Raw genomic sequence first — 64,291 nt, forward strand, 5'->3', positions numbered from 1 at the left:
GAAAGATGTCTCTGTGTTCTTTGACACCGGGACTCTAAGATGAGAAGATGGTCGCATGGTATTTAAATTTCTCCTTGTCCTATCAGCTTGAACCCGCCAGCTGCAAAGGAGCAGAGGTCAGGGTTCAAATTGTGACAACTGCAAATGTCAAATGAGTTTTGTCCCCTACTGGGACTGTCACCTTGGTTCACCGTTAAGGAAGCCAACCAACCGGTAAGGAGATATTGAAAGAACGAGAGAGCGAAAGCAAAGTGGAGAAAAAGGACCCATCTCAAGAGGGTGGGTGGATGAACACATGAAAATTTTGCATTGCATAATGGGACATTGCGTAACGTGTCCCATTTCATACCATGTCACACATTGATATTAGAGTAGGGCCCCGCATAATGCTGCTAGTAGGCAGCCAAATGGGGAGAGCGGTTTTTCGGGGGTGAGGTGAAATGAAGGGGGAGGGAAAAGCATGGAGGGCTCATGGTTCTGTCTCCGAGCAGAAGACATGGAGTGACGGAAGTAGACAGCCAATGGGGTGCGGGCACGGTGCGGTGGAGAAAGTGGGAGATGGAAGGGGGGGAGGAAGTGGATGGTGACGGGATGGAGATCGTGTGTGTGTGTGTGTGTGTGTGTGTGTGTGTGTGTGTGAGACGGTGGGTGGGCGAGAGCACGGTCGGTACTGGTATTTCTACCCTGTCACATCGTGTTAGTGTGCAGCCGAGCACGACTGCTGAGCACACCACTCTGGACAGCTCTGCACGCACGGGGTGAACCATGCATGCACACACTTATGCACACACTCACACAAATACCGAGGTATACGTTCACAAGGACACAGTAGCTACACTTGAGTGCGCACACACACTCTCTGTAATCTCCCACGAGGACCGCAAGGACATCAAAAACAAGTGAACACCAACGGAGAATTGACAGAAACCGGGGGAGAGCTCAAACTCCCAACTTTACTTCCATCCATCCATCCTTCCATCCTTCCATCAATCTTAGAGCAATATTACTTTTTCCATTTAAATGTGCAAAGGAAAAGACAAAAAAAAGATACAAAATTAATCAAAAAGCATTCATGTTCATAAAATATTGCAATCTAATGTTCCTGGCTCTGTGCTTTAGCAACCCAGGCAATACCTTGTTTTGGAAAGAAGCTCTCAAAACAAGGCAGTCAGCTCATCCACTTTCCGGTCACTATTTGCAACATGGCCTTTTTTTGTGGCCATAAGCCCAAAGGCCTTTACGCAATATTTTCCTTGAGAAAACGATAGCAGGGGTAAGGGTGGGGGTGAGATAGGATGACAGTGTATCATTCACATTGTAGCCCAGCATCCCGTAACCCCCACCCAGCCCCTTTGGGCAGAGGAAACAGGAAGAAGCGAAGAAAGCAGATGGAGGGAAAGAAACAGAGGCGACGAGAACATTTCCTTGCAAATGCTGCGCACAGTGTGCCCCGTGGCAAAGGAAAGAGAGGAAGGGTGGAGGGTCCAGATGGATGGATGGATGAGGATGAGGACTAGGAAGAGTGTCGAGGTGTGATGTGCGGTGACCCGAGCTCTTTAGTGACGCCATAAACATAGAGGCACGCTTCAGCTGCTTTGACCGAGGGAAAAGAGATGGGATCCATCAGCTCTGTGTCCGGCTGTGTGATGGGCTAGAGATCAGCAAGTACACACAGAACTGTACGGGAAAGCGTCAGCATTACCGAGGGTCGGCGAGGTCACGGTTACATAGTTGCGTAACTTGGCCCTAAAAGACTCTAAGGTGGTAATCGAACTTTTCTGGTAAATTAGCACCAGAAAGGCACATTCAGTCTGCAGTGACAAATACATTGTTTGCACCAAAAATGACCTCATGCCTTTGCATGGCTCTCTGAAGGGAAGAGCTCAGAGTTTTGGAAAACGCTGCATTTTACTTTTTTGCCAACATCCACTCTTATTTTCTTATTTTCATGAGCATGATCAGCAGGTAGCGACTAGGTTATATTTTTTGGGGGGGGAGTTGCTAAAAAGCTGGTGAAGCCAGCTGCAGTCATAAACTGTGTAGGTGTATAACACAGACACAGATACCTGCTAATAAAAATAGAATTTCATTCCCTAATACTTCACAAGCCTCATGACAGATAATTCCAATAAAAATACTACAAAAGGCATCGACACAACAACTGTCACCTCAAGGCACTTTATGATACGAAGAACTTGCAATAATAGATAAACCCCCAACAATCAGATCCCCACACCCACCCATACCCCATGAGCAAGCACTTGGTGACAAGGGGGGAAGGAAAAACTCCCTTTTAACAGGAAGAAACCTCCAGAACCAGCCACAGGGAGGGGCAGCCATCCAAGCGACCATTTGGGGGCGAGGGAGGGACAGGAGAAAAAAATAGACACACTGTGGAAGAGAGCCAGAGATTAATAATAGCTAATGATTAAATGCAGAGTGGTGTATAAACACAAAGTGAAGGAAGGTCAGTGAAGAAGAAACACCTAATGCATCATGGGAAGCCTCCAGCAGCCTAGGCCTATTGCAATGCAACTAAGGGGGGGCACATGATCCAGTCCTGACTATAAACGTTATCAAAAAGGAAAGTTTTAAGGCTAATTAAAAGTAGAGAGGGTGTCTGTGTCCTGAATCCAAACTGGGAGCTGGTTTCAGAGAAGAGGAACCTGGACGTTGAAGGCTCTGCCTCCCTTTCTACTTTTAAATATCGTAGGGACCACAAATAAACCAGCAGCCTGAGATTTTGAGTATAGGCTAATATAAGCTGAAAATATCTGTGTGACTGACTCAGTTATAGATGAATATGTGTACTTGAGTCAGTTTTTCCAGCATTTGTTGTTTTCCTCTGCCATTTCTTCGTTTTGTTTTGTTTTCCAAATAAGCATTTGTCATTTGGTTGTCACAGGAAATGCTCTCTGTTTGTTCTCCTGCCATTAATCACTAATCAAACCCCCATGCAAGTTCATTAGCAATAAAAATACATACAAATGTAAGACGTCTTCTTCTGTGACTTGTTCGCCAGTGTTTACTCTAACCCTCGGAGACTTACATCAACATCATTGGGTCACACGCTACCAAAGTCAGTCCGGTAAACAAGCTGCTTGATTTGCTTAGAACTGGGCGCTGTGCCATAAATAAACCAAATCAAAGAGTGACGCAGTAGCTGAGAGTGAGCTGTTCATACTTTGTTTGGAGCAGAGAAAGCAAACTGTAGGAGTGATGTTTCTGAGGGGGGGGGGGGGGGGGGGGAGACATCTTGGCAAGTTTTGTCCCCACACGACTGAACAAGATGTGGGACGCTCAGAGGCACTCCGCACGTGGAGCTGTCACTCAGGTCGGTGTGTACTGAGGGAGCCTCTGAGGAGCGCGCAGAGGACACAGGTAGAGCGCGGGGAGCCCCTGAAGTGTCTCATTCAAGGTGGAGAATGAAAGAGGGGTGGGGAGATGGAGAGAGCAGAGAAAGATGTTATCATTTCCATCTCCTCCTCCGTGTTGGTGTGAGGGGAATCGCAGAAAACAGATGACCTACATTTTCTCTGAGACAGCACCGAAGCCTCCTTGGATTCAGAAGAGAGGGAAAAAAGAACGAGAGAGAGAGTGTGAAGTGTAGGAAAGCATAGAAAGTGGAAAATAGAGAGGGTAGAGAAAGAAAGAAACAGACAGGCTTCCAGTTTGACGAGACAGACTTAAAAAGGTAGAAATGCAGGCGGGCAAAAGGAAAGAGGGGAAGTTTTGACGGTAATCCTCTTCGACTCTTCCTTCCTTCCCTCTCGAGCGGTTATATAAAACACATCTAGAATTCTGCTCTGTGCAACATCAAAGAAGCTGCACCACTTTGCAATCTGCATATATGATGCGTCCAGGGAACTGCAGGAGGGGTTTGTGTGTGTGTGTGTTTCCTGGAGGAATGCATAAAGCAAAAAATAAGCTCCTTTGGAGATTATTTAGATCATCTTTGTGTTCAGATGAGCCACTTGGACCTATGGATGCTTTGGTGTTCAAATGACGGTCACCTTGTTTTTTTTTATGTTCCAGCGCTCTTTCTTAACTGAAAACACAGAACCAGTTCATTCAATTTACCTCAAATGACAAAGCTTTAAAGCAAGTAAGATATTGCACAGTTTCAGTCTGAACTGTTCGTGAAGAAAAGAAGCGAGGCCTAAAAGGATTGATATGCATGAATAAACCCTGCAGTGTAAAAGATACTGTCACTGGGTGTCACTGGGATAATGTGGCTGCAAATTAAGTCATCTTACAGAAGATGAGTGGCATAAGTGTGGGATTTAGTGTTCCACTGCTGCCCCCTACTGTTGACAAGATGAACTTGACAGAATAATCAAGGTTATCATTTTTGCTTTAGTGCAAAATTTCTTTTCAGCAAATTCTTTTGTGGTATATTATTTTAAACTATGGTGTATATTGACTTCTTTAGCAGACTGTAGTCCAAAAAAATGTACATATGCTCCTCAGATACTTCCACCACAACCTGAAGTTGATCTAAGATGATTTGAGGCATGTTACGTGGAACATCAGTGTGTACCCAACAGAAGATGTAATCACTGTGGTCATTATTAAGGCACGGTCATGGTTAGCAACAACACCCAGGCATGCTGTAGTGTTTAAATGATCATCTGCACCATTCGGCCACTAGCAGCAGGCTGAAGTGTTGATGCAAGGATCCACGCTTTTGTGTTTATGATTGAAACTTTTCTTCCAGTGGCCTGTTGGCCGATTCGGATGAGCCTGTGTCAGCAGTACCCTCGGTTTGAAAGTCTTAGCCAGCAGGAGTGGCACCAGGTGTGGTTTTCTACTGATGTAGCCCATCCGCTTCAACGTTGTGTTGTTCAGAGATGCTCTTCTGCATTCCTTAGTTATAACGAGTGGTTCTTTGAGTTATCTGTAAACTTTCCATCAGCTCGAAGCAGTCTGGCAATCTGACCTCTGCCATCAGGAACTGCTCACTGGATTTTTTTTTTTTTGTTGGCGTGTGGGAAAATCCCAGTCTGAAATAATCAGACCAGCCCATCCAGCACCAACGTGCCGTGTTCAGAGAACCTTAAATCACCTTTCTTCCTCATTCTGATGGACTTGATCACGTCAACATGGCTAAACTCACCGAGTTGTGACATGTGTACCTATTAAAAGGGCCAATCAGTGAAGGGTAAGTTATATCATTATTACGCAACTTATAATTATGCAACAGTGGTTACACTGCAGGGCACAAAAATTCACTGTCTGGAGTTTCTGGAAGTTTTTGTTATACAACTGGTGTCCCAAACCAGTTTTATCACTAATCCTGGCAGGAAAAACACCTGCTTGCCAGAAATGTGAGGTGAGCAGAGGGAAACCATCTCTGTCATTCAAAAGAACATGAGAGAAATAACTTTTACACATACACTGCCCGTACCGTCAAGGTCAAACATCCAAGTGAGGTAACAGCAAGCAAATCAAGTTCCTGAGCAGAGGGGGGCTTTAATATTCATGTTGTGCAGCTGAGCGGTGATCAAATGAGACTGCTTTGATTAGAATATTTTACACCACCTGTGCATGTGACACAAGTATTTAGGTCAGAGTCAGTGTTGGAGCTACAACAAAGACACTAAAATGAGACAGGCAAACTGAAAAAACACCCAGCAACAGCAGTTTTGAGATCAGATGATCGCAAAGGGTAACGTTTTAAAAAAGTCTGAACCATGAAATAACTGCCAGAAATGTACATTTTTTAAACCTTCTTTCAAATGAAATAAAAAAGAAATGAACTAATAAATCTTTTTTTTTTCTCCAATTTATTGCTTTAAAATGTATTGTGCAATTTATTTAGGTTTTTCAGGAGGAAAGAAAATCCACAGTGATGATGCAGAGGTCTCGAACACTCACAAAAACTCATGTATCAAATATGATACTCTTGGCATTACAGGGTTAAGGCTTTACATAACAATTTTTTTGACTGCACACTGAATGAAATTCAGCGCGATAAACTCATGAACAAAAACAACAGGTTCGTGTCCAAACTTGCGCAGCAACGACTCTGAAAAATGCCACAGAGCTTGTTTCTTATGACATGATTACATTCACCCCCCATGATCCTTGGCCACAAACAGAAACGGCGCGCATGCTGTCTCGTGGTGTGTGGTGTGCCGGCACTAGAGCAACTTATTGACGGTACACTACGATATCCTTTGAAAAAGGGCGCCGGGAGAAAAGCTGCTGTGTCTGATTATTAATAGTGAAATGTGTTGTGACATCAATAAAAGGAAACACCGTTGAACTCACAAAGAGTCTATTCATTCGCTCACGACCGTGTCGGAGACACAAATATAAAAGCTGAGCAACCAGTCCAGCTGCCTGCTGCTGGTGTGCGCCTCTGAAAGTTTCCCAGCCATCGAGGCTAAATACTCCACTTCAAAAGGAGAAATTCAATTCGTTAAACTCCACTTGAGATCTTTGTTGTTTAAGGATGCTGTAGCATTTTTAAATAGGAGTTAGAGTGAAGTGAAGTCATCCTTTAAGAAATGTAACACCACTTTTGTAGACTGTACCCTCTATTGAAGGTTTGGACATTTTAACCATGGTTTTGGTTAGCAGATGATTACAAATGAAGATGAATTAAAAAAAAAAAAAAAGGTTAATCGACTGGGAAAACGCAGTGCAGATATGAATGCGAGTAATGCATTCCTTATACTAAATGGAGTTTGTCCTCTAAGGCTTTTTTTTCTAGAAAGGAAGTGTGTGGATTTTTCACTTCCAGTCAACCCACACTGGGTGGAGTGAGTTGGCCCCGTAGAATGTCAGCAAATCTTACATTAACCATTGATAAAACCATTAGTCACAAGTTATGAACCCCACATAAAGACATACCAGGCAACCATGACAGGCGTACATCACAATAATATCACAATATGGCTTTAATAACCTCATTTAATTCAATTACAGTCATATCGATTGTCCATTCATTTAAAAAAAAACCACACATTTGAAAAACTAAACAAAACAAACAAACTGAAAGTTACAAGCTCCATCACAAGAGTTGGAAACCGTGATGTAATTATATTTTTATTTTATTAAATAAGTTAGCTATGACTTGATGAAAGCAGATTTTATTTGCTTTGAACAAAAACACAATTACTGTATCACAGTCATGTACTGCATATTTATCTGAAAAGCTGATCAGCAAACAAAAATAATCAGTGAGTAGAGACTAATTTGTGACTAACTGTAAGTAATGAGTAATGAGCCGAGTGAATAACCTCAGTCTGTGATCTGCTAAGTAAAGTGCTGATGCTAGGTTTTACTTTTAGCTCGTGTGTCATGTCTACATTCAATTATGTTTCCTGTTTTATTTTGAAAGTCTTGTGTTTCCATGTTCAGTGTGTTTAGTTTTGCTTCCCCTGTGACTCTATGTTCATTTGTGTCAGCTGTGTTTCCGCTTCCCTCATTATCCTTCTGTGTGTTTTAGTCGTCTGTTCAGTGCGGGTCCGTCTGTTGTCTTCATTTCAAGTCACAGAGTCTTGTTTTCAACTGCTCAGGTTAATGTACATGCTCATGTTTGGATTACTTCAGTGTTCAGTTATATGTTCTTGTCTCTTTTCATTGTTTTCATAGTTAATCTTAGTTTCCCCTCGCCTTGTTTTTTCTGTTTTGTGTATCAGCTGTAATAAAGGTTCACTTTGTGTTTAAACCTCAGTTCATGTCTCCCGTGTCTGCATTTGGGTCTGCTTCACAAACACACCTGCATCTGTCAGCTACTCTGACAGAACGGACCCTGAACAGAGGAAGACAAAGGACTAAAATACACAGAAGGATAATGAGGGAAGTGGAAACACCTGGGGAAACACACCTGACACAATTAAACATGATGCCACAGGGGAAGCAAAACTAAACATCCTGAACACGGAAACAAAAGACTTTCAAAATAAAACAGGAAACATAATAGAACATAGACATGACACACAAACTTTACAATGTGGACACATAAAGATGAAACACATGACAGACTAGACAGGAAACATGATATATAAACCAAGGGGTATGGAAATATTAACTAAAATTCATCTCAGATAAACTAATAATAATAATAGAACTTAACACTATTTCAATATAACATAAGAACTCAAAAATATAACAGAAGTGAAAATGGAGGACCAGCACCCTGACAGTTATAGAAACTCTTAAATCTCTGTCAGAAACTCAAAAACACAGTGAAAAAACCCTGAAAAACAGGGTGACCAGACGTCCCTCTTTATGTGCGACTTTATTCCTTGTACCCCTCCCCTACATCTTGAGACAATGCCACACATTTTGACTAGTACTGCTGGCTGTGCACTTTTCTGAAGTCTGGCATTTGAAACAGAAGGGAAGTTTTTTTCTGATAGTCAGAAGGTTAACGCACCTAATGATATACTCACAAGTGGCTTCAAGTCGAGTAAAAGCTTTGCAGATTTTGGTGAATACGATGGAAACGACCTTGAATGAAATGAAGCAGCGATATATTCCGAGTAACAGAGTTTGCATGTACATCCTACAATCTGATAACGTGCAGAATTTGGTGTATTTGTATTTTTAAAGTAGACACGAAAATTTCAGACTACTTCCCAGCATCTCACTTTGTCTTCAAATTTACTTTGCTGGGAATTTGGTCACTCTACCTTGAAATAATTCCAACATTACAGATTGGATAGAGACAGATGCCTCCATTTACAAAGCCTTACTTCACTTTCCAGATCTGCTTAAATAAATTAATCTTCACACGCTGCCTCAGGGCGGATTTGTCCTTTAAAGTGGGAACAACACAAACACAAAATGCAATCAGTCTTAACAAGTGTTATCAAGTGAATTCCAGAAAGTTCTCCTTTAAGCCTTTAATCAGTCACCAGAACGAACAAGTCAACAATGTCTCACATGCATCCTTCTTGTCCTTCTTATCATCTGTGTTGTCTTTACTCATTTCCTGAAATTTGATGGGTTAGCTTCCATGCATTTTTTTTTGAAGTGTGTAAAAACTCCTAAAAAGGGAAATTCTTTCAAGTGAAATGGAATTAGAAATGTTGCTGTGAGTTTAAAATAGAAAATAGAGGATGCTTTGATTGCAGCATGTGCTACTGCAGAGTCATCTCACACCATAAGCATCTTCCTTCTCACATATTTTCCTCTTGGACTCTTGCACTTGCAATAGACCTTTCGACCGGAGCTGCTTCTCACTGATCCCTTCTTCACTTTCACACTGCTGGCTGTGCTCTCTGACAACGTATTTCCTCCCGATTTCTCCTGTGTCTCCTCTTTCTCGAGGTTGTGGAGGTTCTCGCAGTCACAGTAGTAGATTTTGTCCTCGTCGTTTGAGCAAAACCACTTTCGAGAGCTGTAAAGAAGCTCAAAAAAGCTGGAAAATGCTGATATCACCCCTACAATAAAGTAGAAGAAGAGAAAGATTGTCTTCTCTGCAGGCCGGGAGGTGTAGCACTTCACTGTCAGGGGGCAGGGAGAACGACTACATTCAAAATAGGCTTTTACCTCAAAGCCGTAGAGATACCACTGGGTAAATAGAAAGACAATTTCTGCCACCAAGCGGAAGATCACAGTGATAATGTAAAGCCTCCTTAAAGCTTTTTCTTCTCTGTTCTCGCTGCTCCACCTTTTACTCGATGGGGGGGGATTAGCACTCTTTTTATGCTGGTGTGTGGCGTACACGAGGAAAAGCAGAGAAGGTGTAGCAATGAGGACTATATGAAACACCCAGAATCTGTACTGGGAGATGGGGAAAGCTAAGTCATAACACACCTGCTTACATCCTGGCTGGAGGGTGTTACAGATAAATTCCGCCTGCTCGTCCTCAAACATGTCACTGGCCACAGTTCCCAGGATCACTATCCTAAACACCAGCATGAGGAAGAGCCAGAAACGACCCAGCATCGGCGACTCAGTCTGGAGGGCATCGAAGAATCCACCGATGAAGCCCCACTCACCCATGACTGCAGCACTGTCAGGTCTGGCTTCTTTTAAGTCTGGAGGCTTGTTCACCTGTCTGTCTCAGAGCAAAGGCTGCCTTTGTTTAAAAACACTAAACTAAAATTCTTGTTATAATCTCCCATATATGACTCACAGTGAAACTAAACCCAATAAAAGTGATCAAAAGAAGTGGGTTCATAGTTTTTGCACTTTAGGTTGATTGAGTTCATATTCCTGCAAAGACAATAATTCAAGGACATCACTAAAGGAATCAAACAATATCACCAGCCCACAATAAATCTCTATATTTCTTTTGCTTTCAGTTAGCGTAATATTTCAAAGAACTAGGAAGCTGACAAACTTAAATTGTAGAGTATAATAATGCAGTTTTGCAGAATACAGGATTTGTAAATGATTTTGATTACTAAAGGCTGACTCTCATTGACATATACAGGCTGGTTGAACTGCTCAGTCAGAGACACATGTGCTGCCACAATAAAAAAGGTCGAGCACACATTTGATTTAGGATTTAATCTGCAGTATCTAGACAAATGAATGACCTACACCCCTTAAAAAGCCTTAAAATTCTCCTACCATGTATAAGCTCAGATAAACCAGATAAAAAATGGTCAATTCTCATGCCCACACGATCTTATAGTGTACTCACCCTTAGCTCTCTCCAAAGTGCCATGTTCCTCAGGCTGGCTGGCACTTATGATTGAAAGGGCGGCAACAGTTGTCAGGAAATTCCTGCTACGTCCTAATCAGTGTCCATCCAGCCCCAGACAGAAGGTGTTTATCCAAGAAAGGCAAACTCTTGATGAGCATTTCCTAAATGGCAGGAAATATCTCTTTTAAGTTGGTCCACCAGTTTCCCTGGTAACCGCATGAGAGGCTGCATGTAAAAAGAAAAAATTGGGAATGTTTTTCCTCTTCATTTAGTCAGCTATCACCAAAATCAAAAGAGCTCATAGGTTTTCAGTTCAGGCTTTGTTAGCTATAGAAATGTTCCAGTAGTTTTGCATTGACAAGCTTTTAAAAGAAGTTTAAGGTTTAAAACAAACATGTTAATGGTATGAAACTCGAGCTGTGCTGTCTGCTGAAGTTACAACAAAATATTACTTGTTTCCCCCTACGTAAATATTTAAATATTTCTACAGAGCTCTGATTTTGGAGGCAAAATATGTGGCAAGTGACATGAAACAGGACACAATAGTAACACAGTAATAGCAACACAACTTCAAATAAACCATATAATTAATGTAAGCAAGTCAAAATTGTGTTTTTTAAAGGTATAACATGACCAGCCAAAAAATATTTACAGGTAAAGGCGAAACACTAACAAGTGGATTATAGAACAGAGTCCCTTTATTTTAGTTAGTTTTAACTTACTGAGTCTTTCCAATTATCTAAGCCATCTTCTTATAGGTTGTGTGTATTGTAACATAACCTTTATCTTCTCTTAAAATTCATCAAACAAAACACATAATTTATAATTTTTGGTAGCTGTTTTGAAGTGAAGAACGGTCTGCTTGCACATCTTTAATGCTGCTGCACATAAGCAATGTGTTTCTTTGTGAACTTTAACAAAAATCTAAATTGCAATTTGTTATTTTACTGACGTCATAACTTATTTATGACAGTCAATGCTTTTGAGTGCTGTGATATGCTCTAATAACCGTGCAAGACTAAGCACCTGGTTTCCCACAGTCCAACAGCATACCAGTGCAGGACTCTGCAGTTTCTATCATGTTGTTGAAAGTATGCAAACTAAAATTTGCAAAACATATGTAGCAATATTTATATGACTGTGCTACAGGGACACTACAGTTGTACTTTCATATGTGAATAACAAGATGCACTTATGACTGGATATGGAGAAAAAACAAACATAAAAACCATTTAAACCTTGGCACTCTCTGCTCCCAGGACGCCTGCCAACCTGTCCTCTCAGCACAAATTACTTCATCTGTAAGTCAAAGACATTTTTGAGGATATCCTGCACAGACTCATACTTTTTCTGGCTGACCACATGGCTAAATAGAACTTGAAAAACAAATGGAAAAATGTTGACGTTTCATATGGTTTGTAAATATGTAAATAAATTCTTGGGATTTCACAGAAAAGCACCCAAAGACTTTATTCATCCTGCTGTGAATGTGTGCAAATAAGTGGCAATCGTTACCACAGAGTTGCAGGTGAGGGAGCTCTGAAGCTTGAAGACTTTATGGAGGCCGGCGGCCTCAGCCTCCCTCAGCTTCTCTTCTGTCATCTTGACCACAAAGCGCAGTGTGATGTTCTCTTGTATCTTGGTTTCCTTCCCTGTGTCCCTCATGCTCGCCTCTGTATTTAGTCAGTCTTGTCCCCAAATTCACATTTCATTGTCTTTGACTCAGTGTGTGTCACTTCCTGTTTTATTTTGACAGTACCTCATCTCGTGTGTGTCTTGTTCAGTGTTCCTTTCTCTGTCTCTTTAGTTTGCATTAGTTCTAGCTGTGTTCCCTTCTGTTGCCCATCCTCTCGTTATCCTGAACGAAATTCTAACTCTACTCAGTCTACCTCTGCTTGTTGTCACATCATCCCAATTTGCCGTGTTTCCTTTGTTTATCCCTAGTTTCAAGTTCCGAGTTTTACAGTTTCCTGGTTTCCTCCTGGCCTGCATTTTTGTATTTTTTGTTTTACAGTTTCTTGTTACAGCAAATGAAGCTGTCTCCTTTAGTTTATTCCCCTGTCTCCAAGTCCTGTGTGTAGGTTCTACCTTGCCTGCCACACAGAGGTTAATAACTGTCTCCATCAAAATGGTCTAAGAAGTACAACAAATGAATAAGTGTATATTTATTAAAGTCAGTTTAATATACCTACAAAACCGGCAAATCTTGAAAAGAAAAGCGTCTGGACTTCTATAAGTTGCTTGAAGACGTTTCACCTCTCATCCAAGAAGCTTCTTCAGTTCTAAAGTCAAATGGTGGAGAGTCCCAGATTTAAGCCCTGTGGGAGTGTCCCCCCAAAGGGACATGGAGCCTCTAACGATCCTCTACCTAATCACATGAGCCAAGGTGTGAAAAAGGGTTTAGGTCACAGTCAGCCAAGATTTTGGGTGAACTCATTGTGGAACCTAGCTCCTATCATGTGATTTCCTTAGGTCAGAAGGCCCAGGATGTGAGTGGGCGTTAAGGCGTCTGTCCTCTCTGTCCAAAAGATTTTGGACAGAGAAGACAGATTGTTTGAAAGAGGAGTGAAAGAAGCCATCTATGTCCACTGTGAACGCCCCTTTTTGAACAGAGGCGGTGGTTTATGACACCAACTGTCAGCCATCGGTAATCGAGTTTTGAGATCCCTTCCCAGACGCCTTGGGAAGGGGTTAGGTTCCACAATGAGTTCACCCAAAATCTTGGATGATTGTGACCTACACCCATTTTCACACCTTGGCCCATGTGATTAGGTAGAGGATCATTAGGGGCTCCATGTCCCTTTGGGGGGACACTCCCACAGGGCTTAAATCTGGGACTCTCCACCATTTGACCCAAGAACTGAAGAAGCTTCTCGGATATGTCACGATCTGAGGAGGCAGACCGTGCGGTGGTGTGTGTGGTGGACCCAGGTGCGAACACACGAGAGTAGACTGGAGTAAACTTAACTGAAAGCGAGCCTTTATTGTGGCTGATGACAAGGAGTGCAGACAAGGCAGAAACGCAGTGACAAACTAAACTATGACTAAACTGGGAAAGTAAAACTAGGAAAAACTATGAAGACACAGGAAACCATAACTATGAATACTAAGACTGGCTGTGACGACATGGAGGGTGGGAACACAGACGACGCGACACAGACTACATGAAACACAGAGACTAAATACACATGAGGGATGATCAGGGGAAGTGGCCACACATGGGAGCACAGCTGACACACATGAACCTAACGACAGGACAGGAGAAGTGAAACTGAATACGCTGACAATGAATACAGACTTTCAAAGTAAAACGGGAAACATGGAGATTAGACATGACAAGAACTAAACATAACCACGCAGACATGACGCATGAACCAGGGAGACTTAGTACAGGGGGAGATGACATAAACAACTAAGGAACAAAACTAAACTGCAATCTAGAAATTAACTAGGTGAACTAAGCTAGGTGCAAATGAATACAAAAGATACATGAAACTCAAATACTGGGTCGCTTGACCCAGGACCATGACAGGATAAGAGGTGAAATGTCTTCAAGCAACATAAAAGAAGTCCAGGCACTTTTCTTTCAAGGCTCCTTAGACTATGATGACCTGGATGACTGAGAACCTTCACGGACATGTAGTTTATAAAGTTCCTGCTGACCTGAGCATGGTGAAGGGCTGGCAGAATCCCTGTCAGTGTGACACACACAAATATGTAATTACTTTATTAAATTATTTTTGTTATATATGCATTTAAAAAAAAATTACATTTCATACTAATTAAGTGTAGGTGGTTTGAGTGTCTCAAGTCCTGCATGTTTGGTGTTTCAAGTCAGTGTATTCCACTATTATATTATGTGTCCGATTTTACAGGTCAGGAATGTGTCCAGAAGCAAATAAATATGCTTAAATGACCTCTGAAATTTACCCAATATTATTTCACACAGATGTGTAATGGATTTCACTTTTTTACTTGAACTACAGGTGTGGGTACCACTAGCAAACACTCCTGTTCCTGTAAAGTGTAAAGCTATGTGTACAGTTGCAGCGCCCCTGATTAATTTCTTCTCTTTAAGATGTTTTTATTTATTATTTTGGAAAATGTGTTAAGCTAGTCTGAAGTCATTCATTAAAAAATAAGCTATCTCTCTGTTAGCAGCTAACTTGCCAGAGAAGATACAAAGCCAGAAAACTGAGTTAGAGTTCCTGCCTCTGTCCAGCTACAAAAGGGCAATAGGTCCCAAAAAACAGCGTTAAACAAGTTTATCAAGTGTAATCCAGAAAACGTTTCCTCCTTGAACTGTTTACAGCATTTTATCATTTACCAGAACAATGTCAACAAGTCAACAATGCATCGCATTCGTCTTATCATTTTGTTGCATTTGCTCATTTCCTGATCTTAAGCATTTCCTTGTGATATGTTCCATGGAAAAACTCCTTAACTGTGAAATTATTCATCATTTCAATTTTAAGTGAAGCAGCACGAAGGAATTAGAAATGTGTCACAAATTTATAATAGAAAGAGAGGATGCAGTGATAGCAGCATGTGTGATTCAGAGTCCTCTCACACTGTAAGCCTCGAGCCACTCACATATTTTCCTCTTGGACTCTTGGTCCTGTTCCCAGTGTTGGAGGCCTTTCGACTGGAGGTGCTTGTCACTGATTCCTTCTTCACTTGCACACTGCTTGTCTTTTCTCCTGGTTTCTCCTCTGTCTTCTCTGGCTTGTGGTTGAGGAGGTTCTCGCAGTCACAGTGGTCATCTAGTTCTAAGTGCTTTTGATTTGAGCAAAACCACTTCCTAGAGCTGTAGAGAAGCTCCACAATGCTGGAAAATGCTGATACTACCCCTACAGCAAAGTAGAAGAGGAGGAAGATTGTTTTCTCTGCAGGTCGAGAAGTGAAGCACTCCACTGTCAGGGGGCAGGGAGAACGACTACATGGAAAATGGGCCTCCACCTTGAAGCCGTAGAGGCGCCACTGGACAAATAAAAAGCCAATTTCTGCCATTATGCGGAAGATCAGAGTGATAATGTAGAGTGCCCTTAAAGTTTTTTCTTCTCTGTTCTCCCTGCTGGTCTTTTTCCTCGACGAGGAGCGGTTGGCTCTCTTGTGATGCTGATGTGTTGCATATATGAGGTAAAGCAGAGGAGGTGTAGCGATGAGGACTATATGAAACACCCAGAATCTGTACTGGGAGATGGGGAAAGCTAAGTCATAACACACCTGCTTACATCCTGGCTGGAGGGTGTTACAGGTAAATTCCTCCTGCTCGTCCTCAAACATGTCACTGGCCACGGTTTCCAAGATAACTATCCTAAACACCAGCACGAGGACGAGCCAGAAACGACCCAGCATCGGCGAGTGTGTCTGGAGGGCATCGAAGAATCCACCGATGAAGCCCCACTCACCCATGACTGCAGCACTGTCAGGTCCAGAGGTTTGTTCTCCGATCCGTCTCAGATTCGCCACCTTTGATTTAAGAATGAAACCAGAATGCTTGTTATCATAATCTCCAATCCATGACTTTCACTCAAAGTGAAACCAAATCTGGTCAAAAGTGGGCTCAGGATATTTGCGTCTTAGGTGCTGACTGAGTCCTGTGGGCTTAACTAAAAGCCTACAATAATTCTCAATTTCTGTTGCCTTTAGTTAACACATCAGCTCAAAGAAATTGTAAGAAACTAACAAGCTAATAGTCTGGAGTCTACCGATGCAGTGTTGTCTCAAATGTAGGATTTGAAAATGTGTCTTATACTGACTGGTTGAACTACTCACCTATGATTTAGAGATGTCTGTTCTGCCAAGACAAAACAGGTTGAGCATAGATTTTCTTTTTGTATTTGTTTATTTAAGAAAGACAAAATCTTGATTAGTATTTTTAAAAAAAGTTTCCTTTACTGGACAGAAGAATATCTTTAAAGTTGTACCAACATGTTTCCTGATCACAGCATAACATGTTTTGTTAAATATAAAAATTATACATGTAGTTTCTTATTTTAGTCAACAAGAACCAGAATCAAAACTCATTTTTTGTTTTTGGTTTTAAGTTGTTAGATTAAAAATATTTCTTTTGTGACCCTGGATATGGCATTTGTCTAAATTTGATCAGAACTTAATTACTGAGTACTTAAGTAGTAGTTAATTGAAAAAAAAAAAACCTTTTAAGTTATATATCATCTACTTTTGAGGTATAACCAATCAGGGAAAAACAATCAACCTTCTCTGTTCCTCAGTCGTCCTCTCACGTGTCCAAACCTGTTTAAAACTCCATTCCCCTCTCTACACAAGTATGTCATCTAGACTAACGACGTTTCCACTCTTCATCCTCTTCATAGCTTCCCTCCCTTGCTTCTTGCTAATCCTCTCTCATCCTCTACATTACATCCTTAATACAGTCACAACATTCTCCAGATACTCCTTGATAATAAAACATTACTTACATGTAGATATTTCTGAGTGCTGTGTCGTCATGACACCCAGCGCATCGAATGTTGGCTGCTCCTCCCTCTACATTCAACATGAATATTACCCAGAAGCAACATATTTAACAGGTTACATGAAACAGCCCACAATCAACCCGTGACACGACTTCCAACTTACTGTACAATTAACATAAACAAGCGGATTGCACAACACATTTCGAGAAGCTAAGAGGAAATAAGCTTAAAACAAGAGAAGCCGTTCTCTGTCGTCAACATGGGCAGAGGGTCCTCTGTCGAGCACACAGTGGATGTTACTAATAGTCTCACATATTTTGCAGTTGGGAATCTTTGTGGTCCAGCCTGTGTGAATGCCTTCAACACCACGCATCAGCACAGTGAGGGTGATAGGAGTGTTCTTGTTACAGTTATTCTTAAGCAGGTTTTCCACAGTTGAGAAAACATGGTAGGCGAAGTAAGTAGTGCAAGATATCTGCAGCTTTAGCGGCCGAATTGTCCAAGTGCAGAACACTGATTTATAGTTAGTTTCCAACAAAAGTTAAAATTAACCATACTGTCAGCAGAGGACATGACAAATACTAAATTGTTTGCCATTCAGTCACACAAACTTTATGAACACCACCTTTAGAGGGCATGTATTTTATAAAGCGCCTGTTGACCTGAACGAGGTGAAGAGCAGGAGGGCTGGCACAGTCCATTTGTGAATTCATTATACAGTATATACATGTGTTTCTGTGCATTTCACTCTGTTTGCATGCTGGTATGATTTATAAAGCCGTACAAGTCTGGTGTTTCAAGTCAGTGTGTACCACTATGGACAGCAGAGGGCAGCAGAATGCCTACTATAGGTCTGCCTTGTTTCCGTTGGTGTCATGAGATCGCTATCCTAGCAAGACTGATCAGGCTAACATCGGCATGTTTCTTCTGCTCATTATTTCTGATTTTTCTAAGGTCAGTAATGTGTCCAGAAGCACAGAAAATATCCCTGATTAGTTTCTTTTGTTTCAAATGTTGTTGTGTGTTATGCTTGTAAAATATGCTAAGCTAACCTGAGCTAATTCATAAAAATGGTTAACAAAAGTAATAGAAACCATGTGGATGAATTACGTAACAAAGAAAGCAAAGACTCTGGCAAGGCTAACCAGGCAAAAGGTAGCATGTGTCCTCTCCTTTTTAATAACTTTTACAGGATCATGAGGACCATACCGTACGACAAAGTCACGTCCGCTGTTGCTAGCCGCCATTTCTGCCACTGGCCGGGTTAGCATTGTTGTTTTTTAATGATGTTTTAATCAGTCAGTAGAGAAACTTAGATATTCACAGATTATACAGAGGATATGCTACAATATGCTACAATAGTTTGAGAAATTTTGACTTCTCCTGAGTGGCAACACCTAGTACAGGAGAATACTGCAAATTCAAATAAATTCAAATTTTATTTGTCACACACACACACAACCATACACAGTATGACATGGGGGTGAAATGCTTGTAGCTGTACAATGCCCGACCATTAAATGACAGAAAGAAGTGGGCAGTGGGTATTTATAAATCCTAAAATGGAGAGAAACCTGCATCAGTATACACAGTGTATACAGTGTTAGCCTATAACTGTTTCTTACAATTTGTAAGAAGATAAAGAAGCAGGTATGTATTATACGCTGCTGTTAATGTTTTATTACTTTAGTGATATCATAGAATTGATATCTCTACGTGTTCTAATGCAGTGTTTCATTTTTGATTCCGGGCAACCGGAATATGAAGTCAGTTAACGCCCAAGCTGGATAAACCTCCAATCTACCTTTAAATGGATGGGTACCTAAAGCGACCAATGCACCAGTGAGGTCATAATCTGATTCAGGTTGTTGATTGCAACAAAATTCTGGCCCAAAACAATGATGGCCATCATCAGATATACTGCAAAATAAGAAAGAATTGAAACCCAGTACAAGAAAATTCAGTCAGTGTGGCTCACCAGGAACTACAAGAATAATATTCATTTTCTCTAAAAGGCTGCCGTGCTTATTTTTCCTATCAGTACAACCTGAATCCTCTGCTGAGTTAGAGTTTCTGCCTCTGGCAGCTACAAAAGGGACACAGTTACGAACAAAACAATCAGCATTAAACAAGTTTATCAAGCGTAGTCCAAAAAACATTTCCTTCCTGAACTGTTTACAGCCTTTAATCATTTAAACAACAACGTCTTGCATGCATCCTTCTTATCATCAGTGTTTTCTTTGCTCATTTTCCAAACAATCCTTGTAAAGTGTCCCACTGTAAATACTGTTTAACACATCAGCAGTGAAATCATTTCAAATGAAATGGAGTTAGAGATGTAGTCACAGGTTTAAAATAGAAAAGACTCTGAATCACACTTGCTGTGATTGCAGTCAGTCCTCTCACAATGTAAGCCTCGAGGCGCTCACATATTTTCCTGGTGGACTTTTGCACTTGTGACCACTGCTGTAGACCTTTCGACTGTAGCTGCTTCTCACTGATCCCTTCTTTGCTCTCGCACTGCTGGCTGTGCTTTCTGACGTCATCTTTACTGACGCTTTCTCCTCTGTCTCCTCTTGCTTGAGGTTGTGGAGGTTCTCGCAGTCACATTGGTCATACAGATCCAATTTCTTCTGATTTGAGCAAAACCACTTCCCAGAGCTATAGAGAAGCTCCACAACGCTGGAAAATGCTGATATCACCCCTACAGCAAAGTAGAAGAGGAGGAAGACTGTTTTCTCTGCAGGTCGGGAGGTGAAGCAGTCCACCGTGTAGGGGCAGGGAAATCGGTCACATGGGAACTGGGCCTCCACCTTGAAGCCGTAGAGATACCACTGGACAAATAAGAAGCCGATTTCTGCCACTATGCGGGAGATCAGAGTGATAATGTAGAGTGTCCTTAAAGCTTTTTCTTCTCTGTTCTCCCTGCTGCTCCTTTTCTTCGATGGAGAGGGGTTGGCACTCTTGTTATGTTGGTGTGTGGCGTACACGAGGTAAAGCAGAGAAGGTGTAGCGATGAGGACTATATGAAACACCCAGAATCTGTACTGGGAGATGGGGAAAGCTAAGTCATAACACACCTGCTTACATCCTGGCTGGAGGGTGTTACAGGTAAATTCCTCCTGCTCGTCCTCAAACATGTCACTGGCCACAGTTCCCAGGATCACTATCCTAAACACCAGCATGAGGACGAGCCAGAAACGACCCAGCATCGGCGACTCGGTCTGGAGGATATCGAAGAATCCACCGATGAAGCCCCACTCACCCATGACTGCAGCACTGTCAGGTCTGTCTTCTTGGAAGTCTGGAGGCTTGTTCACCTGTTTGTCTCAGAGCAAAGGCTGCCTTTGTTTTAAAAATGAAACTAGAATTCTTGATATAATAATCTCCAATATATGACTCACAGTGAGACTGTACCCAATAAAAGTGATCAAAGGTAGCTTATCCATCCTAAGGGTTGATTGAGTTCATACTCCAGTGGCCTGAAATAAAAAATGAAACATCACATAAGAACCTGCAAAGACAGCAACTCAAGTATCTGATTAAAGAAATAAAACAATAACAGCAGCCTTCACAGGCATCATGATCTTTGGCGTCACTGGTGTTCTCTAGCCTTTGTCTTTGTGTCTAGTATTTAGTTGGACATCCTCTGTCTCATTATCATTGATTGATTTCAGCTGTGTGTCATACCCTGGCGTTTTCCATCTCCCTCTTTATATCATGTGTCTATTTAAATCCCCAGCCTGCTTGTGTTCTTTGTTGTACTGTAGTGTTTTTCCACAGCTGTTTTGGTCCACCTTCACATGCAAAGATGAGATGGAATCAGTAAAGTTTATCTTATCATATAACACATAAAACGAAACCATCTTTCAGAGTTCAGTATAAAAACTGACCTTGGCGCCAGCAATCGTCTCGATATGGCGTTATATGAGGTTATTTGATGAGCTACTATCAGTCGTCACTGAGGGATTTTTTTTTCTTGTAATCAAAGGTTTCTGTACTCTCTTTTTTTCCTTTTTAACAGCTGTGTTCAAATCTACATGTGACTGTTATAAGACCAAACCAACATCTGCGTTATAAAAAAGCACATAGCTCTAATTGAGCCGAACAGCTTTGTGTTGATACCTGCAGCCTTCCTCTTGAATGCAGCTGGTTTCTTTGGTTGAGCCTCTTTGGTTTTACGCTGAGTTTCTCAAACTCATCACACTAGCATTCTGTGGTTCTAACACTTGTAACTTATATATATTTTTAATGGTAATTTGAAGGTTATTTTATGCTAGGCTGCCACTCAATCACACAAACCGTAAAAACAAGCGTATTTAGAGGTCATGTAGTTTGTAAAGTGCCTGGTGATCTGAGCATGGGGCATGGAAGGCTGGCACTGTCCACGCCACTGTGACCCACACAAATATGCTGTCACTTTTGTGAATTAATTATGCAGCATATGCTTGTGTTTCTGTACATTTCACTCTGTTTTTGTGCTGGTATGATTTATAACATGTCCTTCTAGTTTGGTGTTTCAAGTCGATGTGTATCACTTTGGACAGTAGAGGGCAGCAGAATGTCTGCCATGGTTCTGCCTTGTTGACATGGTTCATCATAAGATGGTCATTCTGGGAAGACTGACCAGGATTAGTGTTGATGCATTACTGACCTGTTAAAATGCATAACTGAACATTGAAGTTTACCTTATCTTATTTAAGGCTAGATTTATGATGTGCAATATATCTTGATGCATGCTTTATAATCCAGTTAAGGAGTTCCCAAAAAGCTGATCAGTGGGAGAAACGCTGGGAAGGCACCTAAAGAATGCTTCAGGCAGTCCAGGAGAGATTAACTGCTGCCTAAGCAAAAAATCTTAGTGATCCCTTATGTGTCAGGAGTATAGGAACAGCTGAGACGCATTTTCTCTAAACACTGTGGCTTTTAAACCTCAAAACATACGGCGCCAAAAATTGGTCCACCCCAAGGATCGGTTCTCCCGACACAAACAGAATAATGTAGTGTACGCTGTTAAGTAGCAGGAGGATTGCTGTGATTTATACATCAGGGAAACCGAACAATCTCTGCTCAAGGGGATGGCACAACACAGTAGAGCTACCTCACCAGGTCAGGACTCTGCAGTCTATTTACACCTACAGGCCAGTGGACACTCTTTCAATGATGAGGATGTACACATCCTGGACAGGGAGGAACGCTGGTTTGATTGAGGATTCAAGGAGTCCATGTACATGAAAAGGGAAAGACCATCTCTGAATAGAAGAGGGGGCCTAAGGGTACATCTTTCACCATCTTATAATTGTGTGATTGCAGCCATTCCCCAACTCTGTGAATGGTACTCATGGTCTTGGATCATTGGTCTTTGATTGGTGGTTTTTGATCAATCGACATGACAATTTCCATATTAATGGTCAAGGAACTGATCTCACAGCCCATTGTTTGTCAGCGGTGCTAATTATAGTCATTATGCAAATGTACTGTTTATAAAGTCGGCAAGCCTGCAGTCAGCTGAGACTGAAGAAGTCCCTCGGATATGTGACAAAATGTTTCTCCCACCAAAAACACTACATCCAGATGAACAGAATCACCTTTTTGGGATGTGGTGTATTTAATTTTTTTTTCTTGAGCTACTCCTGTTCTGCCACTTTTATTAAGTGTGCTACCATTGTTGGTAGAAACATTAATGTCCTTTAGCAAACACTTCCGCTCCCATACAGTGTAAATTCTGCAGTTCATAAACAGCTCTGATTGCAGTTCTTGTGCACTTGGTTAATCTCTTTATGTACATTATGTTTCTAAACTGTGCTAAGCTAGTCCGAGGTAATTTGTAAAAACAAGTGCAAGGGTTTTATTAAAACTTTGATGATTTATTCACAGTATTGAGATCAAAATCTTTATTGTTTGTATCTATTCTAGTCAGGTACATTTAAAAAAATATTCAACTACTTTCCAACGTTGAAACTTCATCTCTGTGAATTTTTGCTTTTAACATGTTTATATTTCTGCTCATTCAACTCTTTTTTTTTTTCACCAAACATTCAGCAATTTTAAAATAAATTCAGCTCAAATGTTTTGAAGGTCAGCTTTGACCTTGGAAAGCTGACCTTTCCAAAATAAGTCTATGTGCTTATTATTTATTTTTTTATTTTTTTATTGATACTGCTGATTGATGGTGAGCAAAATAAGAAAGATTTGAGATCTAGTCAAGAAAAAAACAGCTAAATTCGGTCAGTGTGGCTCACCAGGAACTGTCAAATTAATAGAAATTTTGTCTGAAAGGCTGCCGTGCTTATTTTTCCTATCAGTACAACCTGAATCCTCTGCTGAGTTAGAGTTTCTGCCTCTGGCAGCTACAAAAGGGACACAGTTACGAACAAAACAATCAGCATTAAACAAGTTTATCAAGCGTAGTCCAAAAAACATTTCCTTCCTGAACTGTTTACAGCCTTTAATCATTTAAACAACAACGTCTTGCATGCATCCTTCTTATCATCAGTGTTTTCTTTGCTCATTTTCCAAACAATCCTTGTAAAGTGTCCCACTGTAAATACTGTTTAACACATCAACAGTGAAATCATTTCAAATGAAATGGAGTTAGAGATGTAGTCACAGGTTTAAAATAGAAAAGACTCTGAATCACACTTGCTGTGATTGCAGTCAGTCCTCTCACAATGTAAGCCTCGAGGTGCTCACATATTTTCCTGGTGGACTTTTGCACTTGTGACCACTGCTGTAGACCTTTCGACTGTAGCTGCTTCTCACTGATCCCTTCTTTGCTCTCGCACTGCTGGCTGTGCTTTCTGACGTCTCTGTCTCCTCTTGCTTGAGGTTGTGGAGGTTCTCGCAGTCACATTGGTCATACAGATCCAATTTCTTCTGATTTGAGCAAAACCACTTCCCAGAGCTATAGAGAAGCTCCACAACGCTGGAAAATGCTGATATCACCCCTACAGCAAAGTAGAAGAGGAGGAAGACTGTTTTCTCTGCAGGTCGGGAGGTGAAGCAGTCCACCGTGTAGGGGCAGGGAAATCGGTCACATGGGAACTGGGCCTCCACCTTGAAGCCGTAGAGATACCACTGGACAAATAAGAAGCCGATTTCTGCCACTATGCGGGAGATCAGAGTGATAATGTAGAGTGTCCTTAAAGCTTTTTCTTCTCTGTTCTCCCTGCTGCTCCTTTTCTTCGATGGAGAGGGGTTGGCACTCTTGTTATGCTGGTGTGTGGCGTACACAAGGTAAAGCAGAGAAGGTGTAGCGATGAGGACTATATGAAACACCCAGAATCTGTACTGGGAGATGGGGAAAGCTAAGTCATAACACACCTGCTTACATCCTGGCTGGAGGGTGTTACAGGTAAATTCCTCCTGCTCGTCCTCAAACATGTCACTGGCCACAGTTCCCAGGATCACTATCCTAAACACCAGCATGAGGACGAGCCAGAAACGACCCAGCATCGGCGACTCGGTCTGGAGGTCTTTAAAGAATCCACCGATGAAGTCCCACTCACCCATGGCTGCAGCTCTGTCAGGCCTTTTGGAAGTCTGGAGGCTTGTTCAGCTGTCTGTCTCAGAGCAAAGGCTGCCTTTGTTTTAAAAATGAAACTAGAATTCTTGTTATAATAATCTCCAATATATGACTCACAGTGAGACCGTACCCAATAAAAGTGATCAAAGGTAGCTTATCCATCCTAAGTGTTGACTGAGTTCATACTCCAGCGGCCTTAAACCAAAAATAAAACATTACAGAAGAACCTGCAAAGACTATCAACAATATCATTAAAGAAATAAAACAATAACAGCAGTTTACGAGCCTTTAAGAAACTCTTACCCACTAACATTATAGAGTCAACTGCTCCAAATTTCTTTCTATTTTAGGATATATACGTGGTTTTGACTCTTTGAAATTGACTCTGGAGGAAATATACTGACTCGGCTATGTTCCAGAGATGACAGTGATGGCAAGATAAAATGGGTTGAACATTGATTTGTAACTTCAAAATTGTGAAGGGACGTACTACAAGAAAAAGCTTTTGTGTTTCTGTGCATAGACTGAAGCTGTGGAACAGTTTGAATATGGAGTGGAAGCAACATCTAAACATAAAGCAGCTCAAAAAGAGTTATAAAGATATGATTTTCTTGAATTATAAAGAAAGGAAAAATGTTGAAATTCAGTGAATGTCTCTATTTCGAAAATGTCATGTGATGTATATATTATCAGAAGTCTGTTTGCTATTTTTACTACAGATTATATCAGTAAGGAAGCTGACTATATATTGACTGATAGCTTATGGCAAAGGGGTGGGATTAAATGAGTGTGTACTTCTTCCCACTCCTTTTCGATGTGTAACTGAATCGGAACAGATGAAGCAATATTGAAATAAATTAACTTTATTTGTATAGTATTTTTTTTCTCTTCTTTTCTTTGCTAAATGTACCCTTATATTGTTTACATGATCGAAATAAATTAACAAACAAATAAACAACACACGATTGTTGACGTTTGTTGTGGCTAAAAATCTTGTCTGCCGAAGCCTCGACTGGGTTGAATCGTAGCCCATTTATGCAGAACAGGTATCGCTTCCTTCTTTTAGTTGTTCTCGACACACACATGCACAATGTTAATATATCTGATCAGAAGCATGGAGGAGATTCCAGGAGCCAGTTACTTAGTCTAGCAGAGGTGGAGAGGGTCGTAGAAGGTCTTTAATCCACCAGCAGGACTAGTATCTCCTTGTTCATGCAAGGAAGAGGACGATAAACACTGACATTTGACATGTGGGTCATTTTGTTTCAGTCCATCTGATTCTGTCAGGTTGCACCTCAGTTTGTCCAGGAGCTCAGTGATGCCCTGATCCAGAGCATGCCCTGAAGTAGTCCTTATAGTCTGTGATGAGAGGAGAAACCTTCTTTGTGCCATTTAGCATCGGCTCCAGCACACTCTCCTTTTAGATCTGGACCAGAAAGTCAATAAAGAGTTTGGCAAAGTGGACTTAAAAGTGGTGTTAAAAGCACCGGAAATATATAAGTATATTTATTTGAGGCAGTTTAATAAAGCCTAGAACACTCAGGAAGCCATTCTCTCTCTTCACCATAGGCAGAGGGTCCTCGCCCACTGGTAGTGTAGCATGCAAACGAAGCTACACTGAGTGGTGCAACAGCCTGGGGTCAACTGAAGGAACTCCTCAGCCTTAAGAAGCCAACAAGCAATCAGCAAAGTCAACACAGTAATTAGCCACAGTCTGGAAATGTGTGGGCAGGTAAGGTTGAGGCTTGACTTCTGAAACACAAAAACCAAATGCCAACATTCACACAAACAAAGGGGAGAGAGAAAGCAGAAGAGAAAGGAAAAGATAGAAGAGCAAGTCGAACCAGTAGGACCAAGGCGTGGCTCTCCAAGAAATATAAAAATAGTACTCATTTTCAAGGTTTCTTGGGTCTTATTTTTGTCTCGGTATGGCCTGAATCCCCTGCTGGGTTAGAGGTTCTATGTTTGATGAATCTGACAGCTACGAAAGGGCAACATTGACTAAAAACCAATCACCTGTAAGGAAGTTTGTCAAGTGTTTTCCAGGAAATGTTTCTGTCAAAATGCTTGCAGACTTTCGTCATTCAGCAGAACTAACAAGTCAATGATGTCTCTCATGCGTCCTTCTTATCGTCTGTGCTCGTTTTGTCATTTTCCCATAAGTTTCTTCATGATGTCGCCAATACACATGAAGAGGAAAACATGTAGAGGGAATTAGAAATGTAGTCACAAATTTATGATAGAAAAAGGAGGATGCTGTGATTGCAGCATATGTGTCCTCTCACAATGTAAGCCTCGAGGCGCTCACATATTTTCCTCTTGGATTCTTGTACTTGTGACTGATGCTGGAGCTCTGTCGACTGGAGCTGCTTCTCACTGATCCCTTCTTCATTCTCACACTGCTGGCCGTGCTCACTGACATCGTCTCTCCTCCTGATTTCTCCTCTGTATCCTCTTGCTTGTGGTTGCGGAGATTCTCGCAGTCACAGTGGTAGATTCTGTCCTCCTGGTCTGAGCAAAACCACTTACAAGAGACGTAGAGAAACTCGACAATGCTGGAAAATGCTGATACTACCCCTACAGCAAAGTAGAAGAGGAGGAAGATTGTTTTCTCTGCAGGCCGGGAAGTGAAGCACTCCACTGTTAGGGGGCAGGGAGAACGGCTACATTGGAAATGGGCCTTCACCTCAAAGCCATAGAGACGCCACTGGACAAATAAGAAGCCGATTTCTGCCAGTATGCGGAAGATCACAGTGATAATGTAGAGCGCCTTGGAAGTTTTTTCTTCTCTGTTCTTCCTGCTGCTCCTTTTCCTCGACGAGGAGCTGTTGGCCCTCTTGTGATCTTGATGTGTTACATACACGAAGTAAAGCAGAGAAGGTGTAGCGATGAGGATCAAATGAAACACCCAGAATCTGTACTGGGAGATGGGGAAAGCCTCATCGTAACACACCTGCTTACATCCTGGCTGGAGGGTGTTACAGGTAAATTCCTCCTGCTCGTCCTCAAACATGTCACTGGCCACAGTTCCCAGGATTAGTATCCTAAACACCAAAACGAGGACGAGCCAGAAACGACCCAGCATCGGTAAATGGGTCTGGAAGTCTTTAAATAATCCACCGATGAAGCCCCACTCACCCATGGCTGCAGCTCTGTCAGGTCTGTCTTCTTGGAAGTCTGGAGGCTTGTTCAGCTGTTCGTCTCAGAGCAAATGCTGCCTTTGTCTTAAAAATGAAACCAGAATTCTTGTTATTGTAATCTCCAATCAGTGACTCACGGTTTAACTGAACCCATCAAACCTGATTAAATGTTGCTTCAAGGCTTATCCACCTTAGTTGCTCAGTGGGCTGTCTTAGTGGGCTGAAACCAAAAATGACGCAAAGAACCCGCAAAGAGAGTACATAAAGCACAACACTTCAGGAAAAAAAACTGTAGCAACAGCCTGTAATATATCCTTTCAGTTCTTTTCTCCTTCAGTTAGCATAAAATACAACCAGCTAACATTGTAGAGTACAATAACCAACCTCAAGACTGATCCAAGGTTCCATTTCATACATTTGAACTTTGCTAATGGACAGGTTGAAACCCAACTCCTACATTTCAGAGATGCCAGAGATGCCAAGATAAAATAGTCTGACGACAGTGTTAATCTACTATGCAGAGACTCATGACCTACCGTCATGTTTGTTTTCCCAAGTAAGCAGGTACCAATCCAAATCATTGGATCATGTGCTCCAATCACTTCCATGACCACATGTGTATAACAAATGCACTTAGGCATGCGGACTGCTTCTACAAATATTTTAGATTAGCTCAAGAAGTGTGTAGGGTGGCTTTTCATAGCTGAGCAGCTGTATACAAGCCTTTCATCACTGAGCTCAATACAAAGTCTGGGATGGAACCACTGGACTCTAGAGCTGTGGAGACGTGTTCTCTGGAGCAATGAATCACTTTCCTGTCTGGCAATCTGATGGACGAGTCCACCAGTGCACAAAGCAAGGGCCATAAAGACATGAGTCTGGTGTGGAAGAACTCGACTGGCCTGCAGAGCCAATATTAAACCCTAAGGATTAAGAACAGGAGTTTACTCAAATTCATGTGTTTGAAGGCAGATAAGTGAATACTTTTAGCAATATAGTGTATATTTGGATGCTCCTACTGCTGCATTGCATTAAAATCTTTCTACAAAATTAAAGCAAGTAGCTTTTTTCATTAAACAGGAGCCCCAACACAACCCGGTGACACAAATCAAACACACCATGCAATCAATAAAAACAAACTTTATTTTTTAAAGGTATAAACTGAACAGCCAAAGAAATATTTACAGGACAGCACAAAACACAAACAAGTGGATTACAAAATACGCCTAGAAGCTAAGAACAAATACTATTAAAACTAGACTTGTATACCAGCTTTTTTTCCCCTTCTCTTTGAAATAATACGATTTTTTTTTTTTTTTTTTAAATAAACAATGGTGAGTTTTTGTTTATGTCTTTTTTTAATTTAAAGGTTACAGATTGCTGGTCCAAGGTCCATATATGAGGCGAGTGTAAATGCAGCTGAACTTCAACAGATAAAATAAGTGCAATATTACCTGCATGGCACACTACAACATTTATGACTCATCTTTTCGAAATAACAATTTGAGAACTATTATTTAAAAATCTTCATCTGAATCTGAGTCCAGGTTGTAGGTGATGGGTTTCCGGGCCCGTGAGGGTTTATCCCGTGGTGCTGCAGCTACAGGAGCGGCTTCTTCAGGGTCTGAAACCTGGAAACTCTCATCCTCTTCCCACTTCTTGCTCTTCTGTTGCAGAAAAGGAGATTAAAAGGATTAACAGTGATTATATTAGCACAGGATGCATACAGGAAACCTTTAAAATCTAAACATGTGTAGCAGAGAATCATTTGTTCTACTTAAGTCAGTAGTTTTATTTCAAATGTCACCATTTAAAAAGCTACTTTTATTCTTTTAATAGCTTCATTGTTGAGCCACTTTTTCGTGGTCAGAGTTTATAGTATTTCATTTTATATTTAGAGTTTTACTTCCTGAGGTTGGGCTACTGTACTGCAGGAATATGCCAACTTCTGAAATACTTGAATCACATCTTATGACGTAACACATAAATAGAAAACGAGTGTTCAGTATAAAAACTGACCTTGGTGCCAGCAGTCGTCTTGGATTTGAGTCGTGACATGAGGTCATCTGAGGAGCTGCTGTCAGAGTCATCACTGAGGTTCTTTTTACGTTTAAGAACAGGTTTCTGTTTTGTGACGGGAGCTTTCTTTTCAATCTCTGAGTCGCTAGAGTCGAATGACGGGACATTCTTGGCAGCAGGAGCCCTGGACGCAGGTTTGGGTTTAGAGAGAGCATCCAAGATAGATGGCTGCTTCACATCTAGAGAAAAACAAAAAAAACAAAACGACATTCCAAAGATAAATTTGTTGATTTCTTTGTTTTATAATGATCATGTGCTCAAATCTACCTGTGACCTTTATAAGACCAAACAAACATCTGTGTTACCTGCAGCCTTCTTCTTGGATGCAGCTGGTTTCTTGGCAGCGGCGGGCTTCTTCGGTGCGGCCTCTTTGGTTTTACGTTGAGTTGGAGGCTTGGATGCTGGCTCCTGATCGTCTGACAGAGCTGTAAAGTGCCACAGAGACAAAATATCCAGTCCTCAGAGCCTTGGCCCCACATTTCGCAAATTCATCAAACTATGATCCTAAATGAAAATACTTACAGCTCGACTTTGTGTCTGTTTTTTTAACTGTCGATTTGCTTTTTGCTACCTTCTTCCTGCAGACAAAAGACAAGGTTTGTTTTTAAGGTACATTAAAACAAAAGAAAGATACGTTTTAAGGTTTTTCTTATACTCACGTGGGTTCTGGAGCTTTGGGAGGCGGAGCTGGAGAGTCCACATCATTGTCCGACACAGTGCTGGGATCTGGGGCGAAGCTTGCATCATCATCGTCACTTATTAAAGCCTTCCTTTTTGGAGCGTCCTTCTTCCCCCAGTCATCAAAATCATCTTCACTGTCAGACATGCTGTACTTCACCGCAGCTTAAACAGTAAAAAAAGAACAAAATGAAAAGGCAGCTTTAGTAATGCTGCGCTTTGTCAAAGAAAACAAGCATGAGAAGCTGAGGTGTTAAAATGCTGCTCAAAAACCCTTCAATTTGGCTCATTTCCAGATAAGTTAATAATCTTAATAATAAACACCTTCATTTAGAAAAAGCATTTTATGTTTACTCTATTATCTTGGTCTAATATTTACATTTTTTAATTATCTAAAACACTTAGGTGTGACAAACATAACATAAATAAATAGGAAATCACACCACTTAAAGAGTTATCCATCAGCAGAGGAAGCAGTGTGGGCCATCAAGCAGATTCACCTTTGGTTTTCCGTTCTACGCGCTCTCTGGGGGCAGCCGCTTCCTCTGCCTCTACTTCACTGTCCGACAGGCTGACATCCTCATGTGACCACGCGTTTTTCTTGGGCTTCTTGGTAACAGGCTTGAACTGAAGAGTGGTCTGCTTGCCCGTCTTTGATGCTGCTGCACACGAGAAATGCACTTCTTTATGAACTTAAACAACAATGTAAAATTTAAGTGCAAACTGATATTTATTATAGCAACTTGCTTATGATTATCAGCATTTTTGAGTGAATGTTATAGCAAGCACCAAATTTTACACAATCCAGTTTTGTGTGCATGAAGGAACGTCTGCATAGTTTGGATTAGGTTGTTGAAAACATAATCTAAACTTTAATTCCCCAAAAATGGAGTTTGTATCCATGTTGGCGGAGTACAATATCATTTAGTTGAGAGCCGGAAATTTTCAAAACTTGAGGCTAATTTTGATTTTGCTCCAGCGAGGATTGTGGAGGTCAAGTCTGCAAAATGTGTATTGTTACAGGTTTGCCACTAGATCTCACTAAAGAGCTTCGTGGTTACACCAGTAAGCAGAGGTGTGTGATCATAGTTGAAATGATTTCCAGGCGATATCCTGAACAGTCATTTCTACCTTTTTCTGCTGCTTGGGTCTTGGTTTTCTTGCTCAGCCGTGCAGCTAAGCCCGTTTCCTCAACCGGCTCTGTATTTTCTGCATCCTCTCCAAACTCCATCTTCATCACAACATCTTCACTCTTCAGAGACAGAAATGAGGTCAAGAAAAATGTTACTTTTGGGCAGTTTGTTGTTCTGAATGTGTTAATGTAAAAAACAGTTTATATGCACAATCACATATGAAAACATACCTTGATTTTCTTTCCTCTCTTGCCCTCTCCTTTCTTCAGATCAGCCTTCCTGTTAGCTTCAGCCTTCATGGTGCTGGTGACACGTGGAATGACGCGGCGGCCCTGTGGAGTGGGCAAAGTCTCCTTTTTCACCTTTACTGCTTTGCCTTTTCCAGTTTTTACAGGAAGGGTGGCATTTTCCTTTTCCTTTGCCTCAACCCGCTAAACACAAGAAGAAGAAAAATACATCACAAGTTTGACCAGGAGCAAAAGCACCGATCACAGTTGTTCTTTAGATATAACATTATCACAATCTGATCACATGACTAACAAAGTGCACCGATTGGATATAAAGCAGAAAAAGGAAAAGAAAAGAGGAAGACAGAAAAGATCCAGTACCGCCAGTTCCTCAGAGAAGGCAGCAAGGTCCTCCCTCCACAGGTCTGCTGGACTCTTTTTCTTTAGGGTGTTTAGCTCTGTCACCTGTACAAGAGTTAGGACAGAAACACACGACCTTAACACAGGAGCTAATAATCTACCATTTCAAGCTTAAAGCATCACTAAGTTTGCCGCATAGCTCACCTTAGCATCCCTCTGTTTGCACAGCTCCTCCTTTTTCTCTTTTGTCAAGAACCACATGGGCATGCTCAGCAGATAATTGTAGTCCGGTCCAGTCGAGTCATCTTTTTCTCCTCCTTCCCCCTCCTCCTCCTCCTCCTCCATCTCCTCCTCATTCTAAGAGAGTTCACACAGATGGTTATTTAACATCCCTCTCTGTTGTAGCTGAACTTTGTTGGAACTGTCGGAATCAGAGTGTCCCACCTTCTCCTGAGCCTGTTTCCAAGTCTTGACTGGGTCGGAGTCGTAGCCCATCTGTTGGAGCATGCGGATCAGCTCCTTCTTTGGCTTGTTCTCTGCACACACACGGACAGCATTAATACTAATCAAGGAACAACCAAACTAACTATGAATAACTATATCAGAAGATATACAGGATTTTCCACTGTTATTGAAAAATGTGCTTGAAAACAAACAAACAAACAAACAAACAACAACACAGAATCTATTTGAAACTTTGCACTTACCAATGACCAAGGTGCCCTGAATTTTCTCCAGGATGAAGCGAGCCTGGTTGCTGAGCTTGGCGCTCTCTGCTCCCAGCATGCCTGCCAACCAGTCCTTTCTCAGCACGTAGTACTTCATCCTCAACTCAAAGAAATCTCTGATGATATCCTGCACAGACTCATACTTTTTCAGGCTACCCACGTGGTCAAACAGAACCTGGAAAACAAAGGGAAAAATGCTGATGCTTCACAGGGTTTGGAAATATGTGGATAAATGTTTGAAATTTCACAGGAAAGCAATAGACGACTTTATTCATCCTGCTGTGAATGTGTGCAAATAAGTGGCAATCATTACCATCGAGTTGCAGGTGAGGGGGCTCTGCAGCTTGAAGACTTTATGGAGGCCAGCAGCCTCAGCCTCCCTCAGCTTCTCTTCTGTCATCTTGACCACAAAGCGCACCGTGGTGTCAGTGTGGTAGTCCTTGTAGTCTGTGATGAGAGGAGGAACCTTCTCTGTGCCATTCAGCATCGGCTCCAGCACATTCTCCTTGTAAGCCTAGACGAGAAAGTACATGAAGAGTTCAGCAAAAGGGTAAGAGGGTATTTATTTGAGTCAATCTAATAAACACTATGCGTACATATGGCAAAATGTTCTGGAAATGACTTAATTGACCAACCTGTGTCCATGTTTTTACAGGCAATTCAGAGATTTCAATAGTGGTCGAATCAAGGATGGAGATCTCTCCACTATTCAAGTACTGGTTATCCATCACCTGCTCAATTGTGCCTCTGAAGTCTTTATAATTTGGAAGCTGTAGGAGGAAAAACAAGCACTTAGTTTTTGCACAGCAAATCACCCAACATGGCAGATCTCAGGAAACCATCCTGACCATGGGCAGAGGTTCCTCGCCGTCGAGCATACGGTTGATGTTGCTGATGATCTCACGAATGTCGTAGTTTGGAATCTTGCTGGCCCAACCTGTGCCGATGCCTTCGGCTCCGTTCACAAGCACAGTGGGGATGATGGGAATGTACCATTCAGGCTCTACGCGCTGGTTGTCATCATAGTTATACTTGAGCAGGTTGTCATCCACTGCTGGGAAAACAAGGCGGGCGAGGGGGCTAGAAGTAAAGATTGGTGGGAGAATTTTCGTTAGTGACTCAGTAACTAATCCATGTAAAAAACTGTCCCCATTTTGTTAGATTCATGAAAAAAAGTGCAGAACATGGGCTGATAGTTCTATACACTTACATACAACTCATTCATCCACAATGCATGATGTAGCAGTGCAAGAAGTGACAGCGGTTTAACTACAATAAGCCTTCTTAACACTGACCAATAGTAGCCTCTTTTCGGTTGCTGGCTCCCTACATAAGCACTTCGTTATTAAATCTATGAGAAATCCTGCGTACCTGAGCATAGTGAAGATGTATCGAGGGCTGGCAGAGTCCTTGCCACCGTGCAATCTGGTTCCAAACTGTCCCAGAGGCTGCAAGAGATTCATGTTGTTGCTTCCCACAAAGTTCTGGGCTAAACCAATGATGGTCATCATCAGAGAGACCTGAAAACAAGAAAGAGTTTAGAGTAAATACAACAGAAACAGCTATGTACAGCCAGAATGACTTGCATTGTTTTTTTAAATCTTTCTATGAAAGATCACTGCTTCTACTTTCCTTTAAATAAACTTTATTTTACCGGAACCTTCTCCGTGTGTAACAATTCAAGTTCTGGCAAAATTGACAGCTACCCTTAGATATAAGAATTTGATGGCTAATAACATACAGTATTCAAAAGCAAAGCCTATTTAAAAAGAAGTGAACATTTTTCTGAACATAAAAATGATACAGTTAAACTGAAAAGTCAAACCAAGAATCTAAATTAGAAACACACTGACAAAACCCACACATTAAAGCCACCTCACCTCTCCATGGTGATAGGCCGACATCTCAGCCACTGAGCCTGCCAGCTGTGCCACCTTCACCTCTCGCTTGTCGTTCCTCTTGAAACAACAGTACAACACCTTCCTCTGACCTGGTTTCAGTCCTGATGTAAACACAAATGCATCCAGACATTAGACCAGCGGTTCACAACCTTTTACACCTGTCAAGAAGACTCAGCAAACCCTTCCCTGAACACATGCTCAAATGACTTAAATTTTAAACTGGATCTGGACAACTCTCAGCTTTCTATTTCTCCATAATTAGTTAATGGCTTTAAATCTTTCCTTTTTTCTTAATTATCATTATTTCACGTACCATCCACCAGGCAGGGAATGGACCTCTCGTTATCAGAGTTGGAGAAAAGTACCAGCTCCTTGTTGACGAAGTCGTTGTACGACAGGGACTTGGTTGACTGACCGTACAGGTACTCCTGCAAAGAGACAGTAAAACAGTCAAACTTAACAGAACAGAAACAAGATATTGAGTTCACCAGTTGCACAGACATTACCTCAGGCAGGTTGTGCTCTCTGCGCTGGCGTCTGTTAATCATAAAGTTGGTAAGCCACTCTTTTCGCTCTTCCACTTTCTTCTTGCTAAAGGCCTTCCCAGAGAGAAAAAAAGAATTGTAAAAACAGACCCAAGAACTAATGCTCCAACTGTTAGTCATGGCCTACAGGATGTTTAAAAAGTCCAGATCAAATATAAATTGGCCAAGGAATGATCGACACAGATGGCTAACATCTTACAAGGGTGATAGCTTCATCGTCTTCAGGTCCTGAGTACTTGAATGGGATACGATGTCTCTGCATATCAGAGAAGTACTCCTTGGCTTCCTGCGATGTGCTGGTTCCCAAACCTAGATGGGCAATAGCCACAAAAGAAAAAAAAGAGATGGTACAAGTTACAACAAAACAATATAGAAACTATAACAATGACAATGGCCATATGCATTATGTGTTGCTTACTTGTCCGTTTTACTACCACACAGGGGTTTGTAACAAACCTTTGTAGTATTTTATTTTCCAAGATTTGTGGTTTTGCTGGCTCTCCTTCCATGCATTGAATTCAGGAATACTGTAGAAAGACAGCTGATTTTTCTTGAAAGACGCCTGAAGAGACACAGAAATAAGATGTCCATCACCATGGTTCTTGACGCATAGTCATTTAAAGCTTTTCACATTTTAACATTATTAGAAAAAATGTGGATTTTTCATTTAAAAGTAACTTGGAATTAAAAAGAAAAAAAAAAGGGGGGGGGGGACCAAGCTTTCCATTAAGCTCTGAGTATTCTGAGGTTTTGACAGCAGATGGCAGTATCGTTTCAAATTTCCAACATGGTTAAAAACTCAGTCACATTAACAAATAAGCACATGCCATAGCTCAACTGTGCATCTCTCAGGTGTCTTTGAGGGAAGAAAAACAAAACAAATGTGTGCATGTTGTGAAGAATGCTCATAAGAACAATAAGATCTTAGAACAGGGGTGGGCAATTCCAGGCCTCCAGGGCCGGTGTCCCTCCAGGTTTTAGATGTATCCTTGAACCAACACAGCTGATTTAAATGGCTAAATTAGCTCCTCAACATGTCCTGAAGTTCTCCAGAGGCCTGGTAACAAACTAATCATGTGATTCAGGTGTGTTGACCCAAGGTGAGATCTAAAACCTGCAGGACACTGGCCCTCGGGGCCTGGAATTGCCCACCCCTGTCTTAGAAGAACAAACTCATATTACTCGGTTGTAGGGATGGGTACCCTAACGGTAGTAACCAGACCGAAAAGCAGCGCACATTTCATTGCTTTATTTCGGAGCTTTTTTTTTTTCCCCCTGAGATGTCATACACTTTGGATTCCAGCCAATCATTTTACCTTTGCAAGCTTAGTAGTCGGGCCCAGGTACGTACGTTCTTTTAGAGCAGAGCTACAGATTAAAAATGCCCAAAGCGAAGCGGTCAAAGTCTGGCTGTACTTCACAGCAAAAGATGCAAACTCAGCAGCCTGCAACAAGTGCTTTAAGGTGATACTGTGCAAAGGAGGTAACACCTCGAATCTGATGAAACACCTGGCGACGTACAGCATTTTGTTAAAAGCCGAGAACTGCGCCGTATTTGATAGCGCAGACACACCGAGCACATCTACTGCGGGTGGGTTGCCTGTTATGCAACATCCCCCAAAAACCCGAAGAGGAGAGTCCTGGCCCCTAGCCCTGCCAGTGTAGCAGAAATGATGACGGATGATGATGGCAGCAGCAGCTGTTCTTCTCTGCGTGAGTAGCTTAATGTTGTTCGTGTGTAATTTACGTTGAGTAGGCTAACCGCGTTATTACATTAATGCATGTAAGGTGAACTAGCAAACACCGTCGTAGTTACATGCGGCTGTCTTCTTGTTTGATGGCAGATACTCCCTTCACCCTGGCCAAAAAGGCTAAAATGACCAAAGAAAAAGTGGAAAACAGCTAAACATGAGAGGTTTTTGGACAAAGTTTGTTTTTTTCCATTGTTTAAGCACTGCTTCCAGCCAAGAGTGATGCCATAAATCCCCTATAGCTGCAGAAAAGGCTAACATTGTTATCTTTTTACAAAAAAAAAAAAAACAGCTGAAAATGAGGTTTTTGGACCAATTTTGTGTTCTCCATTCTTTAAGCGCCGGTTCGAGCACCATTTCAAATGTACCGGTTTGGTACTGGTATCGGATAAAACCTAAACAATACCCATCCCTACTCGGTTGTGTTGTAACAACAAAACATGGCACATCACAACTCTCTCTATTGCTATTGTAGGTATGAAGTTGTAAGTGATCCATGTCTGAATGAAAGAACACATCATGTAAACTGCCAGATGAAGCCAACAATATTGCACATGGCAAGTCTGCAAAGGGCTTTTTAGAGCATCTACATACCTTGATGATGGGAGTGATGAACTCTTCCAGGAAGTTGTGACGCAGCAGCGAAGGCCAGTTGTGGTGGATGAAGTTGATCAACAAGCCCTTAATGTGGGAGCCGTCTTGATCCTGTGACAATAACACAGGTCAGATATATTGCAACAAAGTAATTGTGTGTGAGTGATGACAAAAAAGGTTAGTAAAGTGCTCTGTGACAACATTAGTAGCACTAAAATAGTTTTTAATAGTGGGCTGGGATTTTGAAGTCCGTCTTTAACATGCATCCATCCACCAATTCAGATTCTATTTCCCCATATATGTGAGAGGACATGTGGATTGTTACTAGAAATCGTAGTGATGATCCTGTTTTTCCCATCTGAAAGTCAGTGTTGGCAAATGATGAACAAAATTCATAAGCCTTGCTCGATGAAGAAAAACTAAAAATTCACTCAAACATCCATCTGAGGCTCATATGAAGCTTCAGCTGCCCCACTAATCTAAATTGAGTCATAGCTTTCAAAGTCATGCTCAGTGAAAATTACTTAGTAGCTCTCTTCACAGCTGTAGGGGAAGGATACCTTCCTCAGGTTAAGTGCATGTTTCCTCTTAAAACTGGGCTCACAGTTAACATTACACTGGATTTGTACCTGCTCTAACCACCATTTGTTCCTGCAGCACCTTATGAAAGGCTTCAGGGCCAGTATGGACAGAAAACCATTATGGTCACAAAGACCTATTCTTACATATATGTAGGCACAGAAACATGAACATCCTGAATATTATCAACACAAATAAGACACGGGAAGATAGGAAAGGAGTGAAAATAAAGATCAGCCAAAACACCTGATCTGTCATGATCATGATCTTGCCGTAGCGCAGACTCTTGAGGGATTCTGGGTCACTGTAGTTCTTTTTGTACTGAAGACCGATGATTTTGATGATGTTGTTGATTTCTGCGTTTTCCATAATCTGATTAGAAAAAAAAAAATCAAACAAGTTTTACTTACAGCTGTTAAATAAATAGATGATTCAAGCAATCATTATTTTTGCTAGCCTAACCTGTTTATGTGAAGCCTCCCGGACATTGAGCATTTTTCCTCTGAGAGGGAAGACGCCATAGCGGTCCCTTCCGACCACTCCCAGCCCAGACACAGCAAGTGTCTTGGCTGAGTCTCCCTCTGTAAGAATCAGCGTGCAGCCAATGGAGTTCTTCCCACCTGTGAGAAAATATAGTGAGTACAGTAGGACTGCAGGTCATCTCCATTCTCGGGATGCTGGACTGTACCGACTGCGGCGCACATTACCTGCATCGTTGGCATCATCCAGTTTTGGCACACCTTTGATTTTTGTGTGTTTAACAGCCGAGCACTTCTTGTTGAGCTGGGACTGAGCCTTGAACTTCACCCAGTTCATGATACTTTCCACAATCCCACAAGATGTGGCCTAAGTGCAACAAAGGATGGACACCAGTTAGTGAAATCGATGAATGATTAAACTTGTGAGAAATACACTGCTGGTGGCTTTTCATCAGCACCTGTTTAATGAACTTGTCACTCAGGGGACACTTAGAGCCAAAGCTCTTCTGCTGCAGAGTCATATTCTCTTTGGTCTGAGAGTCGAAGGTGGGGTTTTCAATCAGGCAGTTGACAAACAGCCACATATGGTTCTTCACCTAAATGGAAAAAAAAACGTGAAGCGCACTCAGTTGTGCATTTTGTTAACAAACATTTTTACGGAATACACTTACATATTCATTTTCATTAAAAAAATAAATAAAATGAATACCTGGAAAGGCTTGACTGTCACCCCAGCTTTGTTCTTCTTCTTCACCACTTCAATGAGCTTGCTAACTACCTGGTCAGCCACATAATCAATGTGCCTGCCTCCCTAAAGTCCAGAGGACAAAAACAAGATCCATTTAGAGAATAAACACCGTAGGTCTTAATCATAGTGACACAAAGTGGCTGGAGAGCAGCCGGATTTCTGCTTGGCTGCCAAGAGAGCTCAGTCTAGTTCAATCATTCTTAAACTATTTCAGAGCTGCTCAAAGATGTAAATTTAGACAGCTTTCCAACAAACTTAATCATTTAAATTACTGATTTAACAACAGCCTACACATAGACACAATATATGCATTAGATCAAATCCAATGCACTGAGTTATTACCTTTGTTGTGGCAATGCTGTTGACAAAGCTGACTTGCTGGAAACCTTTCTCGCTCATGGTGAGGCAGACCTCCCAGCGCTCGTTGACAGTCTCATGGATGACAGTAAGAGGACCACCCAGTTCATCCACCTTGTCTTTCACATACATGTCCACATAGCTACGGAAACCTGTAACCTTAAGTGTGAAGTTCATACAGTTTATATCAGTTTTCAATGCATTTTAGCCTGAACAAATTAGGACGTAACATGTAAGATTTGTCTTGCTGACATCAAATATTTCATTAAATGAAGTTAGTAGAAATAATTTTAAGTCAGGTAAGTGACTACTTTTTACAAGTCCACAAAAAGTTTTGGATTTTAGGTTTAACTTTGTGAATGAAGTCTTCAGTCAACATTTAAAATACACATAATATATTAAAAAGCTTAATAAAATTACTTCCCAAAACATTAAGAGTTAACGGAAAAAAGTTAAAGATCACAGTAACTTACTGGTAGCTTCTTGCTATTGAAGAACACCCGGACACCCTTAGCGGATCCAGCAATATCATAGGCTCTCCTGGTCATCAGAGCCACTGTGTCTTTGTCAAGGATGCTCATCTTAAACTTGGCCAGATCTGGTCTGAAGGTGATGCAAGTGTATTCCTCTCCATCAAACGGTTTGATGCTAGCCTCCCCTGCTTTGCCCATGTTGTCATACCAAGTCTATGGAAGACATGGGCATAACAGAAAATGACATTCTCCCCAATCAAGACATAAAAATGAAAGTGGGAAATGAGGTCGATCTTCCTTCATACCTGCTTGAAGCACTTCTTCGACTGTTTACAAGCAGTCTCGACAGTGAACTTTGTACTGAAGATGTTGCAAAGCTTGGCACCGTATCCATTTCGTCCACCTGAAGAACATTTATAGAGTTAGGAACAGATTGAACATTAAATTAGGCTTTTTTCCTAATAAAACGCTAAAATTTCAGCATTAATTGTGTTGGACATAATGATGTTGAAGGGAGCCTTTGTAATTATACAGAATATTTTCTCATTAAGAATGACAGAAAACAATCAGTATTATATAAAGCACTCAAATGTATCAATCTTACCAGTGACTTTCTTCTCGTCATCATCATAGTTACTTGAAGTGAGGAGCTGTCCAAAGATAAGAGCAGGTACATAGACTTTCTCCACTTTGTGCTCCACCACAGGAATACCCTTCCCATTATTCCATACACTGATGGTGTTGTTTTCACTAAAAGGAACAAAAATATACACAAGCGCTTGATTTGTCAGCTGGTAGCTGTAGTAGAGTTACTTTGTATTTTAATATCTTAAACTTGGTAGTGCACCATTATACACAACTCACGGATCAATGTTGATCTTGATGCAGGACATGCCCTTATCTCTCTGCTTGTTATCAGCTGCATTTACTATGGGAAGAGAAAGTAAAATCTATTTTTACTACCGGTACATTTTACTGGAGCTAAAACACTGTTTAATAAAGGTTTGTCATGGACATCTATAATTGCAAGAGCTTTTTACTTACCAAGGATCTCATCGAAAATCTTGTAGAGCCCAGGCACAAAGGTCACATCACGGCAGTTCAGTCCAGCATCCTCATCAAACACCCACATTTGCTAATGAAAAAAGTTAAATAATCACAAGGAGCTTGCATGTGTTCATTCAATAAGAACCATAATTGTGCAGTCAAAAAACAAAACAAACAAAAAACTGCTTTAAATATACACATGACTGTTAAAGAAATTTTAAAACTTCTTACCTGAGTGACAGGCTCAACAGAGCCTATGTAGGAGTCCGGTCTGAGCAAAATGTGCTCCAGCTGCGTCTTCTTCTGATAGATTCTCTCCACTGACAGCCGCTTAGGATCCTTCTTCAGCTTTTCCACCGGCTTGTTCTCCAAAAAGGCCTGATGAAAACGACACAAGGTTATCTTTTAAGATTCATCATTCAACACTCTTTATTGTCATCATGCATAACGAAAGCAACTGAACCTCACACAGTGCAAAAAATAAATGAAAATAATATCAATATACTGATATCTTCTATAGGCCTTGCACCGTAACGAAGATGGGACTTATCTTTGTACTGCAGGAAACCTTAATATAATGATCAACATCATCTATAGTGCTACTTGCTGACAGTTTTGCATGTTTTACTGCACAAAAACACAACAATGTAAATGTACGGGGGGAGAGAAAACACCCCCCTGAAGTTGCTTGGCTCTGATTACATTTGAGGCTCAAGGACAGGGTTTAGCTCAGTATTTAAGGACAGTTTTTTATTTCAAACACAATAAATAATGCGAGGAGAATGAATGCAGGGGTAACACCATTTCAACTGGCTTAACAGCATTAGCTATAGTTAATGTTTACAAGCTGCTGTGCCAAGAGTTAGGACTAGTTGTTAAATTACTAAAAGGGACACTCTGCAAGTAGTGCATTATTACGTCTAAACATCGCGCACTATTACATTAAGCAGCTCACGACGTTAGCCAAGTGCCTTTAATTGTTTCTTAGAAGTTTAGCTTACAGTTGTAGCAGGTTAGCACGTAAGCCTAATAACACGTTAGCAGCAAATATGAAAGCGACAGTAACGTTACCTTCAACGGTTCAGCCATTCTTCTTGTATTTAATGTTAAAGCCCTTCGTTTGAAATATAGTACACTCTAGGTTTGCAACAAGCTAAATAAATCCCAGCTACCCCCAATAATAATAACGGCTGCCTGAGCTGAGGTCCCAGTATGAATATTCGAAATTTTGTGGCAACATCTCCCGCCAGCTATATTGACCAATCATACTACTGAGCGCGTGACGAATTCCTCCAATGAGAGCAGCAAATCCGTTCTTTTTCAGTTAAATAACCAATCGTAGACGGTAAAAGTGGCATGAGCACACCCATCTCTTGTATCACAGCCAATCAGCATTCAAAAAGAAGTAACCTACGTGCATGGGAATTCAAGAACAGACAGGAAAAGGGTTAGGAGGGAAACAAAATAGCCTGTTTCCTTGATTTGGATTTAAAAAAATTCCTGTCAGCTCTATTTTGATAGTGTCTAATGAAGAAATGCGACCTATATTTTATTATTACTGTTTTGTTTTCAATGTTCTTTGAATTTTTGTTCTACAAGTACAAACGAAGCTTTTTTTCTCTGATGATTTCACGTTTCTCGTTTTTTAATAGAGGCGGACTGAGCAGTCTCAAACGTGAATCTTCACTTTTTATCAACTGTAATACAATGATAATAATAATAGTAACTATCATAACAATTTCCAGAAACACACAATAAAGGAACAAACTAAGACGAAGTTATAAAGAAATTACAAATCAACTAAAATACCGCATTCTGTATGGCAAAAAATTATTTTAAAAAATATACTAAAATTAATTACAAAAAAATATCTTTCAGTAGACATGAGTGTTTGAACGTGATGTAAAAGAAGACACTGATGAGGCAAGAGTCTTTGAAGGCTGACATGTTAGTTTATAATCCTTCAGGATTTACAGAGATCAGAGAAACTCAGAAAAAAAAAGTCAGCTGCATAATCCAATCAGAAGTCATATCTGAGGAGGGGAGCTTGAACATCTATGCATATTTTATCACATTTCCAACAACTCATGCATTCATAACAGACAAGTAGTTTTACAGGTAAGAGATTCACCTCACATAGGAAATAAAATGCTGTTTCAGATAAACATTCACACCAGTTCAACTAAAAGAAAGATTTTCAAATGCATTACAGATGTGGACTGATTGTAGACTGGCTTGCTCATGCAACAAAAGCTCACTAATACTGAGATCCAGGGTCAGCAGGCTCAGACCCCCACTGACGCTGGCAAAGGGACCATAGCCTGATTGATGTCGCTTTCCTTCCTCCAACTCCCCAACTGTAGAGAAAAAGAGGACATGATGTGAGGAAAAAGGAAATGGATTTTGTTGTCTGGTGTTATGATTTTTGACACTTTTTGGTCACTTGGGATATAAAGCATGAGTGGCCTTTTAAATGTACAAAACTTGCCTTGCAAGAAAAGTGTTCTGTTTTTCTGGGACCATGGTGCTCACTTCTTTTTTCTTTTTACACTAGAGTGTACTGGATCTTTCACTTGATTTATCACCACCTCTGCCACTTTCTTTCCTTTGTCTCTCTTTTACCTGCATAAAATACAGGAACTGCTTAAAATCTGTCTAGTGTTCAATATCAGATTTCTTCTTTTATATTGTTCCTTCCTGTCCTGGACTCTTCCCATGTAGCTGCACGATACCCCTAAACTGTGTTTTTTAGTCATTTATCAGCTAGACCTTCACTTTTTCCCCAATCCTCTATTTTACTGGGATAAAAAGATTCATATGTGATGCTAAGAAAGCATTACTTCAGTAGCACAATTTTATTCAGCTCTAAGCAACCATCTCTCTTCATATTTCTTGTCTTGTGGCTATCAGTCAATGGAAATGCAGTAACCTGATTTATCCTACCGTTCTACCATTCTTATCTGTCTTCCTCTGCTATGTTGCCCACTCATCTGACCTTAGCATGGTAATAATAAGGCGGAGGAGCTTGAGTAGAGCTGCCTCGGTCCGGTCGATGTAGTGGATTGCAAGTACACTAATACACCCACAGCTGCACACATGAATGAAGGAGCGAGCACTTTTTGCACTGTTTATCTGATATTTTTTTGCTTGGTATTTTCAGCCAAAAAGACTGAGTTATCTCCTTTAAGAAATCTAAAAGAATGTGCCTGCTGCCCTCACACTTTCAATGAACACAGGGTTGGACATGCTAGCTTTAAAAAAAGACTGTTTTTAAAAAAAGAAAACAGACAGTTTATGCGTTACCTTTACAATAAGGGTGCAGAATTTTGATCAGATCAACATATCACATTTGTTCAATGCATACAAAACAACATGCAAAAATTATTATTTCTTACATTCCAGATATTATCTATCTATCTATCTATCTATCTATCTATCTATCTATCTATCTATCTATCTATCTATCTATCTATCTATCTATCTATCTATCTATCTATCTATCTATCTATCTATCATAAAGAAAATTTTCTTTAATGATTAATAGAATACATAAACCTTTGATTTTATATATTTCTGTTGCATTTTTTACTTTTAATGAGGGCAAATGATTTTTTTAAACACTGTGTAAGTCTCACACAGACTTTCTCTTATCTAGCAGAAGTGGGCAGTTTGAAACAGGAATGCTAAGTACTTAGCATCCAAAAATAGTCACCCTGCAAAGTAGATGGACACTCTCAGTAGCTACCACCTGCCTTCCTGTTTATTTATTGATGGCTCTGTGTTTTCTGAAGCTTGACTGCTGGGGACGGTGGGAGAAAACGAAACTTGGAGTGTCACAGATGTGTTGATAGCTGTCTGAAGGAGATGCTTGATGTGGCTTGATGAACAGTGTCTTACAAGGAAAGGGCTCCTTTACGGATATTAGTGTGACAGGTAAAGAGCTGCTCCAACTGAGCACTTGACAAGCTTGTCAGAGCTTGTCCAGGAGAGCGTTTTGGGATTTGTGAAAGATGTGACAGCCAAGAGTGGAAAAAAAAAGATAATTTTCTTTATTTTGGCTTTGCATCTATCATAGACCACAAAAGATAAGCCAAAGATATTGGAGTTAATAATGACCCTGCACTGGAATCATTTTGATTGGTAGTGACCAGAATGGACAGGTTAGAAATGAGTAAATCAGAGGGACGGCTCAGGTCGAACAGACTAGAGAGAAAATAAGAGCAGCAGAGCTGAGACAGTTTGAACATGTGCAGAGGAGGGATAGTCGATAAACTGGACAAAGGATGCCGAATATGGAGCTGCAAACCAGGAGGAAAAGAGGAAGACCCCAGAGAAGATTCATGGCCTCTCTGAGCCTGGTTCTGCTGGAGATTTCTTCCTGTTAAAGGGGATTTTTCCTTCCTACTTTTGCCAAGTGCTTGCTCATAGGGAGTCGTGATTGTTGGGGTTTTCTCTGTATTATTGAATGGTTACATTACAATGTGAAGTTGCTTGAGTTGACTTGTTGAGTTGTGTTGTTGTGATTCGGCACTATATAAAGAAAACTGAATCATGATGTGATTTGATACAATTAAAAAGTCTTGTTTATTTTATTAGAAAGGGGGTTCATCAAATATAGGGTATATGTATCAATTTTGTTGACCACCATTGAACATAAAACTATCTGCTGCATTATAAAACTGTAATAACAACTATCTTAAAATTACTTATAGTATAATCATTTCTTATTTTCTGTAAAAAATTGAATTGCTACCCTAAGTATTTGTGGGTGAATATAATTACATCATAATTTCAGATTTTGGAAATTATGCCCTTAGCAGGCCCTTATATAAAGTGCTACCAAACACTCTCTATGACGAGTAAGTGTCACAGCAGTGTTTTCTGTTGGATTTTACTTATATTTGATTAAATTCCCCTCAAACTGTGTGTAATTATTTCCTGGCAAAGGCTTTTCCCTGCGAGTAGCAGGATAAGAGAGAACTCCAAAAAAATAATAATGATGACAATGAACTAAAATGAAAACAAAATTACAGCTTCAGGTCCACTGTGGATATTTTGGCTCAGTCAATTTCAAGGTGTGTGACAGATAAAACGACCGCCAGTGAATGGCTTAAGGTAGAAAACAAAATCTCAGTAGCTCAGGCTGTGCTGCATGTGAGGAAGAAGGAAGTGTTACTCAATATTTAAACCTTCAACACTTTTTATTAGAGACAACAGTGTTTAGGAAGGAAAATAACATCTTAGAGCAAACGTCTAACATTCACAGCATTAATATACAGATTTTTTTCTCCTCTGGTTGCTTTCTGGGTCATGTTTTGACCGTCACATTTCCAGCTGTGTCCTTGGAGGTCCACAACATGACCTTTAAGGTGAACACCCCTCCCTGGCTGTCATTGTGAATACAGTGAGGGACTAAGAATTATTATTAGTTTGAAAGGGCAGCTCAGACCACCTCTATCCTGTGTTTGCAGGCAACTGCGAGCAACAATAGTAACTTAACATTTAAAATTTAACAATCGGTGATGCAGTGTTATTTAATCACACTTGTTAAAAATAATCTTACCATGAAGTGTTTTCCCAAACAGTACAGTTTATTATATTCAACAACCTTATTTCCTAAATGTTTCTGTCTGCAGATCTGTCATGTAAAGCTTTTTGTGTATGGTGAGCAGCTCAAGCCGGTAGTCTTTTTTTCTACATGTGCTTTTATTAAGCACTAAATCAAAATGATAAACATACAAAAACATTACTGATGCTAAAGAATTGTCACGCTGTACCCACTGGGAGTAAAAATAAAAATAAGATGTAAGCGCTAAATGCTGCAGTTCCTCGTATGTTCACAGCCTCGTACAAAAATTGGTTTACGGTAAGTCCATATTACTAAATTCCCTCTTCATGTCAACTTTGAAGGTTAGTTTTTATGTATAATGCTGTACAACCTGTTTGCACTGCTACGAGGCTTAGTAAATAAGATCTGAATAAATAAGGTTGTGGCCACTTTAACTGAAGGTGTTGTATGTAATTCAAATATCTGCTGCTGCAGGGGAAGACACTTCAAGGCAGGATTCACAAGCTTCAGCTCTTAAATGTGGGCGTTCCTGACATTTGCTCATGTGATCGTCATGGCAATAACAACCGACCCTCAAAAAAGACAAGCTAAAAGGAGCTTCAATCAGCAGGTAGCCAAGTTAGCTGCCTGTTAGCAACAGGTTGATTATTTGCAACAATCAACAATGAAATGCTACATTTTTACACTTAATGCTCTACAGTGAGTCTTTTATTATGTCTCCCTCCCCTCATCCCAACTGGTCGCAGCAGATGGCTCCTCCTCCCTTAGCCTGGTTCTGTTGGTAGTTTCTTCCTGTTAAAAGGGAGTTTTTCCTTCCCGCTGTCGCGAAGTGCTTGCTCACAGGGGTTTGTTGTTCGCTGGGGCTTTCTCTCTATTATTGTTGGGTCGTTACCTTACAATACAAGTGCCTTTAGTGAAACTGAAATAAAACTGAAATGAGCTGTACAATGAAATCCTGTTGCTCTCTCAGCATATCTGCATAGCATGATTTTATTTCCACAGAAATTCCGGGTCTTTCTATGTGGAGTTTGCATGTTCTTTCAGTGTTTGCGAGGATTCTCCCCGTGTACTCCGGCTTCTTTACGCAGTTAGTGGGGTTACGTTAAGTAGTGATTCTAAATATCTGTACGTGTGAATGTAAGCGTGCATGGTTGTCTGTCTCTCTGTGTTAGCCCTGCATCATATTGGCTACTGCCACCTCTTGCCCTACGGTAGGCAGGGATAGGCTCCAGACTAGAGACTGGATGCATGAATTTCATTGGCAAATGGCTCCGCTGACATGACACGAATGCTGACACCTGTGCTGCAACTCCAGAGGTTGAATTTTCCCTTAACTTTCAGCATGAGCGAAGTGAAGAGGCATATCAAAAATTCAGTTCAGCAACACTTGATGTCACCCCATTCAAAGAAAATGAAAAGCGAGGGTGCTTCACCCGGAAACACATCTGTGCAAATTCTGCTTTAGTTGCTCAGAATGTTGTTTTAAATCTTTTTTTTTTAAACGTAAACCAACATTGACAGTAATTTCCAGTAATTCTCTGTCACTTGGTTAATGTCACAGTGGTAATCCATCTTTTGTATACAGTCTATGGGATCAACATGTCAGCAACTGTGATCAACTGACTAACTCTAAAAACTTGATCATGTACAGTTTTCTATCCTTGATACATCTTTTGACCACGTAGCTCCACTTTTGGGTTTCCTACCCACAAATCTGAAAGTGAGAGCCACGGCCCTGGAGCATATCAAAAACAAGATTTATGTACAGAAACAACATCACCGTTTTCCAGCATACCGCTATAAAGCCATTCATAACCTGCTTTTAGTGAGATTTAAGACTCCAAGGTTTGCACTTAGAAGCTTTTGAAATGGCTCTGGCAGCCGCAGCTCTGTGAGTGGCGAAGGCTCAAATGAATATCTGCAATACTTTCATATCGGCACCCTATTGTTCAATGTCAATAATATCAGACTTCAAAGACAAGACTCCTCGCAGAGAAGATGAGGTGAGGTGACCTAAGCAGGCGAGAAATCCTTTTAATACACTGTTCTCACAGCTTTTGATTAAAAGGCTCAAGACAGGCGATGAAATAAATAAATAAAGAAGGTTAGTGTTGTATTCACAAAGACAAGGCAGGGCTTTGATCTTGAGGAGGAGTAACCTGGGAGCAGGAGACAGCGTGTGCGTGTTCCTGTGCACTTAACTATATATGTATGCATGTGTAAGACTTTGTGTGAGCAGACCAAATGAGAATGAAAGAGCGGGATCTCATTAATTTCCCAGAGGAACCCACCCGAGGGATTAATAAAGTTCTATCTTATCTTATCTTATCTTATCTTAATATGAGTCCCTTTGTTCCACTAGAAGTCAGAGTACATAGAAAAAAATTACATTCCCACCCTTTTGAGGTGACATTGTAAAAAGTTTGGTGCTAGCATTTTCTCAGCCAAATCCCCACTCAGCAATTTGACTTCATGGATTAATGTTAGCTTGTAGGTGTGCCACCTGCACAGGTACTGGGGTAATACAGAGGACGCTTGAAGCTGATCAGGAATGCAGACATAAGCCCCCCCAGTTACATAGAAAAAAAAGGGAAACTTTGATCCACTTGGAAGTGTACTCTGTCAGGACTAATGCATGGTTTTTAATGCACCATCTAGCTGCCAACCACCGTGGAGCATTTAAAATAATCTGATTAAGCTGAGAAAGACTGACTGCCAGTGCACTTTCCTCTGTCGATGAGGAAAGTAATCCTATTTTCTGCTGTTTCTCTGTCATATGCTTTTCCACCTATCTGATCCTTGTCTAATTGACAAGAGCAGTCTCATAACCTGAGGGCTGCAGAAGGAGCAGCAGCACGGAACGCCATGTTTCATGTATCTCTCATGAGGACTGAGACCCACAGATGTGTTATGATGCTTTTATCCAGCCTGGATCTCATAACACAAACAATTACTAGTCCCTAAAATAATCTTACAGAAATATGTCTGGACAGACAAAGAAATTATACGTTCTAAATTGAAACAGGCACTGGGATGTGAATTGGAAAAGGATGTGTTGGAAAACAGTGATTTTTATTTTATTTTATTCTTTATCTCTCACTGCTCCAGGATTATACAAAAAGCAGTTCATAGATGCATAAAATACTGTATTTCAACTCAAATAATCAAAAATTCTTTATGTTTATGCTTGACTCTCTTCCTTAGCACACATTCATCACTATCAATGAAAGAAAAAAAAAGAAGTGAATCATATGCCTTCTGTTATTCCAGAGCACCAGGGAGGGAGTTTGGGTGAAGTATCCCATTTTATTGATTTTAATTCCATTAATACCTTATGACTGGCTGCTTGGCAGGCTCTCCCAGGCTAGTGGCCATGCACGTCTGTTTTTATAGTGGATTTGATTGGACATCCTTATCGGGTGGCAGCAGGCAGGAAAGGGGACTGGAGACCGGCAAAGATCCACAGCGCTGGCAGCCAGGCTGCATGTTTGAAACAACAAGCTTCAGATCAAACATGATCAGTGTAGGCTGCCAGCACAACCGAGCCATGTTTGTGCACTGCATTGTGCATGAGCTCATTTCTGCGTTTGTGTGTGATGGTGTGGGAGGGACACTCTTTTACTTTCCTGGCACCTGATGCATGCACACTGAACTCACGTCAATCCCAGCAATTAGTAGATTCAAACGAATGAATGGATTAAGTCATGCCATCACATGGACTTTTCCTCTGTATATATGTCCAGCACTCAGCTCCAAGCAGTGGCAGAAAATATCCGACCAGTGCGTAAATGCGCCGTGAGACTGTGCATTAATATCAATTTTGCCATGTATTTGGATCAAAGTCAGTGAGACACCGCCGTCACTGAAAGTCATGCCCTCGCTCTGTTTGCTTGCCAGTTCGCTGAGGCTTGGGCAATGTTGCCTAGTTTTCTCGTTGCGTGGAAACTAAAAGGCTGCTCTGAGTGAGAGCCCTGGAGTGAAGGGGCATTTCCACTGGCGCGTCGTAGTTTCCAGAGCGGCTTTCGCCGCAAGTTTGACGAGCTGCAGGAGGACTTACTGGAGGCGAACCAAAATATCGAACAAGTCGCTTGTTGGAAAGCGCACTGATCTGGTGGAAGATATTATTTTTGGACACTTGCCTAGAAACGCGCCATGGAAGGAAGAGGGAAAGCAGCAAAGACGTGAGTGTTTGTGTTTGTGATACTGGCCACGATGCATGTGTTTTTTGTTCTTTGTGATAATTTATGCAGCTAATCCCCCCCCCAAAAAACCAAAACTCCCCCCCCCAAAAAATCGCCGTTTAAACAAAGATTTTAAAAACGTAGCTGCTGTTGGGAAAAGGCGCTTAATGATGCTGACTATAAGCAGGATGAAAGACAAACTTAACAAAGGTATCGGTTCCACGAGGTATCACCTTTATCTGCTTTCAGTTCATTTTAACCAGATGCTTGTACGTGAGGAAAACTGGTATTTCTGCAGGACCCGGTAGCCGGTTTAAGCCACTCATTTTAGCTCCTGTGATGTCAGCTGGTGTTGTCATTATCATAAATTAAAGTTTAAAACTAATGGCATCACCAGGCTGTAAAACTTTACGTTGAGGATTTGAAGATTCAAGTCAATCTTGAGGATACACTGATGAGTCAGTGACACAGTTTTCTAATCTCCAGCACGGAGTGAAAGCCATTGCATCAGAAGAGCTGGCTGCTCGGCAGTATTACTGTTTACTGTACTGCTCTCTAAGTCAAGTCAAAAAGATTTTTATTTGGAAATGGAAATGGAAATCTACCGAGTGCAGTGTTTTGCTGCACGGAGCCAGAAAAGTGTATCCAGAATAGGGCTTCATGAGCTGAAATCAGTGAAATAATATTTGGCCTGCATTAAAAGGACCAATCCAAGTTAAACAGGCTATATCGAGGATGTTCATTTGTCCTTTCCTTGTTGCTGTTTACCCAGGCCGCCACAAATAACTGTCAGCTCAGGGGAGAGTGGGGTGAATTGTGCCAGTTTTTAGTTAACGTGACTTTAAAGCGAGGCCGTGACAGTAATGCTTTCAAATAAAATATGTACATATATTTTAGGATGTGGTGCATCCTTGGGCACAATCACTTTGAATCGGAAATATAGTATTTAAGAAATACAGCTTTCTGGAAAAAAAAAGTGGCACAGCATGCCCCTGGTGTGGGGTAAGTTGTGCCTTTGGAAAGAATACCTTGTGGTAAATTGTGCAACTGATTATAAAAGATTCTTTGTGCATACTCAAAAGCCAGTTCAAGGCATTTCATGGGACTTAGACCATAAAACATTGCTTCTAGTGCCTTTATATATTCTGCCAGTTCTTTCTCCTATGCTCATCAAAGACTTGATTGGCAAGTCCAGTTCTTCTCTTCTCACTGTATTGTTTTAATGTCATCCTGCATATGTTCATCCTCCTTGCCACCTGACGAATGGACTCCCCCTTCTCCATGTCCTCTAAAGGAGTGGAAACCCTGCCTGTCCTCCTCATTATAACTCCTTGGCATGATAGTCTAGTATTAATTGTTGGTCTGAAATTAAGATTGTAGTATAGTTTTAGTGGTAAACTGTAGAAATAAAAGCTACAATTACAATAAAATAATATATTTAAAATATTCATAATTGGGGGTGAGTTGTGCCACTGACACAGCTTAACCCAGGCCCCTTGGCACAAATCACTCCAACCCTACTATTTTGGAAAAAATGCATCATCCAGCAGTTTTGAACTAACATCATGCTAGCTGTGTGGACGCAGTGTAGCTTGTCAAAGCATTAAAACATTTGTGCAATGTTTTCAAACTTGTCTATAACTGCTCAGACAAATCAACCGAAAAACCTTGAGCCTAGAAATTTTACTTTGAAAACCGAAAAACTGTTGTTTTCTTAACTTAAATGTGCTTAATTCTCATGCAGTGTCGTTCCCTTCTTTGCAGGATAAGTGAAATGGCTGACTGTTCAAAAATGTGTGGTCACATGACCAATTTCTTCTATGGTTCCCTAGAAACAGGGGGTGGCACAACTTCCCCACTGGCACAAATCACCCCACTTTCCCCTATTTAAAATTCACGTGGTGTTCGCAGCTGCCGCAATAGGCTACTGTTGTGAGACTACACACAACAGACACTAACATATATGAGATCTTAATGACTCGGATGTCTGGGTGTGTGTGTCCACGTCATTGCTCCATATTAAAATGGTCCCAGAGTGTGCGCAGGCCTGACAGCAGTGAATTTAGGAAGTGAGAGATTGACCTGTGGCTGCAAAAGCAATGCATTTGCAGTGCCAGCTGCATCGTTATTTATCACATTACGTTAAGAAGACTAACTGTTCCTAGAATATTTGCATGCATGCAATCTTTTGCAAATGCATTACAGATTTTTCTTAATTTTTTTTTATTTTTGCAGACCTGTGCCCCACCCTGCTACTCATCCAGCTTACACCATGTCTACTGTCTTGATCTTATTTACAAGTGTCCCTTGCATTTTCCCTCTCCTGCCTATCCTTTCTCTTCCAGCTGTCTTTGTCAGCTGCCTCTTTGGCTTACTAACATCTGCCCTTTTCCTCGATCTCTCATTAGTGTCACGCAATGTTCTCTGTGCTGTCACTGCAATGTTACCCCTCTCCTTAAATCGTTGTGATATCATTCTTTCTCTCACAACCCTGTGCTTGTGTGTCCAATTTCCCCGTCTCACCCACATGCTTTCCCCATCTCTGTCACCAGCCCTTTTACTTCTGCTCCCCCATTATCTCTCAGCCAAATACCAGGCTGGCATGCTATGTGATGGGAAAAGTACTGCCTTTACAGAAGCATAACACTAGCCGTACAAGACCCTTAATTTCCTTGGGTTTTAAGCTTTTCTGTCGTGCTGTTTTACGTTCTCGTACACCCTGCTGCCACAGAGTGCAGAGGGAAATCCTTTGAAAGTTGCTTTGCCTGGCCTTGATGAAGATGGATAAATGGCATATCTGAAGGAGGCAAACCGCAGCAGTCAGTGCTTAATAGCACAAGCTTCGTCTGTGCTTTGCATCAGTCTCCCCAAATGGCTCATTACTGAGGTTGTCTGACACTCATTTGTTAACTAGTGTGCACTGAGGGTTTTAGCTGCATCTCATGTACACACCACCAGTGCCACTACTCCCAACCCCCCCAGTCATGTGATACTTTGAGGTACTTAGAGATCGATTTCATTTTTAATCTTGGTAAGTGGATCTTGCTCAGTCCCTGACCATTTTGGAGAAATTAAGCAGCCTGGTGAATTCTTCTTTCTCTTCAAACAAGGCAGATCATCACATTGTCTGTTTAGTTGTTTTGGGGGCATTAGCATTTACCTCAGCATAAGGATTGGGTGGCCAGCGCTAACGTTACACTGACTTAAGGAGTTTTTCCTGAAGAGGATTAGTAACAGGATAGGAGTAAGCCCTTATCAGCTATTAATGAAGTGTATTAAGGTGGGTTGACCTGCAATTTTCAAAGACTTGCCTACAAAATATAAAAGTTTTATCATTTACAGGACACAAAGACAAGCTCTTATCTCTGTGTTACTTGCACTTCCCAGTAAAACTAGAACATGTTAAATAAAAAATCTGGAAATGTGACAAAAGACGTTAAAGAAAAAAAGTTAAAATGTAGGTGGAGTTATGTTTTGTTTAGAACATTTTTTTCCCTCTTAGTGTCACACTACTATGTTAATGCCCGTCTATGTGTACTGAAATAGCCCTGCACTGCAGGGATGTCAATTATAAAAGAGGCACAGTGACAGCAAAGTATTTTCTTAGCTTGTTTATTGTGCTGGGATGAAGGGAATCTTTGATCCTTTGAGTTTCTTGGAAACACCAGTTGATGCCAGTTGGCAACACGCTGAAATGAGCGTACAGTATTCCCGCTGCCTCCACAGTGCAATTAGATAAGCTCCTGTTGCTCCCTTAAATAACATCACCGCTTCTGAAGAACATTTACAATCATCAGTGTTTTACAAAAGAAACGTTTTTCACTGTACAAGGTGCTCTTCATTTCTTGCTTTCAGAAGGTAAACTTCCCACAGCCTGTGTCACTTTCTGTTGTTTTTTTATGCAACAGGTTCAACAGTTACTGGGGAGGTTGACGTGGACTTCAGCCCTCAGCTGAGGTGGTCCTCCCTGGAGCATGCCCACCGTATCCCACAATGTCCCTTCTTGCAGACTGGCTGCTACGCCACTCGGTGGTCATGTGTTTGCTGCTGCATAGTTTGGTGCTAATGACCTTCTGCTTTCATCATGCTGCCACGAGTTGCTCCAAGAACTGCTACTGCACCGAGAGCGAGAGTGGCGGCAAGACGGTGCGCTGCAGCAACCTGCAGCTCACAGAGATCCCGCAGGATATCCCCAATGACACACGACGTGTCTACCTGGATTTTAACCTCCTCACCACAGTTCCAACAAATGCTTTTGCCGGTTTAACCCAACTGGTTGAATTAGACCTTTCACACAATGAACTAAGTGAGTTAGAACCAGGTTCGTTCAGAGGCCTCGGCTCCACGCTACAGTTCCTGGACCTTTCTTCTAACAAGTTAGGAAACTTGACCCCTGATGCCTTTGAGGGGCTGCGAGCTCGCGCCAACCTAACAAACAATCCGTGGCACTGTAATTGCAATTTGCAGATGGCCATGCCTCGTGTGGACCTGGAGCCTGCATCACTGACAGGCGTTGTGTGCCACACTTCAGAACCTGAGAAAATAGGAGTTGAAGGACTTGCCTTCCTGTTGGCACCGGACATAGACCTCTGTGTGGAGATGAAGAGGACTACAGATGTGGCCATGCTGGTTGTTATGTTTGGCTGGTTCACCATGGTCATCTCCTACCTTGTCTACTATGTCAGGGCTAATCAGGAGGACGCACGTCGACATCTGGAGTATCTCAAGTCACTGCCCAGCAGACAGGGCAAGTCAGAGGAATCTTCCACCATTAGTACTGTGGTGTAGGACTGATGATGGAGCTTTGCGTGGGAACTGAAATGGTATCCCACAACAAATAGGACTGAGGTACCGCCCAGCTGTTGTCACGGAGCCAAGTTGGGCAATAAAACATGTGCCTGCACAAGAAAACCAGGCAACCTAGCCCAGATGAATAATTCATGTTTCAGCAGCCCATTAGGAGTTTTCGTTGGGTGAGTTGATGGTTTAGTCTGCGCGCTAAAGAAGTAAAAGCTGTGGCATCTTTTTTCTTGAACTCCAAACATGGGGATACAAATAGAATTTATCCAGTGGTGCATGCACATTGATGTACCTCTCTCACAAACAGACAAGTGAGGAGGAAGCATCAAACAGCAATGTAAACTGTAGGACAAGGCAACACTACAGTATGGAACTCTGTACATCTGTTTCCCATTAAAGTCCTTACAGTATTCACCACTATAATATAAGTGAAGTGTTGTTTTGGGGGGTTTCTTATATTGAACTGAGCTGAAAATATATACAGCATTTGGAAAAGTCACTCTTTTGCAGATGCATCACTTCTCATGTCTCCCTGCAGATGTATGCACAATGAAGCAATACTCAGTTATTCTGTGATGAGTTTGATAGCAGCTACAGTACCAGAGCACCATATCGATGAGAACAGTCGACGTCCACCTGGCTCTACATGTAGGGAGTACTTCACAGAAAACTCCTGCTACCTTATGCCTTAAACAACATGTGCATTCAACACGTGTGTGTGTGTGTGTGTGTGTGTGTAGGAATGTCCTCTGGCTATAACTGCATATAAAAAGACGTGCCTTTTTCTGGTTGTTAAAGATTTAAGAGGATAGATTTGAGAGATTTGGTGGTTTATCTACTTCTTAACAAGCAACCTTTGCAAAGTCATGACAATTATAGCCTACATGATATCACAAACACATTGAAGCTCTGGAAAATGTGCTAATCATATATCATTCTCAGGAAAAAAAAGATTTCAGGAGGTAAGAATTTGCAATTATTTGTTATTTCATATCCAAGCTTCTTTTTTTCTTAGCTGGTCGGAAAAGCCCAAACATACATTGCTTTTATCCTTTTACACAGAGGAATCCTTTATGATACCTGGTTATCTAGTGTCTGCTTTTGTACTGTTTTTCATATTCTCTCAAGCCTTTAAAAGGCTCCCATGGTGCCTGTGGGAACCATATTGTCTGATGCGGTCACTGGCATGGGTTTTCAAAATAACATTTATGAGGCCATGACCTGCTGGGTCCATTTAAAGAGCTGGCGGGGAAGTGAATCTCCGATTTCACCAGAGGATGGAAAATAGGAGGATGCATTTGTATCTCCTTTGATGAAATCATGTTTTTGTTTTTTGTTTTTCCTGGTATAGAAAGGTAAGAATAGCCCAGTGCAGTGCTGAATAATGAAATTTGATGTTGAAGATGAGGGGAATGGTTTGTCAACAAGGGCTTCCCTGTGTCGGACACACAAATTGCCTCTAGAGCAGAGCAAGACCAATGAATGATTTATGGTGGCCATAAAAACACTTGAGCAGAAAGACTGGGACTGCACCCTTCATCTTCTATGACCCAGTTCTTGAGGAGAAATTGAGGGAGAATGCCACAGGGGATCATCTGCCCCCATCTCTACAGCCCAGCTTACTCTTGCTTGGGTAAAGCACTTTCCAAATGTCCTTCGGCTGCTCATTGATGGTCCACAGAAGTTGCAGTAAACTCTGAGCCAGTTCCATCTCATTCTCAAACTCACTTTCCCAAAGGCAACCCTGTGCCTGTAAGGAATAGTCTGACAATTTAGGAAATACTCTTTCTTGATGGGGGATTGAGATCAAAAACTGGGGTATACTCCAAAAAAACAGCTTAAATAAATAAGTTTCACTTTTATATATCGATTGATTTATTAATTACCTGTACAAAAGCTAAAGTACCAGATTATTTCTTGGCTAAGATCTAGGGTTAAATGAACATGTGCTACTAAATGTATTTTTAGACAGTCATGCTGGGGCTATGCTATGCTATGCTAAGCTATGCTAAGCTAACGTCAGGGGCGAGGAAAAAATCGCTTCATACCCAAGTTATGAAGCGGTTCTTTAAGAAAAGCTTAGAAAAGATTGAAAGTTTCTGGGGGAAAAATACAAATTTAAAGGTGGTTGTTGGTGTTACATGCTTGAGTAACTTTTTCTGTTAGCAATATCTGATGAAGAGGCTTCGTGCTCCTGAGTTTCAGGAATTTGTTACAGAAAACAATCATCTCTTTGGATTTAATCTTAAAGAAACCCAGGTACAGCCTCCCACGATGAGCAGGAGCTTCAGCTGCACTGAAAAATAGATGGTGTACCTCCCTGTGACATTTCCTGTCACAGTCACTCACACACACACAAATAGTGATCTCTCCTACCCTCTTTCCTCCAATAACACACTCTCACGGTGGCTTTGAAACCAGCCACCGTAAAGGGAGCCTAACTGCAGGGGGAGATAAGCATTAAACTAGTAGCAGACATGTGTCTCAGTAGCTCTTCCAGCTAATATAAGTGAGTGTGTACATTCGTTCGTATCAGAGGCGCGGGTGCATGGCGGGTTTTGAGGGTGCCGGTAATGCAACACCTGTTCCCCATGCACACATAAATGTTGCTGAGGTTAATTTAAATTTCAGGCCAGCTCAGCTTGCCCCGCCTGCTACCTTGGACACGTTACACTGGTGTGAGCATTACAACTGCTAGGTAATGGGACACAAACTAGGGGATAAGGTGACTCATCCAATCCCACAGAGCACAGCGCTGTTTGGGATTGGGTTGCAGGTGAAAATGTTTCCAGGTTCTGAGATCACATAGTCCCCGAGTGAGGACCTGAGTGGGCACCTGTCAATTTGCTTTTTTAGCCAAAAAGGTAAGTGACACCTTCAAGGCTTTATCTGAGGAGACCGTCAAGGACATCCTCTGGGTAAGTGTCAATATTCTTTGAGGCTGATCTGAAGAGACTTTCAGGAGACATTGTTTCAAGGTCCCAGCTTTATTTTGTGTTACACAGCTCCCCCTGAGGTGGAAAGTGTGTAAGTACGAGGAAAATAAATGTCCATGTCTATACATTACAAATAGAATTTATTAGTCAAAGAAGATTGCATTTAAAAGACAATAACAAGGGCAAAAGTAGATAGCATACTCTAACTAAAAATTCATTTTATTTAGAGTATACTGGGAGCAAAATGACCTGCGGGACCCAAATTGGCTTGCATGAGTTCCCCCTGACCCATTTTCCTATACTGTCATTTTTTAACCTTATCAGTGACTGCTAGAGATCAGGTTATGTTTTTTTTTTAAAGAAAATAATGTAGCTGAGCAGTGCTAAAAAGGGCAAAAAAGAAAATATCTTTAAAAAATTACAAAGTTATATCTACAAAATTTCAGGACCTGGAGAAACCACCATTAACTACAACTACTGGGTAGTACTGCATTAAAAACAGATGGTTCTGTGGTGGAAATCACTGCATGGGCTTGGCAGTGCTTCTGAGAAATACAACATCTGCCTTCTGATCAATTAGAATCAGACCAACTTTTATTTTCAAATGCAACAAAGTATAACGGCCAACATGCTGGGCACTGTTCTGCTGAACAACAAACAATTATATTGCCATCACTATTATAATCTTACAATGAAACAAAGTCTCAGATGTAATTATTCTGAAACTAAGTTTAGGCCTACCACAAGTTTGTTTTGTACTTATATTACTTATATAATCAAAATAAAATATTTGTTGTTCTGTCACAAATGCAGTCTTTAATTTAAACAACACATTTGTTTTTCATTCTAACACATGAGCTGGAATGTTGTAATATTTTAAGGATGGCTTCTTTCCAGTCCAGGCATTAGTGCCTGAATGACTATCATGGATCGAGGTGATCCAAATGTAAGTGCAGAAGAAAGTCTTTAACTTCCCTTAAGTACAGTGGCAGTGGATGTGGGTTGGAGATGCAATGAGCTTGAACCTGCAGGCGACCATCTTCACTGACCACACCATCTGTGACGGAGGACTCATCTCTCCTGGTGTCCTGCAAGCAAACGATCATATGTTTTAGAACACAAACTTAATTGCTTTCTTAAAACATTTCTTTTCTGCATTTGGTATAAAACAGACTCCAATTTAGACAATCTCAGGCTCCCTCCCCACCGGAGAGGTGACATTCAATGTCCCACTTGTCAGTCTGGATAGCCTTGACCACCACCCGACACACAATAATGTCATGAAAGCATCATTTTAAAAAGGGCTATGCAAACATGGCCAATAACTTTCATTCTAATGATCTGCAAAATGATTTGGGCACAAAACAAATTTTGCTGTTTGAAAACTTGCAGACTTCACTATATACAGTGTAGACCAGGGTTCAGCAACCCTAGGCACGAAGGGTTAACTGATGGCACGACCATAGCTGGACCGGCCATCGGGCATTTGCTCGGTGGCCCGATGATTTTTTTCATTTTTTTTTGTAACGGTATAAACAATGAAAGGTGGTGGATTGGCCAGATGCTGGCCGGTGTGTAAAAATAACTCAGTTGTTTGGTGGTGGCTTTGGCAGAGCTTCCACAGATTCAGTAAAATTAACAAGTGGTGGAGGCCAGCAGGTGGATGAGGGAAAGGGGAGGCAGGAGGAGCAGAGACCCAAGGCGGCTGCTGGTCCCAGTGTCAGGTGAACTGAACTTCAGGTAAGAAGTTATGACCTGCAGTCTCTCTGGGTCAGATATAAACCAAGTTTAGTTGGAGTTTATTTTCGTTGTGCTGACTTTTTACAGTCAGTTACAATAACTCGTACTGCGTACTAGCTAGCATGACAGAGTTTCTATACAGCTGGATCGGTGCTATGATGTTACTGATAGTGAACTTTATTTTATTCATAAGATTAGTTAGTAGAGTTGCCAACACTCCCGTAAAAAGACGAATCCTCCCGCATTCAGAGAAATTATTACGCGTTTCGTGTTGAGCTGAGAAGGGACGCAGTTTGTCTAGGATGGAAAAAGACACAAAGCTGGATTTATTCTGTGTCTTTGCTGCACAGCTGCTTCTTCTTCTCTCATTCTCTCCCCCTCCCTCTCCTGTTGCTACTTTAATCATGAAACTGATCAATGATCAGCTGATCGGCTTTTCTCTCTTGTTTGTTTATCAACCACTTTGCGCCAGAAAGAAGAAACCAGCGGATGTCGCGCTAAACAACAGCAGCACGTTTAAGCTTGATCAGCTGTTGTTAGAATTTATTTAATATTAATTTCTACTATCAGCTGATGTTTGCTGGAGCCACAGCTGTAAAACCTGCTGGTCATGATATCGGTTTGTATATCAGGTGAGAGGGAAACATGAAGATGAAACCAGGAGATGTCCTTACTGAATCATCAGAGCTGAACAGGTGATGGAGAAACAGGTTTAACTTTTAGGTGACATGAATGAGTTGAAGGGAAGTTATGAACTGTTTCTGAGAGACAAATAACCCCAGGATCCTTTTTCTACGTAGCTGACAGCTGGTAACTGTGCAGGGGCGGGTCTAGCAAAGTTTTGCCAGGGGGGCCATGTAGGGCATTAACAGGGAAAGGGGGGCACAAAGAAATACTTTCTTATTCTCATTTAAAATGTCTGGCTGTTATTAAATAATTATCTGAAGCTTACAACCAAAGTTTTTATCTGACATAAAATGTATAGAAATCATACATATACCAACAAGACTGTACATCACTGTCACAACAGCGTTTGTTTTCATTCAAAGGCTTTATGGCTTTAATACCTGGTGGGCTGGTTTCTAGTCAAAATGCCCGGGACGATTTTTTTTGTCCCAGTCCAGCCCTGGGCACGACACGCAGTGAATTAATCTGAGAAGGTGCATCGAAAAATAAATGGCTGCGCCAGCCGTGCACGTCGCAAATCAGCTCGCATAGACACATTAGTTGTGCCTCTTCTTAATGAGAGTATCTTAGCCAACAACCCCAACTACCAGATTGAACTTGTAATTGGCTAAAAATAACTTGTAACTGGTGAGAGGGACATTGTTAGCTTTCCACATTCCAACACTTCAAAAGCTTCAGGAGCTTTCTGCTCAGCACAGCATCAGCACCATGGAAATACACGGATACATCCATAGACTCGAGACACAATGCATTTTTGGGACTTTCAGGTGTGTGGACCAATGTTTTATTTTCTGAACAAACCAGAAATCTTTAATGAGCAGCTAGATTTGTCTGGCTGAGTTAATGCCAGTTAATGCGACATCGAAGCAGTTGGAATCCATAGAGGTGTGTGTTCACGGAGCTTGCATTTTCACCTGCTGGACATCACTACCTGACAAGTTTAACTGTCTTCAGAACATTGCAGAGGCCTTATTGACAGTATCTGGCTCTACATGTCTGTGTGAGCAGATTTTCTCTCACATGAAGAGTGTCCTCAGGTAGCCGTCTGAATGCTGGACACTCGGAGACCTGTGTCTCTAAGTGGGAGACCAGAGATCACATTAACATGTGTATCTCTGTATTAACAAGCATGCCATATTAGCTTAGTTTATTTTTCTTATCATTGTTGCGAGGAGACCATAAATAGCATTTGTATTTTCTGTTGTACAGTTCATTTGCTGTTATGGAGTTCTTGTTATGAATAAAAGATGTCTTTTTTTGTTTCAAAATAGCTGATAGCTATTCGCTGATAGCTGCCAACATCTGCAAACAAATATAATTCTATAAAGTGGTTCTATATATTGTGTAACTGTTCATATAGAGCGTTATTAAATTTATTGCTAATGCAATCGTATGGCACACTGACTTCTGAGGAAATTTTAAATGGCACTCGCCATCTGAAAGGTTGCCTACCCCTGCTGTATAGCGTTTTTCCACTCTGAGCACTCAAAGTGGTTTTTACAGCTTGCCTTATTCACCAATTCACACACGCCTTTTCTATGTAAGTGCTTTCTATCTAACATTCACACACATTCATACTCTGATGGATGCATCGGAGAGCAAGCAGTGGTTAGTTTCTTGACCAGGGATATTTAGCCTGCAGACTAGAACAGCCAGGGATCAAACCAGCAACCTTCTGATTTGCAGATGACCCCCTCTCCCACTACCAGAGCCTTGGATTATGTTCTTTATTTCAACTTTAGCCTATATAAACTAGCTCATTAAAACCTTTTGTAGATTGGGCCAACCACAACCAAATGGAAAAAACTAGGTTTATCTGTGTTGATGACACAAACTTGGTCCTAGTGATGAAGTTCATACAGGTTTTGGTTACAATTGTCGAATATAAATTGTTGTTTATCATCCCGTTGGTTATCAGCTCGAACTGATTTAAAGAGGTGAAATCGGGTCCTTCAGGGAGAGTTGGGCTCTCTGAATGCTCTTGTTTGACATGTAAATGCAAATTAGATGTAACACATTTATTTCTCTTTTTTGCCCAACAAAACATAATGAAAAGCTAATGGTTCATTTGCAGGATGGAGATTAACAAATGACTTGTGGTCTATGCAATAACAGGAAGTCATAGACCAAATCCTCATAGTTCGTGTGTACAGACAGCTACACATTTTGTCATGACAAAGTCAGAATTACTCATGTTGATATAATCATCATCACCATGTCTGTGACGTGACTGACACTAAAACACTTCCCCAACATGATTTTTTTCCTCTTCAGACATCTTTTTTCTGAGGAACCTACCTCGTTAGTTTCAACGCATATCTACCCAGACGGGCTGAGATTCCACAAACCATCTTTCTCAATCCACATGAAATGAAAATCTTTAAAACTGGCTTTTGTAAGCAGTTACCGGTAACAACTGATTAAACACAACCGTCTTTATAGAAAATCAGTGCACAGGCCTTAGCTTTAGTGGAAAAACAAATACAGAAACAGATGAGGATTTTCAGCACAGTGGCGAATGATTCTGTTTTAAGGATCATTACATTCAGAAGAGCTTTCTGAACCCAGGAATAAGACTAAAATATTAAGAAAACCCCTTTCCTTTAATTCCTTTAACTATTTGTACATTTTATGGTAATCGTGCCCTTTAATCATTTTCTGGAGGGGTTTCAAGGCATTTAAGGTAGAACTATCTGTTTCATGTCTTCACATGCCAATTAAAATTCCATCTTAACCGCCACAGTATGTCCAGATTCATCCGTGGATCCAGCGTTTACATTAAGAGCTGAGCATTTGTCAACATAATTCAAAGTTCACCATACCACAAGGCTTTCAGGCACAACTGACATATTATACAAAGTGTAATCAACTCATGCATCAGGTATCTATCCTCTTCCACTACGCAGGGCACGACTGTTCAACCCTTCTCTGCTTAGCCCAGTGCAGGGCCAGCACATTGTTCCTCTGTTACAACCAAATCAT

General features: G+C 41.1%; 7 protein-coding genes across 8 annotated transcripts; 1 reads left to right on the forward strand and 6 right to left on the reverse strand.

The window, feature by feature from the left end:
* Positions 1-9,083: 9,083 nt before the first annotated feature.
* LOC111500850 (gap junction delta-3 protein-like) lies at positions 9,084-10,647 on the reverse strand. The gene is made up of 2 exons (XM_023153382.3): positions 10,610-10,647; positions 9,084-10,176 (listed from the first exon to the last, which is right to left on the reverse strand). Exon 2 carries the CDS (start codon positions 9,961-9,963, stop codon positions 9,112-9,114), a length of 852 nt encoding a protein of 283 aa, XP_023009150.1. The 5' UTR covers positions 9,964-10,176; positions 10,610-10,647; the 3' UTR covers positions 9,084-9,111.
* A 4,420-nt stretch (positions 10,648-15,067) lies between these two features.
* On the reverse strand, positions 15,068-17,097 carry LOC111500851 (gap junction delta-3 protein-like). The gene is made up of 2 exons (XM_024803556.2): positions 17,056-17,097; positions 15,068-16,084 (listed from the first exon to the last, which is right to left on the reverse strand). The coding sequence occupies exon 2, from the start codon at positions 16,025-16,027 to the stop codon at positions 15,179-15,181; it is 849 nt and encodes a 282-aa protein (XP_024659324.2). The 5' UTR covers positions 16,028-16,084; positions 17,056-17,097; the 3' UTR covers positions 15,068-15,178.
* A 1,607-nt stretch (positions 17,098-18,704) lies between these two features.
* On the reverse strand, positions 18,705-20,487 carry LOC112435258 (gap junction delta-3 protein-like). Its single transcript, XM_024803557.2, has one exon. It carries the CDS (start codon positions 20,319-20,321, stop codon positions 19,455-19,457), a length of 867 nt encoding a protein of 288 aa, XP_024659325.2. The 5' UTR covers positions 20,322-20,487; the 3' UTR covers positions 18,705-19,454.
* Positions 20,488-23,540: 3,053 nt separating this feature from the next.
* Positions 23,541-24,608, reverse strand: LOC106675380 (gap junction delta-3 protein). Its single transcript, XM_014409738.3, has one exon. It carries the CDS (start codon positions 24,562-24,564, stop codon positions 23,719-23,721), a length of 846 nt encoding a protein of 281 aa, XP_014265224.2. The 5' UTR covers positions 24,565-24,608; the 3' UTR covers positions 23,541-23,718.
* An 843-nt stretch (positions 24,609-25,451) lies between these two features.
* LOC105941173 (gap junction delta-3 protein) lies at positions 25,452-28,397 on the reverse strand. The gene is made up of 2 exons (XM_012922219.4): positions 28,254-28,397; positions 25,452-27,801 (listed from the first exon to the last, which is right to left on the reverse strand). The coding sequence occupies exon 2, from the start codon at positions 27,717-27,719 to the stop codon at positions 26,859-26,861; it is 861 nt and encodes a 286-aa protein (XP_012777673.1). The 5' UTR covers positions 27,720-27,801; positions 28,254-28,397; the 3' UTR covers positions 25,452-26,858.
* A 440-nt stretch (positions 28,398-28,837) lies between these two features.
* top2a (DNA topoisomerase II alpha) lies at positions 28,838-42,633 on the reverse strand. Of its 2 annotated transcripts, none has more exons than XM_024803514.2 (35): positions 42,468-42,633; positions 41,628-41,774; positions 41,394-41,484; positions 41,214-41,277; positions 40,954-41,099; positions 40,655-40,752; positions 40,350-40,562; positions 39,862-40,035; positions 39,481-39,582; positions 39,230-39,367; positions 39,000-39,138; positions 38,755-38,912; positions 38,539-38,664; positions 37,714-37,824; positions 35,825-35,930; positions 35,568-35,677; positions 35,330-35,422; positions 35,137-35,251; positions 34,803-34,924; positions 34,294-34,442; positions 33,771-34,002; positions 33,558-33,692; positions 33,236-33,436; positions 32,902-33,097; positions 32,639-32,730; positions 32,399-32,551; positions 32,216-32,299; positions 31,838-32,038; positions 31,606-31,726; positions 30,975-31,133; positions 30,456-30,639; positions 30,319-30,374; positions 30,102-30,221; positions 29,737-29,975; positions 28,838-29,384 (listed from the first exon to the last, which is right to left on the reverse strand). In XM_024803514.2, the coding sequence occupies exons 1-35, from the start codon at positions 42,483-42,485 to the stop codon at positions 29,235-29,237; spliced, it is 4,743 nt and encodes a 1,580-aa protein (XP_024659282.2). In that variant the 5' UTR covers positions 42,486-42,633; the 3' UTR covers positions 28,838-29,234. The 2 variants fall into 2 exon arrangements, with proteins under 2 accessions (XP_024659282.2, XP_024659281.2); XM_024803513.2 differs by having other exon boundaries at positions 30,975-31,136; positions 42,468-42,632.
* Positions 42,634-50,446: 7,813 nt separating this feature from the next.
* On the forward strand, positions 50,447-56,368 carry lrrc3ca (leucine rich repeat containing 3Ca). Its single transcript, XM_004562406.5, has 2 exons — positions 50,447-51,146; positions 55,055-56,368. Exon 2 carries the CDS (start codon positions 55,140-55,142, stop codon positions 55,932-55,934), a length of 795 nt encoding a protein of 264 aa, XP_004562463.2. The 5' UTR covers positions 50,447-51,146; positions 55,055-55,139; the 3' UTR covers positions 55,935-56,368.
* Positions 56,369-64,291: the final 7,923 nt, after the last annotated feature.

Source organism: Maylandia zebra, linkage group LG8 (assembly GCF_041146795.1).
Source record: "Maylandia zebra isolate NMK-2024a linkage group LG8, Mzebra_GT3a, whole genome shotgun sequence".
NCBI classification, from domain to species: Eukaryota; Metazoa; Chordata; class Actinopteri; order Cichliformes; family Cichlidae; genus Maylandia; species Maylandia zebra.

What these genes read in the sequence shown, in the direction of transcription:
- LOC106675380 (XM_014409738.3), bottom strand. Translation starts at nt 24,564, where the DNA reads ATGGGTGAGTGGGACTTCATCGGTGGATTCTTTAAAGACCTCCAGACC.
- LOC111500851 (XM_024803556.2), bottom strand. Translation starts at nt 16,027, where the DNA reads ATGGGTGAGTGGGGCTTCATCGGTGGATTCTTCGATGCCCTCCAGACA.
- lrrc3ca (XM_004562406.5), top strand. Translation starts at nt 55,140, where the DNA reads ATGTCCCTTCTTGCAGACTGGCTGCTACGCCACTCGGTGGTCATGTGT.
- LOC105941173 (XM_012922219.4), bottom strand. Translation starts at nt 27,719, where the DNA reads ATGGGTGAGTGGGGCTTCATCGGTGGATTATTTAAAGACTTCCAGACC.
- LOC112435258 (XM_024803557.2), bottom strand. Translation starts at nt 20,321, where the DNA reads ATGGGTGAGTGGGGCTTCATCGGTGGATTCTTCGATATCCTCCAGACC.
- top2a (XM_024803513.2), bottom strand. An exon ending in TCATGATCATGACAGATCAG is followed by an intron (nt 37,825 to 38,538) that starts GTGTTTTGGCTG and finishes TTATTGTCACAG; the next exon opens with GATCAAGACGGCTCCCACAT. An exon ending in TCAGGGCACCTTGGTCATTG is followed by an intron (nt 32,731 to 32,901) that starts GTAAGTGCAAAG and finishes GTGTGTGTGCAG; the next exon opens with AGAACAAGCCAAAGAAGGAG.
- LOC111500850 (XM_023153382.3), bottom strand. Translation starts at nt 9,963, where the DNA reads ATGGGTGAGTGGGGCTTCATCGGTGGATTCTTCGATGCCCTCCAGACT.